Source organism: Watersipora subatra, chromosome 9 (assembly GCF_963576615.1).
Source record: "Watersipora subatra chromosome 9, tzWatSuba1.1, whole genome shotgun sequence".
NCBI classification, from domain to species: domain Eukaryota; kingdom Metazoa; phylum Bryozoa; class Gymnolaemata; order Cheilostomatida; family Watersiporidae; genus Watersipora; species Watersipora subatra.
This window is the reverse complement of record NC_088716.1, coordinates 3,127,774-3,188,721: the sequence shown is the minus strand read 5'-3', so window position 1 is coordinate 3,188,721 and position 60,948 is coordinate 3,127,774. Positions and strand designations below refer to the sequence as shown.

The 60,948-nt window shown below is 37.6% G+C and overlaps 4 protein-coding genes across 4 annotated transcripts; 1 reads left to right on the top strand and 3 right to left on the bottom strand.

Moving 5' to 3' along the window:
- Window positions 1-302: 302 nt before the first annotated feature.
- On the bottom strand, window positions 303-8,859 carry LOC137405440 (mannosyl-oligosaccharide 1,2-alpha-mannosidase IA-like). The gene is made up of 12 exons (XM_068091702.1): window positions 8,363-8,859; window positions 7,963-8,102; window positions 7,704-7,779; window positions 7,459-7,601; window positions 6,125-6,205; window positions 5,776-5,870; window positions 4,519-4,642; window positions 3,923-4,016; window positions 2,798-3,022; window positions 2,031-2,308; window positions 1,858-1,947; window positions 303-675 (listed from the first exon to the last, which is right to left on the bottom strand). The coding sequence occupies exons 1-12, from the start codon at window positions 8,781-8,783 to the stop codon at window positions 535-537; spliced, it is 1,908 nt and encodes a 635-aa protein (XP_067947803.1). The 5' UTR covers window positions 8,784-8,859; the 3' UTR covers window positions 303-534.
- An 8,676-nt stretch (window positions 8,860-17,535) lies between these two features.
- Window positions 17,536-19,111, bottom strand: LOC137404209 (dentin sialophosphoprotein-like). Its single transcript, XM_068090370.1, has 2 exons — window positions 19,106-19,111; window positions 17,536-18,855 (listed from the first exon to the last, which is right to left on the bottom strand). Exons 1-2 carry the CDS (start codon window positions 19,109-19,111, stop codon window positions 17,536-17,538), a joined length of 1,326 nt encoding a protein of 441 aa, XP_067946471.1.
- On the top strand, window positions 19,006-25,662 carry LOC137404454 (zinc finger protein ZFAT-like). Its single transcript, XM_068090666.1, has 3 exons — window positions 19,006-19,293; window positions 24,707-24,857; window positions 24,942-25,662. Exons 1-3 carry the CDS (start codon window positions 19,123-19,125, stop codon window positions 25,421-25,423), a joined length of 804 nt encoding a protein of 267 aa, XP_067946767.1. The 5' UTR covers window positions 19,006-19,122; the 3' UTR covers window positions 25,424-25,662.
- Window positions 25,663-26,151: 489 nt separating this feature from the next.
- LOC137404208 (serine/threonine-protein kinase Nek9-like) lies at window positions 26,152-46,965 on the bottom strand. The gene is made up of 20 exons (XM_068090369.1): window positions 46,924-46,965; window positions 38,631-38,807; window positions 38,049-38,125; window positions 37,382-37,595; window positions 37,021-37,244; window positions 36,760-36,901; window positions 36,405-36,533; window positions 36,156-36,281; window positions 35,360-35,448; window positions 33,385-33,835; window positions 32,900-33,113; window positions 32,436-32,678; window positions 32,164-32,327; window positions 31,683-31,855; window positions 31,152-31,303; window positions 30,930-31,061; window positions 30,696-30,794; window positions 30,238-30,331; window positions 28,019-28,123; window positions 26,152-26,302 (listed from the first exon to the last, which is right to left on the bottom strand). The coding sequence occupies exons 1-20, from the start codon at window positions 46,951-46,953 to the stop codon at window positions 26,152-26,154; spliced, it is 3,186 nt and encodes a 1,061-aa protein (XP_067946470.1). The 5' UTR covers window positions 46,954-46,965.
- Window positions 46,966-60,948: the final 13,983 nt, after the last annotated feature.

Genomic DNA, 60,948 nt, shown 5'->3' with positions numbered 1-60,948 from the left:
TGAATGGGCAGGCTTCGTGATGATGTATATGCCAAGCCTTCTTATGCCAAGACAAAGACCACAACTAAATTATAAAGCTGTGAGGATTCAGTTTATTAAAGCATGTATTACTATTGTTGTAGGTATGAGGATATACATGTATGAGACACGGCGATTGGAGGCAGATATTTTTGGACGAGAGTCCATTTAGTGAGCGAACAACTTAATTTTTGCTATTAGAAACACTTTGTATGCTTTCAATATTAAAACTAAAAGCTGGTAATGCAACTGAACAGATGAATTTCATAGAAAAAACCTTACGCTGACAGGAATAGTCAGAACATATCTGGAATTTAAAGACTGATTCATATAATAGTCAACTAATGCACAAGATGACTCCAGCATGTAGGCAAACAAGTAACAATTAACAAGACGACTCCAGTAGTTAGGCAAATAAGTGACAATTAATAGACTTATAATTTGTGAGACAAAAAATATAACTAATAATATCTATTTATATTTTTATATATTATATTTTATCAGCAGTAGATGAAGTTAGGTATATTTCCAAGCTTGTGTATTATATATTGGAAAGGGGTGTGCCTCTGTGTTTAGAACCCACTCATCTAACGGCAGCACATCGTCATCAGAAAATATAAGGTAGAGATATTTGAGAGTTTCTGCCAAGAAGAATGACTAAAACATACAGAAAAAACAAGCATCAACAGATACTAAAGTAATTAGCAAATTATAACGTGAGATGCCATCATGATTAGTTGACAAGTGTCAGCAGGTTTCTAAATGCCACACAATCTTATCACCTGCAGCACATACTAATCAATACAAACCTGCCTGCGTACCAGAGCCGTAGTTTAAACACCAATAATGAGGTGGGGGAGAGAGTTGGAACCCAACAGACAATAAACAAACATCTAGCTTGACTAAACGGGCCTTCCACTCACTTACAGGGTGTGAGTGATGTGCAAATATGAAAATGCTTGGCAATGTATCAACAGGTGCTTTTTATATCGCCTTGATCAACTAAATAGGTCAAAGGTTAAATACGCTGTTGAAGACATCCAGTGAGAAAAGGTAATGCTTCAATTACTAAAAATCAAAAGAGACAATCAGATATAAAGTAGTACCATACCGTACTGTAGTACTGTATGTACCGTAACTGGCTAATCCAAGCTAATGTTAGAGTTAAAAGAAACCTTACATTTTGTCTAGTATGAAAGTAGATGAGTTTAGAAGTAGAGAAAGAGCAATAAATAGGTCAGAAAGTGATATATATTTTGACAATCAAATGCTAAAAGTGAGCAAAAAACAGAGACAGCGGAGAGATCGTGAGAACGATAGTGAGCGACAAATGGCAAGTAATACAAGAACTCTCAGTTTCTGGATAACCTCTTCTAAAAGTACGATGCCTAGTGGAGACCACTGAACAATCAACCAATGAATTTCAGCTCACAGTGAGAACAAGGTCAAAGTTCACCCGACACTTCTCTCTCACTCCCGAACAAGCAATTACAACTAGTTGACAGCTTGTTGATGAATGACTTGCAAAGATCAATGGAATATTAGAAGCTTAGCTCATGCTTTATTCAACAGCCCTTCCCGTAACATAATCACACATATTGTTGCTAAATATAGCTCCAGTACTTTGAACCTATCTGACATCAAGCCTAGGTGGGTGCTTGGCAACATGAGAGCTGCTAGCATCCTTTTAACCACAGTTAGTCTAGAGATATTTCATTGGCTGAATCAAAGCCTTCCACTAATCTTATAGTGGACAAGGAATAAATGAAATTGAGGCTAACGGAAAACATCGGCACTGACATGCCTAGACTGATGAGCAGGTAAAAGGACATGAATTACCTGCTGCACATCATCCTTGGCAGAGTTTGCATTTGTTACATCCTTCAGTCCAGAGTATCCATTTTCCGTCCGACAATATTTGTCCATTGCCTGTAAAGTGGTGAATGCAATAAGTCAAGAGGAATATGACTAAGCAAAAAAAGAAATAACGATATAATAGTTGTCATGGTTACCTGTACAGCTTGCCACGCCCACTCTCTGTACTTGTTGTCTTTAGTTAATCTATAGAGATAGAAATGAGTCTCGAGTACTTCGGGTCTCAGGATGTAATATTTCTCATTCTGTCTCATGGCGACAGCCTCCGTGGCTCCATCCATACGGAAGTACTCCGGGCCAAGTCCAGTTGCTGTCCGAGTATATGACTCGTGACAGGTGTTAGCGATGTCTGCTCCCAACTCCATGTAATGAGCCTCATCCTCTGATGCTTTTGCCCCGAGAGCAAACATTCCTCCTGTAGAATACCATACATGATAAGACACATCTTGAAGGAACTACACTAAATATGGAAGAACATTACAGTAAGGAACGTGGCCTGAATAGAAAAACATAGCATTACCAAAAGTCATCAGATGAAGGTATGGCCCACATATATTTTGTAGTAAATTATGATAAACTAGCTGGCAGTCTCGTGCACATGAAACATTATTATGAACTATATACAGGTTATTCTAAAATGTGTCTGCGTAACGGTTAGTGCGTCGGTACATCAAGTCAATTGTCTGTGTTCCATTCTGGTTCGAGACAATTTCTTTCCTAATGTTTTTAGCATGACTTCAGACAGACACGGTTCTCATTACGACAAAGGTTAGTGAGTACAACAAAGTCTTCCAGATTGAGGAAATTTCCCAAACATGAAAAGTCAATTGAAGTAAGGAAGCGCGCTGGGTAAAAGTCAACGAGTGTGCAGAATTTGGCAGCTACCAGAAATAAGCACGAGCACCTGCAAAGCATGTCAGATGTCCCATTTTGGCCTCAGTTCTCCCATTTTTATACTCCCCGAGGTACTTGAGACCTCCTCGCGATGTCTTCAACAGGTGAGTCTCCACCCCCTTGACAGCTGTGTCATACATACTCTTAGCCTCAGTGTCTGCCTTGCCAGTTTGGATCCAAACTTTCAGGAGGTACTCATAGAAGCTGTCGCCGAGTGCCCCAATAGATGTATGAGCTGTAAGTAAAAAGACTTACATGGCATAAAAACAGATTATTTGAGAATTGTTTCTGCAGCTAGCTCTAACAGATCATGAAACATGCTTATTGGAGAAGCAGACCATAGTTGAATCTTATTGGATAGGCAGGCCATAGTTGAATCCTAGTAGATAGGCAGGCCATAGTTGAATCCTAATAGATAGGCAGGCCATAGTTGAATCCTAGTAGATAGGCAGGCCATAGTTGAATCCTAGTAGATAGGCAGGCCATAGTTGAATCCTAGTAAATAGGCAGGCCATAGTTGAATCCTAATAGATAGGCAGGCCATAGTTGAATCCTAGTAGATAGGCAGGCCATAGTTGAATCCTAGTAGATAGGCAGGCCATAGTTGAATCCTAGTAGATAGGCAGGCAGCATATACTTGTCGAGTATTAGAATAGGAGAGGAAGCTTTGGCAAAGTTCATGCAGATCAGCTACTTATGATACACCGATGATACACCGATGACACGGTATGACACCTGATTTGCTACAGCAAAGGGCTGTATTTTATTAGATACTTATGACAAAATACTATATTGGGAGATGGCACAGAAGGTGACTTGAAGGGCGGGAGCAGGTTAGCAACCAAAGTTAATGAACTGCTATCGATAGAAATACTCAGACTAAACTTTGGAGCCGGGCTGCTGCCATCAAACTGGGGTCTCAGACTAAAGTTCGTCATTTGTCTGCCAACCGCTGAACTATGACTGGCTTTTACTCAAAGTTGTCATAAAATGTACCAGCTCAAGACTTGCGCTTATATTTGCTAGTTACATAGTTAAAAAAGAGGCACTCAAAGTCAGCATACCAGGTGCGGTCAAGTTAGTAAAATAGAATTCACTGGCAACTGCTCAACAAGATGAATTTTTTACGACTTACCGCTGCCCCATCTACCGGTCTTGGGGTTCAAGTAATTAGGGTAAAGGCCATTGGGGAGTTCAAGACTGTTGATCACCTCTCTTATTCGTTTCACCTGAATAAAATCGCATAGTCTAGAAACTTCCATAAGTAGCATGAACGGGATATAAATATAGAGCATATGTATAAAGGGTACATACATAGAGTTAACCTGAACAGGATATAGATATAGTGTATATGTATAAAGGGTACATCCATAGAGTTAACATGAACATGATATAAATATAGTGTATATGTATAAAGGGTACATCCATAGAGTTAACATGAACATGCTATAGATATAGTGTATATGTATAAAGGGTACATCAAAAGAGTCAACATAAACATGATACGAATATAGAGCACATATTATAAAGGATACATTCATAGAGTTAAAATGAACAGGACATAAACATAGAGCACATGTATAGAGGGTAGACCCATAGAGTTAATAATCTTGAATGGATATTAAAACAAGAAATATGATGCCTCAGTAGATAAGAGAAAACGATTCAATGCATTCAGAAAGGAAACATATTTAATCGCATTGTTATAAACTGACATCCAGAAACACTAACCTTGTCATAGTAAACAGAGTTGCCAGAGATCTGTGTCAAGTACCACCACTCCATGTGTAACGTCCCAAACTCTGAGAGGATGCTTGAGCCTCCAGACGCCCAGCCGTAGTTCTTTCCAGTTTTCCTTCAACAGATAGAACTATAATGTTAAAGGTTGACTTGCAACAAAATTCACATTACCGTTATTTGATATGAAAAGATTCACCATGTCTTACTCTGTTATGTTGTAGGTGCAAAATATGTAGAAAGGTGATTACAAGCTTTTAATAGCTCAAAAACGAACAGAAAATCGCAGCCACACGAAACCGCCGTAGTTTGGATTCCCTTTCCAAAACGGTTCAAATGTGATGTAGTTGTGAGAGATGGTTTCTGTTTACACTTTCTTGCAACCTTATTCGTCGAAATATTTTCACAAATATACTTCACGCATTCCATAAAACTATGTCTATTGTTCTTACGCGTCTGTTTTATCGTCATTGTAATGCTGTCACTTTTAGCACTGATATCTTAAACCTTACCGTGAAAATTCGTTATACTTTTTAACCCTAGCTCGAAGAAGTACATATCATTGTCTGATAATCATGACGAGCCTGTTGGTCACCTGCGATAATCCAAAAGTGTTGCAAAAATTATTTGCGAAGTATTGGGTCACATAATCAGATTACGACTTGACGATTGAATGCCGAAACAAAACTGTAAAGTAGCGAGCATCTATATTTGATACGGGGTCTTCGGTGAAACCCGAAGTGTTTGTCATAAACTAGTACAACGATAAGTTTTATATTGAGCTTTGTATTGGCCTTTCAATTCACGTCAGAACATACATGAAAAGACGATAACCAAATTTCGTGGTTACGTCATCGAAATAAAGAGATTCCAATCTACGGCAGCTTTTCGTTTCCGAGCTTTTAAGAGCTTGTAATCACATTTCCACATATTTAGCACTTACAACACAACAGAGTAAGACATAGTGAATCTTTTGATACCAAATAATTGTAATGTGAATTTTGTTGCAAGTCAACCTTTAAACTGCTATCACATGTCAGTGATTGCTGTCTAAATTTTCCATCAAAGTCTAATAAAAATATTCTGTATAAAGTGATTGCTGACAAGCACGGGTTCAGGGTTTAGAGTTGAAGAAGCATTGTATGCACTACATGGTGTACTTTCTGTTAGACCAACAAAGTCTGGAGGCCATAAATAAATATTAAAAGTTTTATGAGTAGACAACTTCTCATGACTTCTTGAAGAACTTACCTGCGAAGATTGACGAGGGCATAGGGTATACCGGTGGGTGTGTTGAACGCTGGCAGGAGTTGATCAGCGATATGAATTGCTTTTTCTTTAAACACCTAACAAGAGCATACAAAGTCAGCGTATAGAAAAGGGCAGCTACGTGAAACAGTTTGACAATCCGGTCTCCGCCTCCTTATTACCGAACCTCCACTGAGCTCAGAAACTTGTCTCTTCTTTCTATTCACTTTTCTCACCTCAACTGATTCACAATACACTAGACTCGCAGCATAGGAGAGAAGATATGGTCAATGAATGCTCAAAGCTAAACAGTTTCAAGGAGAAAGTCTTAATGAGGCATAAATGTACTTACTGACTTCCCTGTGAAGGCATAACAAGAGAGAAGGCCTCCAATAAAGCGAATGTTTACCTCAAATACTGATATGTCAGCTGACTAAAAGAGAAAATATGTACACACTAGATATTTATCTTTGCAAGCCTCTACTTACCTCTCCATGTAAACTGAAATGGATCAAATATATCGCTCAGCATCCAAAGTAATGCTCATAAACCATGTTGAAATTTAAAAAAAAACAAATATCAAAGCATCAAAAGTGAGATTGAACAGGGTGGTAAAAGTAGATATTAAAAAGACAATAAAATTTAATCAAAATAGTTTAGACTTTACTTCAATTAAATTAGAGTAAGTTACACCCTGTATCTCTACCTCTGAACCCCTGAAACATACACTTGCTTTATTGCTCTCAACCATAGAATAACAATAACAATTTATTTATTTATTTTTTTACCTTTTTTAATTTAATTTTTATATAATTTATATGATGCATTTTTGTTAATGTTATTGATGATTACCTGAATAACTTACAGGAAGTATTTTAGGCTATGGAATGAATTAATCAAAACAAAATTTCAATTGTGAGACTATCTGCTCCAACATATGATGGTTTCAACATACAAAGAAAATTTGGCAACAGATCAATTTCCTTTGTAGATGTTTGAGTGTATTCTGCTAGAAAAATATTCTGATTTAAAATGCATTCAGCTTTATTTTGATTGGTTGAAACCATAAATGTAATCAACCAAATTTTGCTGAGCAGCTGTTTCATGAAGGGGTCATTGAGAAGATAGTAGCCTTAACCGAACTTTATAGCTGGATGTAGACTAGAAATGAAGGAGTTTTGCAATGCAAAGCGATCTCCTACCACCAATTGCGGAAACAAGCCTAGCAACAGCAAGCTGTGTATCAGCGAGACAGTCTATTGACGCCATTAACATTTGATTTAAAACCAGAAGCAACTGGGTATAAGCGTGTGAGATACAGATAAAGTTATATTAACAATCATTGAGCAAGTTCTAGCAATAAACTGACCAATCAGCTAAATGTTAACAGAGCTGTTTACCTCATCAGCAATCTGCGTAACAAATACACTGCATATAGAAATACCCTCTGCCACGGTGGATAAAGGGTTACTGATATAACAACATAAATAGGTAACGAATATACTGCATATAGAAATATCCTCTGCCATGATGGATAATGGGTTACTGATATAACAACATAAACAGGTAACAAATACATTGCGTATAGAAATACCCTCTGCCATGGTGGATAAAGGGTTACTGATATAACAACATAAAGAACATGGAGACTTAGTCAGTAGGCTATTAAGAACTCATCCTAGTTACCAAATCAAAGTTGAGGTTAGTTTCAATCCATTTGCTACCCTCATCAAACCTGTCGGTTAGCCCCATAATCCATAAGGTGTCCATGCCATCAACTATTGTGGCCCCCAAGGCAGTGTTTCCTCCAAATATGCCGCTTGAATGACCTGCAGTAAAACAATGATTAAGCGACCACAATCAATCAGAAAATATGTACAAATGAAACGATGAGCATCACAAACTTGCTATTAATTGGTTCCGTAGCTTACCTTTTTTAGAGATGGGTTTCAATTCATTGTGACCCCAAGCGTGCTCTTTATATTTATCCCATGAAAACTTCATCATCTAAAAATGTTGAAGCTAGTTTGAGAGGAGCATGAGAGAAGCTATCTAAAGTAAATGAGTACAATGAGCTACAGATTCAGTTGCTAATCAACTTAACCGGTTGGAACAAGTAAAATAGATTTTTTAATAGAAGTAACAAAAAGCATGATTTTAGAAGATTTAACATGCGATGCCAGTCCTAACCTCAACGATGTGCTCTCGGCGCTGCTGCGCGACTGGATCTGATGGTGTCGGGTTGTGAAATGATTTGGGTTCATTTGGCTCTTCTGCAGAATTTAGTCCTAATGGAGGAGCTGCTGTTTGTACCATTTCCCCACCATCATCTAATACCATAATTGTGATTATCATCCTACAGCTCACATGAGCAACATTTGGAGTTCGGTATTATCATCAACGGATTTTTTTGCTATTAGATTAGGTTAATACACTGATTTATGATATTTTCTTTGTATTATCGTTATAACAATTACCATTAAAAATAAAACAGGAATGTCAAACAAATGGTTTTACCAAACTATTAACAGCAGTTATCCACATCGGCGTAATCGCAACTATCAAGCATAGTTTTAATTATAACAGCTACCTTTATCGATATTTTCACTCTCTGGTTCAACTGGCTGTTGTTTCTTGATGGTACCGACCCTTGGAGTGGCATCCGGCCGATTACTAGCTCGGTAACGATGTATCTTTTTTAATGACTCTAACCTAGAGTTTAAATCGGCAATTGTCTTATCGTTGATTTCCAGCTGATGTTCCATACGATGAACCAGTTTATGAACATCTTCATCTTTTTGAATCACGTTATTAAAATTGTTTCTATCTATCTTTCTGTGGTCACTATCGCTGTGTTGGTGAGGATTATTAACCTGAGGCTGAACAACGTCAATATGATCTCGAACTGTACGCCTAAGTTGATCTTGCGGCAAGTAAAAAGCCCCAAAAAAAACCAAACTAAATGCTACTAAAGAAATTGCAAGAACGTATTTTTCCGTAAGCCGAAGCATCTGTGATGCAGAATAATTTATAGTTAAATGTTTATATTCTAAAACTTAGGTTGGCAAGAAAATTTCTAAATTCCTACGACTACTTTAATAGCACGAGTTCTATGAAAATAAAACTAATCACCTGATCTAATCTGTTAAAAGCTTTTTGGATATTAGGTAGACCAACTAGAAAGATGTATTTCCGTCAACGCGATTCCATTAATTTCACGTCTTAATTCTTAACTTTGCTCTAGTCTTCCACAAAGCCGCTGACCAGGTCTACCAAACGCAGTGTAAAGAATAAATCTATGGCGTCTTACAGTTATTGTGCTTTACCGAGAACACGGAACGCGAAGCACTGTAAGGCGCCATAATTAATCTTATTTTAACCGACAAAAAATTGAGAACACCAACCAAATCATAAACATAAGCCGTAACTGCTCTAAGTTCGCGGGTTTAGCCTCTATCGTATTCACTATCGTAAACATTTACCATAATAAATTATCTTCCTATGTACATATGCTTTATATTTTAAAAACTTTGACGTGCTTACACAGACCTGCCAACCCAAGAGTGGGGCAATGCGTGAGATTTGGTTTTGGGGCAATTGATGTATCAATGATAGTATATATAAAATTGTGGAAATTGGGGCAAAAATCTCACGCATTTTCATTTTTTCTTTGGGGTGATTGCGTGAGTCTCACGCCCAATGCGTGAGAGTTGGCAGGTATGTGCTTACATTTACTTTCAGTTATTTGCGTAATTCCGGAATTTTTTTTTCTGTTTCAGCTGTTTGTTTTTTTAGTACGTAGTACCACACTATATCTACCTGTTGTGCCATCTCAATAGAAGGGTTAGCAAAACTCATTATTGTATTACCAAAGGCAAATCTCTAGGACCTGGTAGAATTAGATAGCCTGTCATGCTAGTTGACTTACCCACAATTCCTGCTTGTTTCTCACTAATTTTTACAACATCTTTGAATTCAGGTAAACTACCTAAGCAATCGAAAACTGCAAATGTTGCTCCCCACATAAAGAAGGGGATGCCAAATTAGCTAAACAAGTACAGTCCCATGTTCTGTACAATATGATGGAACATATTGCATCACCTTAAAGGTTGACTTACAACAAAGTTCATATTACAGTTATTTGGTATCAAAAGATTCACCATGTCTTACTTTACTGTCTTGTAGGTGCAAAATATGTGGAAATGTGATTACAAGCTCTTAAAAGCTCAAAAACGAACAGTTAATCGCAGCCATTGCGAAAATGCCATAGGTTGGAATCTCTTTATTTCGATGACGTTCTTAAACATTGTGGTTATTGTTGCATTAATTTTGTTGCAAGTAAGCCTTTAAAGGTTGACTTGCAACAAAATTCACATTACAGTTATTTGGTATCAAAAGATTCACCATGTCTTACTCTGTTGTGTTGTAGGTGCCAAATATGTGGAAATGTGATTACAAGCTCTTAAAAGCTCAAAAACGAAAAGCCGCCGTAGATTGGAATCTGTTTATTTCTCTGACGTAGTAATGACAGTTTGGTTGTTGTCTTGTCACGTGATGTTCTCACGCGAATGGAAAGGCCAATAAAAAGCTCAATATAAAACTTATCGTAGCACTAGTTTATGACAAACACTTCGGGCTTTACCGAAGATCCCGTGTCAAATATAGATGCTCGCTACTTAACAGTTTTGTTTTGGCTTGATATAATCGTCAAGTCGTAATCTGATCATGTGAGCCAATACTTCGCAAATAATTTTTGCAGCACTTTTCGATTATCACAGGTGACCAACAGGCTCGTCTTGATTATCAGACATTGATATGTACTCCTTCGAGATAAGGTTAAAAAATTAAATGAATTTTTATGGTAAGTTATAAGATATCAGTGCCAAAAGTGACAGCATTACAATGACAATAAAACAGACGCGTAAGAACAATAGACATGGTTTTATTGAATGCGTGAAGTATATTTGTGAGAATATTTCGACGAATAAGGTTGCATGAAAGTGTAAACAGAAACCATCTCCCACAACTACGTCACATTTGAGTCGTTTTGGAAAGAGAATCCAAACTACGGTGGTCTCGTGTGGCTGCGATTACCTGTTCGTTTTTTAGCTTTTAAGAGCTTGTAATCACATTCTCACATATTTTGCACCTACAACACAACAGAGTAAAACATGGTGAATCTTTTGATATCAACTGACTGTAATGAGAATTTTGTTGCAAGTCAACCTTTAATAAAACTCTTGGCAGCCATCTCCATCATAGATAACATGGTTTCAGGAAGAGCTGCTTACTATGACCTTGTTAAAACTGCAGATGATGGCTATATCACACATGCTATAATCATTGGCTTAAAAAGTCACTCGACTAATACTGCAAAAATTACATAACATCTCTTGCATAGTTGGATATATCCTGAAATTGATTCACAATTTTTTCTCAGTGAGACAAAGGCCAGTAGTTTTGAAAGGAGCATGCTCACAGAAATGCGATGTCCGATCAAAAGTACTGCAGGGGTCTGACCATATTCTTCTGTTGCATAAATTATTTGCCTGACGGTTGATCTCACAAAATTAGCCTCTATGCTGAACACACACTTCTCTATCAAACTGAGGAAAACCAGCCGACACCGAAAGTTTGTGGAGAAACAAATGCTGTGTGCAACCTGTCTAGAGACTGGAACAGTCTCCTTGGACTGGAACAGTCCATTTGATGAAAAGCAGTGCCAAGCAGTACGTTTTGGAAACATGGAAGCAACAACAACATACACCATCAGCTACTCATCCTTGAATGGCCTGAAAGCATCAAATATCTTGGTATAGCCGTACAATCAGAACTGCAAATATGAGTAAGTTTAGACTAATCTCAGAATACACTGATGTGGTATGGGAGCCTTATGTCAAAATTACTATACCCAGTATTGAAAGGACACAGAATAATGTATTACATTTTATTAGAAATCTCAAAGGGCTTGAAAAAAATGTCACCACAGCTACAGAAAACATGAGACTAGGTACACTTGAAAAGAGAAGAAGAGGCCACCATTTTTCCTTGCTGATTAGAATTCTCCAGATCGAGGAATGTTACCATGCTCTCTCTAAATCAGACAAAGAAATAAATCGAGACCGGGAGCACACCACAATGGAAACCAGAGCAGCAGCTAGTGGTAAACCTGTATGTCTAGGTGCAGACAAATAAGTATACCACCAAAGTTTTCTTACTTCAAAACCTTTGATGGTATGAGTTGGTCGTCAACCAGTACGAAACAATCTCAGACAGTAATATGTGCTGTTACAAGTACACCCAATGTCAAACAACTAGAGGCTTACCCACGGTAGCGGCGGGCTTTTGGACAGACCATTAGTATTCTCATATATTTTGAATAAACATTCCCACAATTAGCTTTACAAAACCCATTTACTCCTAAGTATGAATCTCTTTAATGTATAATCAGAAATATGTAGCTATATCTTGAACTACGCAGAATAATGAAGGTAATGAATGAACTCGAACTAAGTGAAGCTTTTAGGTCTGATGGCGCATAAAAATTAAACAGACCACAGATCTCATTCTACTCTTTATTAAAGTTCTAAAAGATAACAAGCTAGCAACTTGGGTGAAAAACTGTCTACACGAATACACAGAAATGGAAGTAAGGAAGATGTGAATAGCTGTGCCCTGATGTCACTCATCAGCATTCCAAGCAAACATCTGGAAAACTTGACACGATTAACCTTTCTGGAAATGTTGGTGAAGGGCTGCTCAATTATAAAATGCACAAATTTAAGAATGGTTTGCCATGTGAAACATGCTTGTGTCATTTTTTGTTAAATTATTTTTAGTAGGCACTCTCTTTTGATGGAGTTTCCCTTTTTCTCATCCAAGAATAATTGACATAAATATTTTCATATGGAGTCACGATATTTGCTTAACAAAATTACAGCTGCTATCTTCAATAATTCCAGATCTAGTATGCTCTCAGGAAAATCTGGTGTGCCACCCGACACTTGAATTGTTTCTGATTACTGCTGGATGAGCTTTTTTGCTGGTGATGTTCTGCTGGGAAGACTGCTGGGTAGTAGACAATAAAAAAGAGGCTCAATCATGAGATGATACTGTTAATCAGCAGTAGTCAAACGTTGTTCTATTCAAGTAACTTGAAACTGTTTTCACAACATCTGTTTCTCATAGGCTATTTGGAAGACAAATTCAAGCCATTAAATTAATCTATAAATTAATCTATATCTTAATCTTTTATCATTAATCTTAATCTTAAAGATTAATGCCTTAATCTTTATAGATTAAAACTTGAACGAGTTCTCATACTGCTCTAAAACTCATAAGCTCTAAAACTGAATACACTCTTAACCTGAATCATAAAATGGACCCACTAACTCAAATATAAGGCATGTTCTTTCCTTCTCACGAGCAGTTTCACTTGGTGTCAACATCGACATGGCTAAAACTTTTTATTACTTGAAGAGAATGAAAATTTGTAATTATCAGTGTATATTTATTGTATTTATAATAGACCGGAATAAGCTGAGATCATTTAAAGTAAACTACGCATTCAAGTATACAGCAACAACCCTGTACACACCTGTACAACCTGTACACTAGAGTGATAAGCTGGACACAGCATGAAAAATTCTATGGAAATGTCACGACGTTTATTTTCTGAGTGGTATAGAACCTTCTCGACATTTTCGGTGTGACATGCTCAATATTGTTTGAATTGCAGAACCATGTTAGAGGCAGGCAAAAGCTACTAGTTATGTGTTGTTCGTTGAAACTGGACCTGAGATACAAAATCTTTAGCTTTGTGCGAGCTCAATGCGGTGAGCCTAACAAAGAGAAACCTGATGATTATGGATTTCCAAGATAGTATTTAGGCAAAACATATTAAACAATAGTTTTAGCCTATTAGGGTCCCAACACTCAAGGATTCTAATGGCATTTGATGTTCAAATAGTCTGAGGATGACAATGCATTTAGCTACGAACCTGAAGACCTTTCGCTGTCCTGTGATACCATTCTAGAGGAGAGGTAATTTCTTGACTCGCGAATGGAAACTAAAAAATTCGATGCATACCCTGACATGACACACAAAACTTTACCAATTTCTGTTCAAGGCTCTGATGTCACAAGGCTTCACACAAGTAACTGGAGTTTACTATGATGAGTCACTCTTATGGACTACAGACTCTATATCTATACATGCTTTTTATAAAAAGCCTGTATAAAGTCCTCATGTTACACCTGCTAGAAATCAAAAAAGTGAACCTCAATCTATATATATCTCAAACTCCATCTGTGGTTCAGTTTGTCCAGCTATAGCTATTAAAATATTGGTATGAACAATCTGTATCGCACAAGATTTGATCTCGGAACCTCCCATTCGCCAGGCAAATGCTTTACCAATTTACCTACACGAGGTTGATGGATTCATTGGGCAGTAGGCCTATATGTCGCTATGTTGGTGAAAATATGCTACTGCCCTTTGTGAGAGCGCAACGTCATGGAGTGCGTCATGGTTTACGCGTGCTCAACCGCAAGTAATGAGCTCTTATTAATAAGCTTGCTCATATTATCTATTGGCAATGTGTGTGGCTAATGGCAAGTGGCAAGAAAATATATTATCTTTCATTGTTTATAAGCGGATTTCTAATGCCCGGCATTCCGCTAGTACTAATTATTACCAAGTCAATACAAAGCAAGCGCTCAACTGTTAGGAGATCACTAAATACAAACTCACATCTGATCTACCCAAAGTGCCTTTGCAACTCAGCTTCAAAAGGTGTTGAAGATGACCTGGTCATTGAATTTTGCATGCCAAGAGCTCATGGACTGCTTCATTTAATTGATGACAATTGTTATGCAAGATACCTTCTAAAACTTCTACCTTCTCAAACTTTCGCATGGACAAATCAGGACCGAGTTAGTTAGTTTCTAAGTGACATTTAATAACACAGCCTCATGACAAAACCAAGAAGCACTGAGGTCTTTCATGTCATAAATGAAGAAACTGGAACAAATCCAGTAAATCTTATACAAGTAAAAGAGGTAATACAGTAGGGCACAACATTTCAAACATTCATTAAATGGACACAGCAACAGCCCAAGAGTGAACCAAATCCGTTTGAAGTTCAGTCATTCTTGTCGCACAGCGGTGTGTTTACTGCTTCACGAGACCACCCTGTTGCTACAGCGCACCAATATAATTTTAACACCTCAGCGACTGTTTACCCATTCAAACAAAGCACTACCGCGGACTACACATATGGTGTCGATCTTATCCACCACAAAAACATGTCTATGTGGATTTTGCGAATCCTTGTTTTGGGCTAAATGCAGTTAATGTGCATTGATGTTTATTACAAGTTATCTTATGTGGGAACCATGGATATTATACACTCCTACTCAGAAGGTGATTCAAGTTCTAAAATACATACTTCGTTTGAAAAGCCTTTTTAAAACTTTTACTACTGAAAGAAATCCACAATTCACATTCATCTGGCAGCTTTGAGTATTTACCGCAAACAGTACAGCATTCAGCACATAATTCCTTCTTCATATTGTCTACTCGCAAGCTGTGAGCGATATAGTTCATATAACTCATCAAAAGAACTGTGGATGAATTGCTTCATAGATATAAAGAAACATGTGTATTTTACTATAGAAGTCTGCTTGTAACACAAATTGAATTAATACCACAGCATCTAACAATGCCTCAAACTTCATGGTAGACTCTTTAGTACATGCTTGTAACTATGTATCTGGCCTTAAATAGTCATAAAGGAGATTCATATTCGAGGTACGATCTACCGTCTTTAGGGTTCAAACTGAAGGATGGTTGGTGAAAGAGATAGAGTAATTATTTTAAAAAGATAGCACATTGAAAGACAATATTCATAAATTTGAAACGTCCTTGGATAACACTCAGTCAGAAGTAACACTTACATTTACAAATCTATGTACCATAAAACCTCTAATTTAACGCCATAGCGCTCTATTTTTCAACCCTTCCTTTGTAGCGGCCGTCAAATAGAGGTGGCATTCAAATGGAGGTTGTGTTCAATTAAAGGTTTCATGGTATATTCATAGACTATTACCATGAAACCTCTAATTGAACGCCATAGCACTCTATTTTTCAACTTCTCCTCGATGGTGGCGGTCAATTGGAAGTGGCGTTCAAATAGAGGCTGGCGGTCTATTTTTCAAATAGCTCGTCAAAATTTTCACAAAATAAATTTAGCCCTATTACGGGTGAAGCGAATGTCGCCTATATTTTGCCCTCTTTCCAGTGAACCGATATTAAACATTTTGAATGCAATAAATATGCTATTTTACCTCTAACTTGTCAATGATCTATTAATAAATATGCATCAAGAAATCGAGAAATATCTCTACCAGTTGATATCTATTGCTTGCAATAGACCTGCGATGATATTATAGCCTGTGTCCTTCTTCGCAATTTGTTGGCATTTTCAATTTTTATTTCATTCTGAAGTTGAAGACATCTTTATATTTTCCCATGACCAAACGAGCGGAGCGAAGTTTGCGAGTTTTTATGATAAATGCATGTGCACACAACTTACGAAAATTTTTCATCAACAATGTCGCAAACCCTTTTTTCAAAATTTCATCAACAAATTTAACCATCGTTTTGTAGAGTCGTTAAAGTATAATAATGATACAAAACACATATAAGCCTATTTAAATATGTTAACAAGTCTTTGTAAATTGTCGACAGTATCTTAAAACTTACCAATCTGATCGGATTATACTCAAATAGACAGATTAATTTGGCCGAAACTCGCCACAAAACGCTTGAAAAGCTTGGTTTGATAAAGGTTAAGACCGGCCTACGATACGCCAATAAAGCCGTGCGACAGATAATAGAACTATTTAGCAGTGCGCATTTCACGAGAAAACCGTGCTCATTTCACCAGTCTATGGCATTGTTTACTTGTAATCGAACTTATCCAAAGGTTTCTGTAATAAACGTAGACCGTTTGAGGCGTATGTTTTTTTGTCCAATCACTGAAGGTTTCATTAAATTATTTAAAACGTTAGCCGAAATTCTTTACAACTTACGTACAAGCTAGAGCCAAACTACAATGCCCCTTTACGACGAGAATATATTTTTATTTTGCTCAGTTTGCAAAAAACTTCCAGATGCGTGAACGCTCATACTTGCTTTCTGTTAAAGATCGCGATCAAAACCATTCTGCTTTCAACACAACCAACTTTCAAACTGTGTATAGTACACAGTAGCTTGCCATTTTACTTCTAATTTTGCATTTCAGAGTTATAATAAACATATTTCCTTATTGTTGTTGTTAAATTACATACATTACAGTAGGTTAGGCCTACAGCTTTAATTAACAATTTAATCTAAAAGCTAACAACTTCGCTAGGGATCGCATCACTTGATTAGCTATCAATGACCAAATCCTACAACGTAAAAAAGAGGGACTAGATTGCGTGACTTTTAACAGAACGCTGAACTTATCTAACTTTTCTATATTTGTTGAAATTATTATTTGCACCTTTTTGAAGTCGTGCTCCCTCAAATTTATTTTATGTCATCTCGAACAAATTTCATTTATTATGGGATTTGACTTACGTAGTTACTCCTTACTTGGTTCAAGGGCAGCTGTGGGTCACTAGTTTAGGTACTGGCTTATGATCAGTAAATCAGTGATTTGAGTCCTACAAATTAAAGCGATAGTAAATGTATCAACCCATCAAGAACTGATAAAACTATAAGGTCACAAAGGTATCCCTGGTACCCTTGGTCTGATCACTGGTATCCTTGGTCCGATTACTGGTACTCTTGATCTGATCTCTGTTAATCTTGGTCTGATCACTGGTAATCTTGGTCTGATAACTGGTACTTTTGATCTGATCACTGTTACTCTTGGTCTGATCCCTGGAACACTTAGTCTGATCACTAGTACTCTTGGTCTGATTACTGGTACTCTTGATCTGATCACTGGTACTCTTGGTCTGATCACTGTTACTCTTGGTCTGATCGCTGGTACTTTTGGTCTGATCACTGGTACTCTTGATCTGATCACTGGTAATTTTGGTCTGATCACTGTTACTCTTGGCATGATCACTGGTACTCTTGGTCTGATTACTGGTACTCTTGGTCTGGTTACTGGTACTCTTGATCTGATCACTGGTAATTTTGGTCTGATCACTGTTACTCTTGGTCTGATCACTGTTACTCTTGGTCTGATCACTGATACTTTTGGTCTGATCACTGGTACTCTTGGCATGATCACTGGTACTCTTGTTCTGATCACTGGTACACTTGGTCAGATCACTGGTTCTTTTGGTCTGATCACTGGTACTCTTGGTCTGATCACTGTTACTCTTGGTCTGATTACTGGTACTCTTGATCTGATCACTGGTAATTTTGGTCTGATCACTGTTACTCTTGGTCTGATCACTGATACTTTTGGTCTGATCACTGGTACTCTTGGCATGATCACTGGTACTCTTGTTCTGATCACTGGTACTCTTGGTCAGATCACTGGTTCTTTTGGTCTGATCACTGGTACTCTTGGTCTGATCACTGTTACTCTTGGTCTGATTACTGGTACTCTTGATCTGATCACTGGTACTTTTGGTCTGATCACTGGTACTCTTGGTCTGATCACTGGTACTTTTGGTCTGATCACTGGTACTCTTGGTCTGATCACTAGTACTTTTGGTCTGATTACTGGTACTCTTGATCTGATCACTGGTACTTTTGGTCTGATCACTGGTACTCTTGGTCTGATCACTGGTACCTTTGGTCTGATCACTGGTACTCTTGGTCTGATCACTAGTACTTTTGGTCTGATCACTGGTAATTTTGGTCTGATCACTGTTACTCTTGGTCTGATCACTGGTACTCTTGGTCTGATCACTGGTACTCTTGGTCTGATCACTGTTACTCTTGGTCTGATCACTGGTACTCTTGGTCTGATCACTGGTACTCTTGGTCTGATCACTGTTACTCTTGGTCTGATCACTGGTACTCTTGGTCTGATCACTGGTACTCTTTGTCTGATCACTAGTACTCTTAGGAAACTACTAAAGGCTCATATGTTATGTAATACTAGAGTATGCACCAAATGACATCCTTCGTCTGTACCGTGACAGTCTTTTTGGTCAGTTGTTCAAGAGGTTGGAAGTCTAAGTTACACGCTGCAGTGGTTTCAGTATGGCTTAATATTGCAGGTGGAAGGAAGATCATCAGTTTGGAGTTACACTCCCTATAGATGTAGTAAACAGATGCTAGCAGCGGTTGTGTTAGAGTGAAACTAGACGCATCGGATACATGCATCTGTGCCGAATATGGCTGACGATAGGGATCAACTTTCACTTTCTGAAATGCGGATGCTGACCTCATCAGTTGTGCACATGGATGTGAAACAGATAGCCCTTTGTGTCATCACTATTCCTAAACTCAAGTTAGCCATAGAGGAACTCATGCGCACCTCCTTTGTCAGCAACCATCTGGATGTCGTGAGTAGACAAGTCTTCAATATGGAAGTTATCTATTGACCAGCCTCGACTATAAATTTCTAGGTGAACACTCAAGTTTTCCACTAGCTCAGGAAATGCTCCTAAATTATAAGCAAGAGAAGAGATTTTTATGTTTGACACGGGTTCCTCTGATAAATAGAAATAATATTTACTATAATAAGGGTCGTTAAGCTACGCCGCAACGCTAAGTGTGTTAAGGAAAAAAATTGTACTGCACAAGAATCGAACACAGATATTCAGCTTCCTGAGCCTGTCACTGAACCTTTCACATCTCAGAATATCACATCTAAGAATACTTGTGTACATACTTACTAAGAGCATTAGGTAAAAATGTGCACTCCACAAGAATTGAGCCAGATATTCAGCTTACCAGCTAGGTACACTACCACCTGTGCCACTCGATAACCTTGCTGCGGTGTGGAATAATTGTGCACATAGTTATTACACATAATGGTCTCTTGCAGTGCACGAAACTGCCAGCATACTAGCGATGATAACGACAACCAAGAATAATAATCTAAGCACTTTCGAGCAAAGCCGACTTGTGAGACAAACTAGATGTCAGCTTTGTTTGTGCAGTCTAAAGCTGTCTGTAAACTGACTAAAGCTGTCTGTAAACTGACTGAAAATTGCGCAGATTTGTTCTTGAATGTTCAATAAAAGTAAAAAAGCTTTCATCTTTGGTCGACGAAAAATGTTCTAAAAATCAGCTGAACTGCAGTTTGAAGTTGTTAAACTCGCAGACCTTTTTTAGTTTTTAGTCATGACAACTAATCAGAGCAGAGGATTGTTTGATCATGACAACAAATCAGAGCAAAGGACTGTTTGGTATGACAACCAATCAAAGCAGATCAAGTACAGTTCTGTTTTCGTATGCAGAACAAGTCAGCGTACTATAATGACAGATAAAAAGGATGAAAGTACTTGTGTGTATCAGTTGGCGGTGCAGATCGGTTCAGGGGCTCACTCTCAGATAGCCAATAACAAATTATTCCAGAATATATACACAGCTTTAAAAAAGAATAGTCCTGGTGACCCTATGACATCAGAGAGACAGAAAGTTACTAGTTGAGAGCACATGAATCATCTATATATATATTTCTATTACTCTATATAAATCTAAGTGTCTGTCTCTCGTTCGTCTGTTCAGCTATAGCAGTAAAGTTTTAGCAACGAAAAATCACCTTTGTACTCACAACCTGCAAATGGCAAGTTTACTAACAAGTGCTCGTAACCACAAGGCTAAGACGTTCTCATCACACTCAATGCTCGTACCATACACTGTATATCCTTTTCGTGATTGCACACGCTAAATGTGCACTTTTTATAAATAATTAATACAGTGCACCCTCGGGTTACGATGCCCTTAATATAAGATTTTTTTACATTACTTGGAACACAAAATTTTTTTTATTCTCGCCGTCCTAGGACAACATTTTTGCTACTTTTTTGCTAGCTGTATCAACGAAGATTGCTCTAGTCGCCAGATTGCCCTGGCAGTCGGTGTACTGATTATGACGAAACAAGGAAAATGTTGATTTGATATTATTGCATTACCACAACACCTGAAAGGGATGCTATTGCATTACCACAACACCTGAAAGAGATGCTATTGCATTACCACAACACCTGAAAGAGATGCTATTGCATTACCACAACACCTGAAAGAGATGCTATTGCATTACCACAACACCTGAAAGAGATACTATTGCATTACCACAACACCTGAAAGAGATGCTATTGCATTACCGCAACACCTGAAAGAGATGCTATTGCATTACCACAACACCTGAAAGAGATGCTATTACATTACCACAACACCTGAAAGAGATACTATTGCATTACCACAACACCTGAAAGAGATACTATTGCATTACCACAACACCTGAAAGAGATACTATTGCATTACCACAACACCTGAAAGAGATGCTATTACATTACCACAACACCTGAAAGAGATACTATTGCATTACCACAACACCTGAAAGAGATACTATTGCATTACCACAACACCTGAAAGAGATACTATGCATCTCAGTTCAGGGCATAGATATATATATACCTAGATTGGCCAATAGGGAAAAAGCCTGTCAGACCTAAATAGCACGACGCAACGTCACTGTATTGTACCTCACGCTTGACTGCACTGCTGTTTACAATGAATCTAATGGGAAGAAGGTAACAAAATTACATTTATTTTCACATAAAAACCTTCTTGTATACATAATCCAGTAAACTAAAGCAATTCTGTGATATCTGATAACCACCATAGATTAAAACTATAAAAGCTATGAATTGTTGCACACAAATCATGAGCCATCATGGCTTTATTTGCAACCCTCTCTTATCCCCATTCTCTCTTTTCCCCTTCTCCAAAGAATAAGTTAGAAGGGGAAAAGAGAGAAGGGGACTGGAGAGGGGAGGGGAAATAGCCCACCCACTCAAAGAGCCAGACCTTGGCTAGGTAAATAGACTAATATGCTGAACTAAACATGACTAAATATGATGAGTATGCAAGTATGTCTGAAGTCAAAAATGAGACAGAATGATTATTTTACAGCTGGCTAGGTCACCAAAGCTGAAGTGTAATGATTGTATCACTAGCATCGTGGATGTTACCAACGTTGATGTAAACCAAGCAACGAATTCCCTAATTACAGTTAAGAATCAGGGTGGCTTGACTTTGTCTTCGCCTGTGGTGATTGAGGTTTGCAACCACAGCGAGAAAGCGACAAGAGTGTTGCTTAGTAGTGCTGGATTGATGAAAAACTTTGCCAGGCTAGCATTAATTGCCACCACTAAGAAGCCAGTCACGAAAGGACAATACCAAGTTATTTGTACAATATGCATAAGCAAGTTAAAGGTTGACTTGCAACAAAATTCACATTGCAGTTATTTGGTGTCATAAGATTCACCATGCCTTACTCTGTTGTGTTGTAGGTGTGAAATATATGAGAAGGTGATTACAAACTCTTAAAAGCTAAAAACTTATACAGTCATACTTCAACTTACGAGCTTAATGCGTTCCGAGACTGAGCTCGTATGTTAATATACTCGCATGTTGGTGCAATTTATTTATATATCGAACAATTAAATATATATTGCTTGGTTTCCATACTCTAAAGATGCAAATAAAACACTCAAAACAAGATATTGTAACAGAAAGAAGATGTTGGTTATTGTCATAATTTACCACATGCTTTCAAAAAGCAACAATCAAAAAATAATACAAGGAAATGTGATTATTTAAAATGTAAAATTCAATACATACAATAGCAGCTAATGCTAGCATTTGCGAGGGAGGGAAATATAAGTTATCCTTCATTACAACAGTTGTCTTTGATAAATTTGAATTTTATCAATGTCTTAAAAGACAAACTCTAATGTTGGTATGGTATTGGCCTTCAATCTAGCTTTTTTCCCAATACCAGGTGATACTTGGTAGCTGTCACTAGTGAAGTGGTCTGAACAAAGTACAGAAGATTTACTTGGGGTCCACTGTTCTCGTCTCACTGCTTTAATCCAGGCATCCTTGCGATCAGCAGCAGTAGAAAAACTTAACAAGTAATAAAAGATACATACAATTAGTGGTGTTTTTTGCTCATTGGATTTTTGACTTTTTGCCTTTGAGAAGTGTAGCATTAACCTTGTCAAATAATGGAAACTTTTAAGCCTGATTATAGCCAAAGATAGCCATGCTCATGTAGTATGTTCATGAATTCTCCCAACGTTTAGCAGGGTGAATGTTTGTTATATTGTCCTACCTGTGGAAGCTTTTCTCTGGGCATTTTCTTGGATATTTGGAACATCCAAAAGCAACGCAGCAATTCTAACTAGTCCTCTCAGATGACTGTGAGCTTGATGAATAATGGTGAGATCGCTGCCAAAATAGAAATGAATATAAATTCCATTCTGACTTAGTGATTTATTGCAAGATGGTATCCAAATTAATGACTCAAGCATCACAAAGTAGCAGTATTACACAAGCAGCTCCTTGGGCGGGCAAAGTTAAGGAAACCTTCCAAGAGAGAGTCAATCAGTTAATGAATCAAACAAGTTGAAGTTGATAGTAACTTGACAAACAATGATGTCTGCTGATTTGATTGTCTTCAATAATTTTTTCAAAGTGTCAAATATGGGGAAAATATGTCCACTATTGGTATGAAAACTGTTCTAGTTTTTACTATAAAGCCTTACAGCTGATATTTAGGAGTTCCAAGCCTATCTTTGATATTAAAAGTAGTAAAAAACTCACCTTAGTAGCAGCTGACACACTCTTCTCAGCTTCAGCCATTGTAAACTAATGATGAATCTTGCGGTCAGTCAAGCGTAAGGTACAATACAGTGACGTTGCGTCATGGCATTTAAGTCTGACAAGGCCACCAATGGGACTAGCTAGTATTGGCCAATCTAGGTATATATATCTATGGTTCAGGGTTATTCGTTATAAGTTAAGCAAAAGTTTTGTCTGTCCATCAATCTGAAGCCGAGGTTAAAAAATATTGCTTTCAAAGGGATTTGAACTTTTGGCTTGTCAAACCGACACCCTATCATCTGCCCCAATTGGCCACCTCGCCTCAAAGTTGTAATAGTTACGGAATTAGTTATTACACCTGACAATCTCTCACGGCGCACAGACCGCCAGGGTACTAGTTCTGATAATAGGAATAATACAAACTTGAGTTAAACTTATTACTTCGGCATGTCGATGCTTTATTTACCAATTAATCATTTTTAGGCTTTTTGTGTACTGTTTGTAACGGCTACAAATCTCTTGTTTCTCCATAGTTTATTATGTGATAAAAGTGACAAATGTGCCAAGACCATGTTTTTTTTAATACAAATGAGGCATTTCATATAGTGCACAGTGGGCTCCCAAAGGGAAACTTGTTCATGTGGCTTAGACTTTTGTGAAGCCAAGTCATTTCCAACATTCATGAAAATGTGATGTTTGTAGGATGCGGTTGCTATGACCTTCCTAAACGTCACAAAATAATACTGTTGAAAATCCAGACCATCATCTCTGAAGACAAGTTTCTCAGTTTTTTGTGCTGACCATATTGACCAGCACCACCTTCGATAAAAAGCTTGTATCTCAGGTTAAATTGCTTCGATTTCGAAAACAGTTTTGAATAACTGAGAAACTTTTCTATTACTTATAACAATTTTATGATTTTATTTGTATTGAAAATGATATGGCGTGTCACAAATACCTAAAAGTTATTTTCAAGTCTGTTCGCGGGCGTTTACTGCCACCATTTAGGCTCATACAGCTGTCCATCATTTGATGTTCAAATTACAAAAAGCCTATTAATCTCAAGTTTTTTCAAGTAGTGGAGAATCAGATCAAGTGCCAGCCATGTTTGTCATAAGTCTTCCTGTGTTCTTATAGGACAAGTCACAGGTTGCACTATCAGGCAACTTGAATCCAGTTTACACTTCTATCACCGATACAGTGCAGCAGCAAACTAAACCCCCACCTCTGCACCAAAAGCCTGCTTCCTACTGCAACTCTGGGTCTGTGCCTCCTAACCACCCCCAAGGTAAGCCAGTTGCCATTTTATCTTGCCTTACGTGTTCCGTTGTAACCTTAGTCTATTGTAGTCATTTGTTCAAATCATTGACAGAGGCAACAGCACCTGACGACTCCCCACTCGTCACTATACCATTAGATGCAGTGCTCGCTGAGAGTGCGAGGGGAAGCACGGAGTTCAGTATGATCGGCGACAGAATAGCTGTAGGGAAGCCTGTTGGTTCTAAAGCTAAGCCGGGTGGTCGAGCAAAGCACATTACTTGCCGGGTTTGCCAGCTGTTCTTTTATCGAAGGGACCAGTATCAGGCACACATGAGACTACATATCAATGACCCTAATATTTCCATTTATTCATGTGAACACTGCTCATTTGTGACAAAGCGCCGTGGTGTTTTCAACACACATGTACTGAGACATACGGGAGACCTTCCGTTCAAGTGTCAATTGTGTGACTATGCGGGCCGACAGGCAAGCCTCTTGCGACTGCACATGCAGAACAAGCACCCGCAGGCAGCACTCGACCGAAGCTCTGACACTGTATCGACATCCGCACAGGTCAAGGCTGAGAACTCGTGATAGCAACAAATAGGATTTGTTAATTTTGTTAAATTCTTTATATTTGCTGCCAGAAACTCGTACAGACACTGAGCAGTGCTTCTACCTTTCTACTCCCACCCCTTACTGCTGATCAGACCCGAACAGAGGCTAGGAGATATCGCAATTACTCACAATTAAGTAGCACATTACTTACTTGCCTACCTTGCCCTCAATTCTTTGTGATAATAGAAAATGCATGTAGCTTGTGTTTTGTGTTTACTCCTTCATTTTATATTATACTTATGCCCCTGCTATGCCATTAAACCTTTATTATACATGTATAAGGTGAGGAAATAAATGATTCCAATACTACAAAAGTCAATAATGCAAAACGCGAAAAGCTTTGGTACATTGCTACACAGAGGTGTATATTATTGGTGGAAGGAATTTTGTACAATTATAATGACGGAGAGTAAAAAATCAAAAAATACTGTGAAATGTGTAAAAGTTAAAAAAATAACATCATAAAAATAACTTACATAGTCAAAAGCAACAATAAGGTAACACAATCTAATAAAATATTATGCACATTGCAGTAATAGGAAAAGAATGGATTTCAACAGATGGGAGGGGGATCACAGGCTAACTCAGCAGGAAAGGGAACCACAGTCTAACTCGACATGTAAACAGTATCGTGAATATTAGCCTCATTAGGCAGAATCTGACATGCTGATACATCAGATGCACATAATAAGATGCATATAAAGTTATTGAAGGATGCATATGGAGCTCTTTGATGTTTGTTTGCTCTCAATTTCAGGGACTGGTTTGCTCGTTTGTATCCTCACCAGCTCCTGTTGCAAGGAAATTACCTTCTCTTGCATTTGTCTGCTCTGCTCTGCCAGTTCATCCCGTAGCCTGCAAAACCATGCAGTAGACATGAATAGTGACACATTGGATTTGCCTTCACTGCTTTCCACTTGCCTAGATTATATATACAGTCATACCTCGACACATGAAGGCTTCAACATATGTGCAAATTACGAGCAAAATTTCATGTAAGCTACTGTCTTGAGATATGAGAAACGTTTGAGATATGACCCGGTTCTCGATGGCCATTAAATGGCCAAGTATGTGAGAGATCGCTTTTGATAACAGCATTGATCGATCTTTCTCGTCACATCATTTTCAAAAGTTAATAAGGTCGGCTAAAAGCTATACTGAAAGCGGAGCAAAAAGTGTCAAGCCGACAACAGATAATAAAAAATGAAGACCATGACAAAATTTGAAGTTAGGTTTAGTAAGAGATTAAAACTTTAAGAGTATGTGTTTAGCGAACTAACATCATTGAAGTTAAAGTCAAAGTTTATGTTATATTACGTAGCGTAACAAAACTCTAGTGTATCAAAGGCGTTGTTTACCAAAGTCTCTCTCACACTGCTGTTAGCCACCACATCTATCTTGAAGGTACGAGCTCCATACAGTACTGTACATGGTAATGTTACATTAATTGCAGACCATAACTACTAAATAGGTAATTGTTTCACTTTGTGAGCAGGCACTGAACTACAACAACTAAAAACATGTCTTTCCCTTGTAATATACCGTTTAGGTAGTTTCTTATAACATTTACAGATTAAGTTGTATTCAATTACTTTATATACAATATATTGCTTTGATATACAAACTCAGTCCTAGAATACACTGAACTCATCTGTCGAGGTATGACTAAATTGAATTTGTGATATAAAAACCTCCCTTTGAGTGGCGATCATATTCAATAAGCCAACCTTATCAGAGTCGAGAGAAAATGCAACCTACTGTTAACAGAGTCGAGGGAAGGTGCAACCTACTGTTAACAGAGTCGAGAGAAAGTGCAACCTACTGTTAACAGAGTCGAGAGAAAGTGCAACCTACTGTTAACAGAGTCGAGAGAAAGTGCAACCTACTGTTAACAGAGTCGAGAGAAAGTGCAACCTACTGTTAACAGAGTCGAGAGAAAGCACAACCTACTGTTAACAGAGTCGAGAGAAAGTGCAACCTACAGTTAACAGAGTCGAGAGAAAGTGCAACCTACTGTTAACAGAGTCGAGAGAAAGTGCAACCTACTTTTAACAGAGTCGAGAGAAAGTGCGACCTACTATTAACAGAGTCGAGAGAAAGTGCAATCTACTTTTAACAGAGTCGAGAGAAAGTGCAACCTACTGTTAACAGAGTCGAGAGAAAGTGTGACATACTATTAACAGAGTCGAGAGAAAGTGCAATCTACTGTTAACAGAGTCGAGAGAAAGTGCAATCTACTGTTAACAGAGTCGAGAGAAAGTGCAACCTACTGTTAACAGAATTGAGAGAAAGTGCAACTTATTGTTAACAGAGTCTGTTAACAGAGTCGAGAGAAAGTGCAACTTATTGTTAACAGAGTCGAGAGAAAGTGCAACTTACTGTTAACAGAGTCGAGAGAAAGTGCAACTTACTGTTAACAGAGTCGAGAGAAAGTGCAACTTACTGTTAACAGAATCGAGAGAAGGTGCAACTTACTGTTAACAGAGTTGAGAGAAAGTGCAACTTACTGTTAACAGAGTCGAGAGAAAGTGCAACTTACTGTTAACAGAGTCGAGAGAAAGTGCAACTTACTGGCGAATTTCTTTCTCAAGTTTTTCTTCTTTCATAGCGGCTTGAACTGATTTCTCTTTTGCCTCATCCGCCCTTTGGCTGTAGGCTTCCTCTAGCTTTGATATCCTTAAATAATCAAATTTCAACTTACAACAAAGTCCCAACTTTAGATATAGTGCAGAGAAACAGATGAACGTGACCGATAAGGTTGCGCTAAAAGTCAAATGTGGTAACAGACAGATCGATCGATGAACTTTCTTCAAATGTTTAGTTAACCATAAAATATGAGAATATTTTCTGAGTAGTCATACCTTGACATATGAGCTTAATGTGTTCTGGGATTGAGCTCGTATGTCAATTTACTCTCATCTTAAGGCACTAATTCCTATATAAAATAACTAAGTAAAAATTTATCCGTTACGGTTTTATGACAAACTACCTAAAGAAGATATTACGATGAAAAAAGTGTTTTTAATTGTGATAATTCAGTATCTATGCTAACAAAGTAACAAAGACCTATTTAATTGTTATGATCTGCAATAAAATATATCATCACTGCGAACACAATTGACTGGAGTTTTACCTTCGAGACAGACGTTGATAACGGTGGACTGACAAAGACTTGAGAGCAACGCGTTCGGTACATTAAACTTTTGTGACCCTCCGTAGTAGAAACTTTGAATTTAACTTCAATAAATTTTTGGTCAATCAGTTGAAAACATTTTTTAAACGGATTTAAGGACAAAAACTGGGCGATGCTGTTCTCAAAAGTGACCTCTCACATACTTGGCCGCATCGAGTAGTGACCATCGAAAACTGGTTCATATGCTGGTATCTCAAATACTATTCGAATCTCAAGAAAGAAACTTGCTAGAAAGCCAGCTTGTATCTCAAGTTTTTCATGAGTTGGGGCACTTGTATGTAGAAGTATGACTGTATTTTAATTGTGAAACCATTCCTTGTGTTGGTGTGAAGAATTTGTCTCTGATACGTCGGTGAAGTTGTTTTGAGGGAGCGGGCTGATTGTCATTTACTCCAACAATATTAAAAAACAAACCCTAGTTCTATTGCGTAATGTCTATACTTTAAATACTAATAACCCGAGCTCAAGATATGCAGTTATGATTTCGATGCATCGACATAGTTGCATGAAAGTTCATAGACCTTGTGAATTACCCCCAAAACAAAACTTGTGGGTTAACCTACCAGCTCAATAATTAAACTGTTTCAGCAAAGTTCACTATGCTCTACTTTTAATAAAAACAGAATTTATCAAAGAACAAAATATTAAGTTTAAGATACTGTTTAAGTAGTTGGAACAAAATGAATCAAATAAAAAAAGTAAAACAAGAGAAAAAGTGAATAGATTAAATATGATCCAAGATTTGAGTACAAGATTTGTAAAATAGTTCAACTTGCCTTGCTCTGTGTAGATCCAGTGACTGAATGCTGAACTTAGAAAAATGCTGTGGTATTTATTCTATTGCTACTATTTATATGATTTAAAAATAAGTGAGGACATCATTGGCTAAAAGAGTTGTGACGTGTAAAAAATGACATCGTGTTGTGAAAGATCCTGCGGAAAAATTATGAATATTAAAATTGCAAAACAGTTACTTTTGCGGCTGTCTGGTATCAAATTGTCATTTCTGACTTGTCATTTCTGACTTGTCATTTCTAGCTTCGGTCTGGTTATGGTTCAGACGGTTAGTAGAGGTAGTCTCTGGGCACCTTATCAAGTGTGTATTTTGCTGGCTATCCTTTGTTTACTGGATTTGGTTTTTCTCCTAACCCTTGGTCTGGTAGCTCAGGTGTTTGGAGGGACGGGTCTTGTAACCGCATATGAGATAGTGGAATCGCAGGTTATGAAGGTGTTGACTCTCACGAAAGTGCAGCGTGTATAATTTCCTAGCCATGGGAATGATCCTTTAGGTGTCAGACAATTAGGTTTTCATAAGTCGAGCCTTCTCCGGTCAGTGATTAATTGCAGCTTGTGGTTTCAGAGATGTACTGCTTTCTTTTTCCAAAGCCTATGTTCAACCGTCAGCATTCCTCAAAGCCAACAAGATTGGCAGTAATTGCTCTCTTTACCAAAAGCATGCTTATATTTGCAATACCGATATTCGTTAATAGTGAGTAGAGATGGTGTGAACCTGCTTATAAGGTCACCTGACAAGTTCATCAACTATCATAAGTGAGCCAACAACAACAAAATCCGAGTCATATAGTAAAAGACTTACCTCAACTCTGCCTCTTTTTTCAATAAATCATTTTCAAGCTCAACTCGAGAATCTGGTCGCTCAATCACTTTGGTACCCTCTAACCTCCTGACACCTGTAAAGAAATTACCAGACGCTATCATGTGAGAAACGCATTTATCCTGACAGATCTTCCCATGTCTGGTGTTGATTTCTATGGATGCTCCTCCTAGATTAAAATGGTACAGGTGTTAGGATGATGACTTTTTCACTTGAAGACCTCTAGCCCTTGGTTTATTTAAAAAACCAATGCTTTTGACCAAGTATTTGTTTCTTGGTCTGGCCGATGCTGCACGCAGTGGATGGGCAGGTTCTGTCTTACCTTGGCTGGCAGTATAAACACCACGGGATATATCAGGAGAAGGACAGGTTCTATCTTACCTTTGCTGGCAGTAAAAACACCACGAGATATATCAGAGGATGGGAAGGTTTTATCTTACCTTTGCTGGCAGTAGGAACACCACGAGATATATCAGGAGATGGAAGTGAAGCTGTCGGTGAGTCAGCAGTCCAGGCTGTGCTGATAGGCTGGCTTGTTTCTAGCAAGCAGAACAAGTAAGTAATGAAGCAGAAAAACATTGATTAGCCGCAGACCGAACTCTATTTTGAATGAATGACAAGATATTCAGTTGATAAATTTTCCAGATCACAGGCTAATATAGACTATGTATTACCATCTTCCTCGCTGCTAGACCCTGAATAATCTTTCGGCCTCTTTTTATGGAATACAGTGGCTTTACCCGATGGTCTCTCCCTTATAGCCTTCGTCGGTGACATGGGAGGCTTACTGATCACCCTTTTTGCATCTATGAAAAATGAATTGGTCATATGGTTTGTTGATTGTTTTGCAAACAAACACCAAATATTTCTGTTCTCAAAGGAAGCAATGCACAAACCATCAGGAGGCTCAGCGTCTTTGCCAAAGACTGGAGCCTCAGCTAGTTCTCCCTTTAGCCAGGTGGGGACGGTGCTTGTTGTGTCCATCTCACTGAGTTCACTGTCCTCTAAGGCCTCCCTGCTAGACGCAGAACTCCTCAGGTTTGTTTGGCTGTCAAGGGTGAGTCACATTTGATGATAGCTTTTTAAGTACAAGCCAATATTGAAAATTTGATTGATTAACTGCTCAATGCTGCTGCTAACTTATGGCTATCTGTAAGTGCCAACATCAGTTACAACCATCTACTATTCATGTTTTTCACTACCTGGTGGGACACACAGATAGACACCAGCTGCTGTAGCTGCAGTTTTACAAAGTTAATAATATGAAACAGAGAAACTAACAACAGTGTGACATCATGAATACCTTGTTGGACAGCACATGCGTGAAACCATCAATCCTAACTGAACGTGCATGTATTATAGATATATTTTCTTTGATTTGATAAACTAGATCCCTATTGGGATAAATGGGGGGTGTGTCATCGTACCTTCCTAAGCTCTTTTGATTTGACCGTCGCTTCTTTAATTTTTTTTGGGCAGGAGGCGCGGTAGTTTCAACAAGTACAATGATGTTTTCACCGTGACAAGTGAAGCAGGAAAGAGCAGCGGTCTCTGACTGCTCGGACTGTATGTTCATGAGCGGAGTAGGTTGAAACTGCGTCTGCAACAGATATGGTGTCTGTAATGGCAGACCTTCTTTCACCAACAGTGGGATGTATGTTGACAAAAGGTCTGAAGACCAGGGAGACATGAGCTTGAAACAAAATCTCTGATAAAAAAATCATTCAATTGGTGCAGTCAGAATCTGTAACTTCAGACTGGAGAGTATGTAACAAAACTAGAATAAAGATAGATGTACTTGTGATGCGATTGTTATTATAAAGTTGATTTGCTATTGATAGAAAGTCATAGATATAGAGATATGCTGTCACCAACAAAACATAATAGTAGCAGTTTATTTGTTCAAACCTCGAGTTGGTCAATTAACGAAGGCTCTCGTGAACTCGAGGCTCGCACGCTGTTAGCACCAGCTGATCCCAGCTGTCGGTGACCCAAAGATGATGCTTCACTTTCGCAATCTAGCTCAAGGTTCTGTCTTTCAACAGACACTTTGCGACCTCCAGAGTGTGACCCTGAAAATGAACTATCAAGAGTAGCATTGAATTACGATAGCCAAATGTGTCTCCTCGCTGTAAAAAACTAATTGTGATGTTCGCTCATTAAATAGAGAGTAAACGAACCGAGGTGATCTAAGCCCTGTGATTCTTTTAGAGCACTCGAAATGCTGCTCTGACTAAGTGATCGCTGACTGCTCGCTGACCCTTGCCTCGACCTTACTGCTTCATTGGAGAGTTGCCGCTTCACGCTGCTAGGGTCAAGCCAATTGCGTGAGTCAGTGGAAGGTGCTTGCTTGTATCTGGAGCCAAGGAGAAGCAGCTGACCGTTGCTTATGCTAACGACAGTGCTAAGAGGTGTGCAGCCGACTTGCTGTAACAGATGAGCTGAATTACCAGCATGGTGCCAGGTCTACGTGGCATAAGTGCAGATGAAAGCAGAAAGGTCGTGAAAAGAATGAAGCTGTTTTATAGAAAGAAATATGACCCGGAAATTCAAATACACTATGCATAACACCTTACGTGAAAGACAACAATATCTAAAGAAGCTACATTGATGTCTAGCACGAAGAGCTGATGATTTACCATGCTGTTCACTTGCAAAAGAGACTTGACATTAACAAGTCCTTGTTGAGGCTTACAGTCTCCGCTGCCAAGCTGAGCTTCTGAATTACGACCAAAAGTGATGACCTGGCCGCCCTCAATAAGGACAGCCGTATGCTGAGCACCCATGCTAATGGACGTGACAATAAACCGGCAAAGGTCACGCACTACTGCCGGTTCCTTTGAACCTTCAACCTCAGCCTGCAAATGAATTGAGAAATTGAAATGCAGTGAAACAGAAAAAATACCAAAGCGCTGGTAGGCTAGCTTTCCCCAAGTTCAAATACTGGTTAAAATTTCACAATTGTCGGAGTTTTACAGAGTAAACAACTCCGATAGCAACCCTGTCATCTACTGCTACATAAAATGCTTCTATTTCACCACTTCAATGGATTTTGATGATAATCAGGTCAACATCAAGTTATACGTCGCTTTAACAAACAAATTCAAATTCTGGGGAGAGCTCACTCACTTTACTAAAAGCCTTTTTAAGGGCAGCAAGAAAACCTTGGCGATTGTTGAGACCGAGTCGATTGTTCTTGTTGCTGCCGCATGCCCAAACGCTGCCAACATCTGTGAGAAACATGGTGCCAGTCTCACTGCAGAACACTTCCTTCACCTTCACTGGCTCAGAAAAAGCTACCTTCTGCGGAAGAGTAGCGTTATCCTCACTCCCTAGCCCGAGTTTGCCATAAGCTCCATTGCCCCATGTGTATACGTCTCCGCTGTTGCCTACGATGGCGACGTGTTCAGTTCCGCAGGCTATGGACACAACATCGACATGGAGAAGAGCCTCAATGAGCTTAGGCTTGTTCAGTGATTGCTCTTCATTATGACCAAGACAGCCGGATGCCGCGTCACCACAAGTCATCACAATCCCATTGTTGCTAGCAAAGACACTGAAACCATCGCCACAGCATGCTCTACAAGAGACAACAACTTTTCTAGATGCTCAACAAGAGACAACAACTTTTCTAGATGCTCAACACACAAAAAACACTTTTAGACACTTTACAAGAGGCAACCAACTATCAACTATTAATAGAGATAAGTAATGGAATTCTCCGGAACAATTAATAATAACTTAAAAATATAATGGCACAATAGTGTACTGATAAATCTATGTGGTGATAAATCTATATAGTGATAAATCTATGTAGTGATAAATCTATGTAGTGATAAATCTATGTAGTGATAAATCTATGTAGTGATAAATCTATGTAGTGATAAATCTATGCAGTGATAAATCTATGTAGCAATGAATCTATGTACTTGCCTGTTGACTGACTTGCTCTTCAGAGCCTGAACTAGTACAGGTGTCTGCCTGCTCTTGTCATCTCCATGGCCGAGCTGCCCCTCAGTGCCTCTACCATATGTGAACACCATACACTCCTGGCTTATTATGATAGCATGTTCACGCCCCACTGCAACCTACAACGTCCATAAGTGTACAACCTGGTATATGTATGGTTGGTATCTGATAAGGTTAACAACATGTTGGAACAGGTACGTGGTAAATATCTTGTAGGTGTAAATACTACCTACAATTTGAAAATTATAAAAATACTCGCAAATATTTGATTATCAGGCATAAAATGAGAAGTGAGTCAGACACCTATCATTTTTCTTTATAAGAGCTCAAGAACTTGCAATCACTATTCAACAGTCACCTCAACATGAAATCATACACAAGTCTGAATCTAAGGCTACAAATGATGTCATTTACTTTATTAAGACTTGCTCTTTAGTTGTTACAGATTGCTTCCTCATGAGCATTATGTTCATATGAATAGTATGTACATATGTACTTGTTGTACGTATATCATATGAATAGTACGTACATATGTACTTGTTGTACGTGTATCATATGAATAGTATGTACATATGTACTTGTTGTACGTGTATCATATGAATAGTATGTACATATGTACTTGTTGTACGTGTATCATATGGCTTAATACTCTAATTTCTGATAACTCACGACTTTTTGATTTGCAATTTACTCAATTGCAACCCAAAATGTTGCAACTGAGTAAATGAAAGTAAAGAGGCTAAGGGTGACAATTGAAAATAAAATACAACAATTATGAAATAATGAAAATATATGTCAAGTCGACTTGTAAGCTTCACCTAGTCTAAGTTAAATTATATAATATAATAATTAATATATAATACATATATAATATAAATTAAATTATAAATGAAATCTTGATGATAAAGTTATAGGAATAACCTCTCTTTCGATTGCTCATCCATGAATATATATTTTAATATTTCTCTTTAAATCATTACCCATAATGCTATGCTTTATTATCTATTCATTCATCATTAGTAACAATGGTGCTCAGGTCCGAGTTTTCACACTCACCTCTTTGACTTTGATCTTATTGGGCACATGAATTGGGGTCAAGGCCAGGCTCTGCGTTGTGAGGTAGTAAAGTACTGACATGGTCTTCTTGCTCTGATTACTATCATGAGAGTTTCCCAACTCATCATCTGCTTCTGCACCTCTATCATCAGAATACTTGGCCATTACCTGTAAAGAATAAAGGTGGTACTGTAAGAATAGCGAGTGACACAACATACTGTGTATAACTAGCAAATGGAAAGGCCACCGAATGTGCAACCTAACAATGAGAAAAGTCCTGCGTGAAACTCATCAACATTAAGTCCACAACTGCAACTGACCATGTGAGACAAGGCCTCAAATGCAAAACTAAGGAAAAAGTAGAGAAAAGGTGGAGATGGAGTGGAGATAAAGCGGTAATAGGGTGGAGATAGGGCGGAGATTAGGTGGAGATAGGGCGGTGTTAGGGTGAAGATAGGGCGGAGATAAGGCAGTAATAGGGTGGAGATAGGGCGGAGATAGGGTGAAGATAAGGCGGTGATAGGGTGAAGATAAGGCGGTGATAGGGTAGAAATACGTCGGTGATAGGGTGGAGATAGGGTAGAGATAGGGTGGAAACAGGGTCATGATAAGAACTACTATTGAAGAGCTGGTGTGGATGTGTTATAAAACCATCTAGTTATGTTGTGAGTCCATGAAAATTTGGAACCAACTTGTGCTGAATTGTACTTGCGGGAATTCCTCTCCAGATAAACTTTTTTGTTCCACTTTCCAAGAATTCCATCCATCAATCAGTATGCTGTGTTACTAACTTATAAGCAAATCAAAGCTCAACGGAACAAAATTAATTGAAATCGAAGCTCACTCAAGCACAACAAGGGGCACATTTAACTTACGGAAGGTAGGACATCAGTCCACAATTCATCAGCAGATGGCCGCTTGTTTGGATCTCGGTCTAGCATCCTTTCTACTATCTCTTTGAACTCACCGCTGTAGGGTCCCTTGACAGGAGTGTAGACTCCCTGGGCAAAGACAAAAATTCTGATGACATCGATAACCAGCTTAGACGAATGATAACTAAACAAATACTAACTGCGTGCTAAGATTGAACAAAGTGAACACATTTGGTGACATGTTAAACTTACCTTCATTATTTTATTGACAACAGCTGGCAGGTTTGATCCTTCAAATGTTTTCTCAAGGCAGGCCATTTCATAAAGAATACATCCCAAAGACCAGATGTCAGACTTGGGTCCATAAGGCTTGCCTTCACACTGCGTAAAAGATACAGCAACAATACGCTGATGACCCTTTAGAGCTCATTTAGTGAGAGGTTGTCTGAACCGGTTCATCACTATACAATGTTGACACTTGTCGGCATGTGTCTGTCACGAGTGACAGTGCCTAACATCCTATTTAGTCACATCTATGGCACCCTATCTACATAGATAGGTCCGCCAATATTAGCGCAGCGGGAGAAAACACATAAAAATGACTCACCATCTCAGGGCTGATGTAATAAGGGGTTCCAACAACAGTGTTTGCTCCTTTTCCGCCAGTTGTCAGCATTTTGGAAATACCAAAGTCACCCATTTTAATGTGTCCTTCCTTCGTGAGAAATATATTTTGAGTTTTTAGATCCCTGTTTAAAAGAAACGGATGCTGTCAGAGCAAACATGAGTAAAATCCTTAGTTTACTAACTCTGGTGTAATTGCAAAAAAATAGTAGGAATGACAAAGTTTTTTTCTCTGATTTCAAACCTGTGCAAAACTTTGTGTCCGTGAATGTGTTTAATAGCAGAAACCATTTGGTGGAACATATCAAGGATGCGACGTTCTTCGAGTGGTTGCTCACGCTTTGAGAGCAGCTGAGCGAGTGTGCCTCCATCGGCATAGTCCATTTCTATCATAAGTATTCCATCTTCCTCAAAGGAGTCAAAATAAGAGATGATGTTTGGATGCTCGAGCATAGAGAGTACTTTTACCTGCAAGTAATATCTACAGGTTAGATTTATGGGCCACTTTGCGAAATGCAAATTATGAAAAGCATAAAAATCCTTGAAAGAAGTCAGACAGCAACACTATCTGTTTGACTCGCAGAATTGGAATAAAATAAACTCACTTCGTTCAAAGCCATTTGTCGTTCACCTGCGTTCAAGTCATGCATGTTGATCTCCTTTAGTATGACCAATGAGTCATCATCCTTCTTTCGATACAGGACAGCTGAGCCATACGCACCCTTACCGACCGTCCGAATCTTCTCAAAAAATGACATGCTTTGCTTACTCGAAGTTGGCCGCAATTTATCGACTCGGAAGTAGAGAGAACCAACAGTTCTGTAAGAATTGGCAATGATCAGTTAACTCACACTCTGTATGGCTTAAAGATAGACTACGGTTTATAACCTTGGAAGACTCAACACCCTTCCTTGTGTTTCTGAGATTTGTTATCAGAATGCAGCCTCATGTAAAAACAGTGTAAGGTAAAACCATAACAAGCTCAATGTTTGTGAAAGGAAGTGTGTGAATTCTAGGCCAATAAAAACCACAATTACCACTTTGCCCATAAGTGTCTCATACCAAAACACGATAGCTTTACATTGAATGTAAATGTATGTTATCCAGAATACATGGCTAAAGAGAAAACGAGCGCAAGACAAACATAAGGCACCAACACACCCAGCTTTTGCTTACCTGATATATCCCTTGCTGAAAGAGTGGTCAAATACTTATGTCTATGGAACTGATGTGAAAAAAGTACACAGCATAAAATAGTGTTATAAAACTTACCTCTCATCATCCTCCTCGCCTAGTCTCTTCAGTGAAATGTTTGCACCAAGAAGGTCTCTACTGAGGCCACATGCCACCTAAAAATATTTGTGAGAAAAAAAGGAGGGGTTGCAAGAATTACGCATAACAAGATCCAAAGTAACCTTCACACTTACTTTAAACTACTTTCCTTTCATTTTTAGACTATGTTCCACAACTGGGTGTAGAAGAAAATGTTGCACGATCAGACTTAAAAAGGGATGGTCATTATTTAAAAAAACAAATGAGAACCAAAGGCTATGTTTTGTAACTAAGTTATGATAGAAACATGTGCTATACACAAAATTAATTGTTTGCTAGTTGTACCCTTGTTGTACCCTAGTTGTTTGTAGACTTATGTACCTAAATGCTGCTTCTACGAAGAGTCACTTTGTACTTCATCTAGAAATTACAATCTGCAGAGAAGCTTTAGATTTTCAATTCAGCTTTAACCTAAAACTTGACGGAGAACATTTTATCAAAATTATAATATTATTGGATAGTCAAGAGCGAATGAGGTGAAAGAGGAAACAACTACTGGTGGTCTGACTATGAACGCCTTACTTTTGTTATGAGAGATATTTCACTACTGATTGTCTCTCCTTCGCTTGTGTCAGCTGCTGAGCAGAGAAGAAAGTCGAGTCTCGCATTCACCCAAGAAGTGTCGATGTGATTGTCAGCGAGGGCAGCAAAGAACTCTCTCACTGATCCCATTTCTATCACACTCTCGCGTGTTAAAAGCTGCGTATCAGGAAATACATAAAATAATATTATGGAATTGGCAAAGTAGCAGAGTTATTTGTACATTTATTATATCGAGGAAATATGAGAGTACAATGAAGTACCCTATTCATCGTTGGTCCTGACACAAACCTTTTCATCGACTCCACAGAGAGTGATGGTCGTCAGAGAACAATTGAATATCAGAGCAATACTTTCATACTTCTGTGAGTTGACAGCTGTAGCAACAGTGCCTGAATAATAAGGTACAGTAATATGAGAGATAACAGACAGCTGTAGTAACAATGCCTGAATTATAAGGTATGAGAATATGAGAGATAACAGACAGTTGTAGTAACAGTGCCTGGATAATAAGGTACAAGAATATGAGAGATAACAGACAGCTGTAGTACCAATGCCTGGATAATAAGGTACAAGAACATGAGAGATAACATACAGCTGTAGTAACAGTGCCTGGATAATAAGGTACAAGAACATGAGAGAAAACAGAAAGCTATAGTAACAGTGCCTGGATAATAAGGTACAAGAACATGAGAGATAACAAACAGCTGTAGTAACAGTGCCTGGATAATAAGGTACAAGAACATGAGAGAAAACAGACAGCTATAGTAACAGTGCCTGGATAATAAGGTACAAGAACATGAGAGATAACATACAGCTGTAGTAACAGTGCCTGGATAATAAGGTACAAGAACATGAGAGAAAACAGACAGCTATAGTAACAGTGCCTGGATAATAAGGTACAAGAACATGAGAGATAACATACAGCTGTAGTAACAGTGCATGGATAATAAGGTACAAGAATATGAGAGATAACAGACAGCAGTAGTAACAGTGCCTGAATAATAAGGTACAAGAATATGAGAGATAACAGACAGCTGTAGTACCAATGCCTGGATAATAAAGTACAAGAATATGAGAGATAACAGACAGCTGTAGTAACAGTGCCTGGATAATAAAGTACCAGATTATGAGAGAAAACAGACAGCTATAGTAACAGTGCCTGGATAATAAGGTACAAGAATATGAGAGATAACAGACAGCTGTAGTACCAATGCCTGGATAATAAAGTACAAGAATATGAGAGATAACAGACAGCTGTAGTAACAGTGCCTGGATAATAAGGTACAAGAATATGAGAGATAACAGACAGCTGTAGTAACAGTGCCTGGATAATAAAGTACAAGAATATGAGAGATAACAGACAGCTGTAGTAACAGTGCCTGGATAATAAGGTACAAGAACATGAGAGAAAACAGACAGCTATAGTAACAGTGCCTGGATAATAAGGTACAAGAACATGAGAGATAACATACAGCTGTAGTAACAGTGCCTGGATAATAAGGTACAAGAACATGAGAGAAAACAGACAGCTATAGTAACAGTGCCTGGATAATAAGGTACAAGAACATGAGAGATAACAGACAGCTGTAGTAACAGTGCCTGGATAATAAGGTACAAGAATATGAGAGATAACAGACAGCTGTAGTACCAATGCCTGGATAATAAAGTACAAGAATATGAGAGATAACAGACAGCTGTAGTAACAGTGCCTGGATAATAAGGTACAAAAATATGAGAGATAACAGACAGCTGTAGTACCAATGCCTGGATAATAAAGTACAAGAATATGAGAGATAACAGACAGCTGTAGTAACAGTGCCTGGATAATAAGGTACAAGAACATGAGAGAAAACAGACAGCTATAGTAACAGTGCCTGGATAATAAGGTACAAGAATATGAGATATAACAGACAGCTGTAGTAACAGTGCCTGGATAATAAAGTACAAGAATATGAGAGATAACAGACTGCTGTAGTAACAGTAACTGGATAATAAAGTACAAGAATATGAGAGATAACAGACAGCTGTAGTAACAGTGCCTGGATAATAAGGTACAAGAATATGAGAGATAACAGACAGCTGTAGTAACAGTGCCTGGATAATAAGGTACAAGAATATGAGAGATAACAGACAGCTGTAGTAACAGTGCCTGGATAATAAGGTACAAGAATATGAGATATAACAGACAGCTGTAGTAACAGTGCCTGGATAATAAAGTACAAGAATATGAGAGATAACAGACTGCTGTAGTAACAGTAACTGGATAATAAAGTACAAGAATATGAGAGATAACATACAGCTGTAGTAACAGTGTCTGGATAATAAGGTACAAGAATATGAGAGATAACAGACAGCTGTAGTAACACTGCCTGGATAGTAAGGTACAAGAATATGAGAGATAACAGACAGTTGTAGTAACAGTGCCTGGATAATAAGGTACAGGAATATGAGAGATAACAGACAGCTGTAGTAACAGTGCCTGGATAATAAGGTACAAGAATATGAGAGATAACAGACAGCTATAGTAGCAGTGCCTGGATAATAAGGTACAAGAATATGAGAGATAACATACAGCTGTAGTAACAGTGCCTGGATAATAAGGTACAAGAATATGAGAGATAACAGACAGTTGTAGTAACAGTACCTGGATAATAAGGTACAAGAATATGAGATATAACAGACAGCAGTAGTAACAGTGCCTGGATAATAAGGTACAAGAATATGAGAGATAACAGACAGCTGTAGTAACAGTAACTGGATAATAAAGTACAAGAATATGAGAGATAACATACAGCTGTAGTAACAGTGTCTGGATAATAAGGTACAAGAATATGAGAGAAAACAGACAGCTGTAGTAACACTGCCTGGATAATAAGGTACGAGAATATGAGAGATAACAGACAGTTGTAGTAACAGTTCCTGGATAATAAGGTACAGGAATATGAGAGATAACAGACAGCTGTAGTAACAATGCCTGGATAATAAGGTACAAGAATATGAGAGATAACATACAGCTGTAGTAACAGTGCCTGGATAATAAGGTACAAGAATATGAGAGATAACAGACAGCTGTAGTAACAGTACCTGGATAATAAGGTACAAGAACATGAGATATAACAGACAGCTGTAGTAACAGTACCTGGATAATAAGGTACAAGAATATGAGAGATAACAGACAGCTGTAGTAACAGTGCCTGGATAATAAGGTACAGGAATATGAGAGATAACAGACTGCTGTAGTAACAGTGCCTGGATAATAAGGTACAAGAATATGAGAGATAACATACAGCTGTAGTAACAGTGCCTGGATAATAAGGTACAAGAATATGAGAGATAACAGACAGCTATAGTAACAGTGCCTGGATAATAAGGTACAAGAATATGAGAGATAACAGACAGCTGTAGTAGCAGTGCCTAGATAATAAGGTACAAGAACATGAGAGAAAACAGACAGCTATAGTAACAGTGCCTGGATAATAAGGTGCAAGAATATGAGAGATAACAGACTGCTGTAGTAACAGTGCCTGGATAATAAGGTACAAGAATATGAGAGATAACAGACAGCTGTAGTAACAGTGCCTGGATAATAAGGTACAAGAACATGAGAGATAACAGACAGTTGTAGTAACAGTGCCTGGATAATAAGGTACAAGAACATGAGAGATAACAGACTGCTGTAGTAACAGTGCCTGGATAATAAGGTACAAGAACATGAGAGAAAACAGACAGCTATAGTAACAGTGCCTGGATAATAAGGTGCAAGAATATGAGAGATAACAGACTGCTGTAGTAACAGTGCCTGGATAATAAGGTACAAGAACATGAGAGAAAACAGACAGCTATAGTAGCAGTGCCTGGATAATAAGGTACAAGAACATGAGAGAAAACAGACAGCTATAGTAACAGTGCCTGGATAATAAGGTGCAAGAATATGAGAGATAACAGACTGCTGTAGTAACAGTGCCTGGATAATAAGGTACAAGAATATGAGAGATAACAAACAGCTATAGTAACAGTGCCTGGATAATAAGGTGCAAGAATATGAGAGATAACAGACTGCTGTAGTAACAGTGCCTGGATAATAAGGTACAAGAATATGAGAGATAACAAACAGCTATAGTAACAGTGCCTGGATAATAAGGTACCAGAACATGAGAGATAACAGACTGCTGTAGTAACAGTAACTGGATAATAAAGTACAAGAATATGAGAGATAACATACAGCTGTAGTAACAGTGCCTGGATAATAAGGTACAAGAACATGAGAGATAACAGACAGCTGCAGCAACAATGCCTGGATAATAAGGTACAAGAATATGAGAGATAACAAACAGCTATAGTAACAGTGCCTGGATAATAAGGTACAAGAACATGAGAGAAAACAGACAGCTATAGTAGCAGTGCCTGGATAATAAGGTGCAAGAACATGAGAGAAAACAGACAGCTGTAGTAACAGTGCCTGGATAATAAGGTACAAGAACATGAGAGATAACAGACAGCTGCAGCAACAGTGCCTGGATAATAAGGTACAAGAATATGAGAGATAACAAACAGCTATAGTAACAGTGCCTGGATAATAAGGTACAAGAACATGAGAGAAAACAGACAGCTATAGTAGCAGTGCCTGGATAATAAGGTACAAGAACATGAGAGAAAACAGACAGCTGTAGTAACAGTGCCTGGATAATAAGGTACAAGAACATGAGAGATAACAGACAGCTGCAGCAACAGTGCCTGGATAATAAGGTACAAGAATATGAGACATAACAAACAGCTGTAGTAACAGTGCCTGGATAATAAGGTACAAGAACATGAGAGAAAACAGACAGCTATAGTAGCAGTGCCTGGATAATAAGGTACAAGAACATGAGAGATAACAGACAGTTGTAGTAACAGTGCCTGGATAATAAGGTACAGGAATATGAGAGATAACAGACTGCTGTAGTAACAGTGCCTGGATAATAAGGTACAAGAATATGAGAGATAACAGACAGCTGTAGTAACAGTGCCTGGATAATAAGGTACAAGAATATGAGATATAACAGACAGCTGTAGTAGCAGTGCCTGGATAATAAGGTACAAGAATATGAGAGATAACAGACAGCTGTAGTAACAGTGCCTGGATAATAAGGTGCAAGAATAAGAGAGATAACAGACAGCTGTAGTAACAGTGCCTGGATAATAAGGTACAAGAATATGAGAGATAACAGACAGCTGTAGTAACAGTACATGGATAGTAAAGTACAAGAATATGAGAGATAACAGACAGTTGGAGTAACAGAGCCTGGATAATAAGGTACCAGAATATGAGGGATAACAGACAGCTATAGTAACAGTGCCTGGATAATAAGGTACAAGAATATGAGAGATAACAGACAGCTGTAGTAACAGTGCCTGGATAATAAGGTACCAGATTATGAGAGATAACAGACAGCTGTAGTAACAGTGCCTGGATAATAAGGAACAAGAATAGGAGAGATAACATACAGCTGTAGTAACAGTGCCTGGATAATAAGGTACAGGAATATGAGAGATAACATACAGTTGTAGTAACAGTGCCTGGATAATAAGGTACAAGAATATGAGAGATAACAGACAGCTGTAGTAACAGTGCCTGGATAATAAGGTACAAGAATATGAGATATAACAGACAGCTGTAGTAGCAGTGCCTGGATAATAAGGTGCAAGAATATGAGAGATAACAGACTGCTGTAGTAACAGTGCCTGGATAATAAGGTACAAGAATATGAGAGATAACAAACAGCTATAGTAACAGTGCCTGGATAATAAGGTACCAGAACATGAGAGATAACAGACTGCTGTAGTAACAGTAACTGGATAATAAAGTACAAGAATATGAGAGATAACATACAGCTGTAGTAACAGTGCCTGGATAATAAGGTACAAGAACATGAGAGATAACAGACAGCTGCAGCAACAATGCCTGGATAATAAGGTACAAGAATATGAGAGATAACAAACAGCTATAGTAACAGTGCCTGGATAATAAGGTACAAGAACATGAGAGAAAACAGACAGCTATAGTAGCAGTGCCTGGATAATAAGGTGCAAGAACATGAGAGAAAACAGACAGCTGTAGTAACAGTGCCTGGATAATAAGGTACAAGAACATGAGAGATAACAGACAGCTGCAGCAACAGTGCCTGGATAATAAGGTACAAGAATATGAGAGATAACAAACAGCTATAGTAACAGTGCCTGGATAATAAGGTACAAGAACATGAGAGAAAACAGACAGCTATAGTAGCAGTGCCTGGATAATAAGGTACAAGAACATGAGAGAAAACAGACAGCTGTAGTAACAGTGCCTGGATAATAAGGTACAAGAACATGAGAGATAACAGACAGCTGCAGCAACAGTGCCTGGATAATAAGGTACAAGAATATGAGACATAACAAACAGCTGTAGTAACAGTGCCTGGATAATAAGGTACAAGAACATGAGAGAAAACAGACAGCTATAGTAGCAGTGCCTGGATAATAAGGTACAAGAACATGAGAGATAACAGACAGTTGTAGTAACAGTGCCTGGATAATAAGGTACAGGAATATGAGAGATAACAGACTGCTGTAGTAACAGTGCCTGGATAATAAGGTACAAGAATATGAGAGATAACAGACAGCTGTAGTAACAGTGCCTGGATAATAAGGTACAAGAATATGAGATATAACAGACAGCTGTAGTAGCAGTGCCTGGATAATAAGGTACAAGAATATGAGAGATAACAGACAGCTGTAGTAACAGTGCCTGGATAATAAGGTGCAAGAATAAGAGAGATAACAGACAGCTGTAGTAACAGTGCCTGGATAATAAGGTACAAGAATATGAGAGATAACAGACAGCTGTAGTAACAGTACATGGATAGTAAAGTACAAGAATATGAGAGATAACAGACAGTTGGAGTAACAGAGCCTGGATAATAAGGTACCAGAATATGAGGGATAACAGACAGCTATAGTAACAGTGCCTGGATAATAAGGTACAAGAATATGAGAGATAACAGACAGCTGTAGTAACAGTGCCTGGATAATAAGGTACCAGATTATGAGAGATAACAGACAGCTGTAGTAACAGTGCCTGGATAATAAGGAACAAGAATAGGAGAGATAACATACAGCTGTAGTAACAGTGCCTGGATAATAAGGTACAGGAATATGAGAGATAACATACAGTTGTAGTAACAGTGCCTGGATAATAAGGTACAAGAATATGAGAGATAACAGACAGCTGTAGTAACAGTGCCTGGATAATAAGGTACAAGAATATGAGATATAACAGACAGCTGTAGTAGCAGTGCCTGGATAATAAGGTACAAGAATATGAGAGATAACAGACAGCTGTAGTAACAGTGCCTGGATAATAAGGTGCAAGAATAAGAGAGATAACAGACAGCTGTAGTAACAGTGCCTGGATAATAAGGTACAAGAATATGAGAGATAACAGACAGCTGTAGTAACAGTACATGGATAGTAAAGTACAAGAATATGAGAGATAACAGACAGTTGGAGTAACAGAGCCTGGATAATAAGGTACCAGAATATGAGGGATAACAGACAGCTATAGTAACAGTGCCTGGATAATAAGGTACAAGAATATGAGAGATAACAGACAGCTGTAGTAACAGTGCCTGGATAATAAGGTACCAGATTATGAGAGATAACAGACAGCTGTAGTAACAGTGCCTGGATAATAAGGAACAAGAATAGGAGAGATAACATACAGCTGTAGTAACAGTGCCTGGATAATAAGGTACAGGAATATGAGAGATAACATACAGTTGTAGTAACAGTGCCTGGATAGTAAAGTACAGGAATATGAGATAACAGACAGCTGTAGTAACAGTGCCTGGATAATAAAGTACAGGAATATGAGAGATAACAGACAGTTGTAGTAACAGTGCCTGGATAGTAAAGTACAGGAATATGAGATAACAGACAGCTGTAGTAACAGTGCCTGGATAATAAAGTACAGGAATATGAGAGAACAGAAACCTAAGGGATGAGGGTATCAGATACATAAACTAGTTAACACTGGACAAACCTTCATCATAAGAGTTCCTCATCTCTCCAAAAATTTGCTGCAAATCATCAAAGTTTTATACCTATGAGATATAATACATAGACCTAGATATACATATACATAGATCTACAGGACCACTACCCAGTCTTTGATGTATAAGAAAGAGAAAGCATTGATGAACTTACTCAATATACCATCCAAGTTACACTGATCGTGTTTAAATGTGATGACCTTGACATTGGGAAGTACAGCGGCCATCATAACATGGCTAACCTTGACCTTGTTGGAGATGATTAGTAAACGAGGAGGCTCTTTGGATGTGACAGATGATGGCCGGACAGCTCCTTTGAAATAAACAAAGAAGCTCAGTGAGACACGACTAGTGTTGCTGCAAACACTGAATAAACTATAAGACTATGTTTTATCACCAACATTAACAAGTAATCAACTGCTGATTTTTAGCTCGTGTTTGCCAAAGAGCCACTATGGACATTTGCTAAAGACACGCACGAGCCGGATAGCAATTAACATTAGCCCGATTTCCTAGGCCAGCCTCTCCTCTCTACAGTAAATGCTTGATCTAAGACGCCTCTTGAATATGTCTACGGAAACAAAAATACTCTCATCCTAAATGGGAACAAAGCTGGAAAACATATTGTGATAAGGTATCTACCTCCCGTCTGCCCACAGGACATATCTGACGGTTAGACATGACTGTGATACAATCACTCACTTGGCATTAGTACTAACATGGTTTAGGCAGCGTAATGCGTTTAGACTTGTTTGCTCATCTTCTAAGGAAACATTTTACTGGAATACAAATATATTCTTGTTGTATGTATTTCAACCAATAGACATCAATTCCTCAGATTTATTTACTGTTAGATAATTAAGTTAAACAGAAATACTCTCGGGATGTCTCCAGTCGTTTTATTTTTTGAAATGCTTTTACAAAGCAACATTGACCCAGCTAATTTTCTCATAGTTTATTTGACTGTTAGCCCATAGCTTACCACAGACTACGCTTTAAGTTCGGGTCGAGCTCATGTACAACCGACTAAGGTTATTAAGTCTATGATGACCTTCACGCCCGCTGTCTTTCTCTCCTACTACAGCAATCGAAGGCTTTTCTGTCAAATGCTTATATACGCTTACCATGTGCAAAAATAACAAAATAAAAAATAAAGTTGAATGAAAACTCTGCCAAGATCTTCATAAATGTATCTCCCACTATAAAGAATAAGTGATAGCGCCAGTACACGCAGATTAAGAGTAAGGAACCTACCTGCTTCGCATATATTAACAGCCGCATCAAAGATTTGTATTTCCTGGCTGGTCTGGTCTGCATCCTCCATGACATGGTAATCGATTATCACTGATTCATTGTCAGAACTTTCTTTTTCCACGGCAGCATCTGCTTCTAAAGATGCATCATCGCCATCCTCATCCATGGCCAATCGATTGAAAGCTCGCGATGGCAGCAACTTTTGGTTTTGGACAGCGCAGACAGTCAAGCACCTGTAACGACACGCTTCCATAGTTTGACACTTTTTCAATATTCTGCTCTGGAACTTCAGAAATACAGGAAGTCAGCCATATTGTGATATTCACAAAGTGGACACATTTATCGTTCCTTTTCTTTTCGTGCTGAGAAGGAAATACGGGTTAAAATAAAAAAGCATATTATTATATTTGATTCTAGTGTAAACAGGTTAGTCTTACAACTGACTTTGAAATCCCTTTGACCGCTTGAAATGAAATAATGATTGATCAAATTTAAGGACAAATATTTGAGTTGTAGAATAACCTTAGAATAAAAAATTTATCTTAAAATTAATATATACTAGTCTAACTTTTAAATGAAGATGTTTATTTCTGTCTGTCTGGCTAATGCATATTTCAAATACTTAAAAGCTAGAGGCATAGCTAAATCAGATTGTTGAAAACATTCCTTACTTCTTATGCTACAGTTTCATTTGAAAGAACCTATGAGCAGTAGCGAGTAATGTAGTTGCCATTGGTTAAGTGTCTTTACTTAATGCATTTGAGAAACTGGAGCTAATCAAAATTTTTACTATAATAAGAGCTGTGCCTATCCATCTGGAGCAAGAAAAGAAGATTGCATCTCACAAGAATCAAACCCATGCATTTGACGGATGCACGGATGTGAAGCCAAGCGCATTATCATTAAGCCATTAAGTAATAGCCTACTTATATGCTACATCATCAGTGAGATATGACAAAGAGGTAAGCTCAGACCATGAATAGATTATAAAAAAATTTGGTTTTCTTGATGGTTGACCTGTTGAAGGATTTTGTAAATTTATCTCACTAAAAAAGTAACAGAGAAAAGCATAGCCAGATAAGACTGATGGTCTATGGCCCTGAATTCAACTGGCAATATAACGGAAGTGGGAATCAGACTGAAGCCTCCCAAAATTGTTTTGAAGATAAAAATAAAACAAACCTAAATTACTTGAATAGTTTCATAATAAAGACATCAGATGTGGTTTTTCAGCAATTTCAACAAGCGCGACGAGACTAAAACATACTATGGCTAATCACTCTAATAAATGTTGATAGAGGGATTAACAAAGAATAAATGCATAAGCAATTTAAATTTAATAACTACATAAATACATGCTTTAGTTCTGTGTTTGCCTGGAAATTTAATTCCCAGGCAGCCGATATTGTGATGAAAAAACAATCAACTGTTGAGCCATATTATTGTGTATCTATTGGTAAAATCTCTACATTCAGACATGATGAAGTCTTAGTAAATCGAGATGGGTCATTAAAGTTAAAAAGCAAGCAGGGTCAATTCATGCAGTGTATTATGGACTAGGTGCTAAATTTAAAGTCACAAACTTAACTGGAAAAAGCATTGTAAATGAAATGAGTCTCTGGGTCAAAGTCATAAGCCGTTAATAGTTTATAACACTGAGTTGAAACATTCTCTCGTCATATTTCAGCCATGTATAGACCTTCCAAAAACTGATCAATTTCATCAATTGGGCCAGCAGATAACGTTTGCTGATTAATAAAATTCATGCGTACAAAATAAAATTAGACCATAAATGGAGTTTTTTGGAATAAAAACATTCCAATAAGTTCCCAAACATCTTTCAAATGTTGGATGAGTCAGAAGGCAATAGACTGATACAATGCACAACATCGTAATATGGATTCCATGCACCTCACATAATTGCCTAACGAGTGGTATTCTAACCATGTCATAAAAATATTGAGACATGTTTGCAAAATAGCCGCTACAATGACAACAATACCAAATAACTGCTACGTTAGGAAAATACTTGGCTCAACTTTACTTTAAATGGTAAAGTTCAAAACACTCAACCGTTTTCGTTATTTAAAGTATACAAGCCACTTCTATCAGCTCACTTGTATAATTCGACTTCATAATAAATCTGCTACAATAACACCGCTGTGATAATAGGAAAATGACCAATTGTACCGATCTACAAACTCATTAGGACAAGCCTCAGAGCCTGGTTCTCAAATTAAGGTTCTCCACTTTTTGCACTCTTATTGCATTTGTTAATGATTTGGAGAATAAAAACTTTAAATAAAATCCTACAGCAAAATTTTTTGTTTTTATAATTACTGGTAACTACTCACTAAAGAAATGTTAGCCTTTTGCTGCCGCTTGCAATTTTTTATAGCTTGTTAAAAACCTGGTTAGTCACTGTCATTAATAAAATCTCCTTTGATAAAAATTGGGTCCTAAACTACTATTTCTAGATAACGATAAAGGCGAGCAGGCGTTTCAATCAACAGCCGAATTCTACCAAATCAGTAACTTGTTTAAGGTCTCCGCAGCATTGAAATTACAAAATTATCCTCTTGGCTAAATAGCTGCAAAACAATGTTGTTTTTCAATGACCTGAAAATTCACTGAACAAGTGGCTATAACACCGTAAATCAAAACAGATATCATTAGAACTATTTGATATATGCATAGACATTGGAATATCGTCATAAAGGTGTAACTTGTTGATCTTCTCTGGACATTCAAAGTCTGATTGTCAGGATTAAATTTAACAGTCTACTCAACCAGGTTAGTATCAATGAAATTTTTAAATAAACAAATATAAAAACTGACAAAACCCCCATTCAAACCCTCCAGTCTAAAAGGTGTCTTGAAAAACAAACCCTTTTTAAAAAGATTGCAAGCATAAACAAAAACAGGCCTTAGCTCAACTATTCTAAATAGGATTGAATGTGTTGAATTGTCAGACTGTATGGAAGAGACTGCCGAAGTGACAAGTTGATATGAATTGCTGTTATCTTTTGGTCTCTTTTAAATTTGCTTTCATGTTATACATTATATAATACAAAACGAATACATTAGCTGATAGTTTTATATAACAACTAAACTTCTTTGGTGAGCATGAACACAATGAAAGAGAAACACATATATTAAGTACCAACGTACATTCGTTTTCCCGTCTCACTTTAATACTGAAATAGCAACGAAACTCATGCTCAAAAATTATAAATGTATACGTAATAGCGCTGAGCCATATAGGAGCACGTTGTTGATCGTAACAATGATATACAACCCCCACAGGGGGCTGTATATCATTGATCATAATAAGAAAGCATTAGCAGTTTATGAAGGAACACTAAACATTAAGATTCCAAACCTTTTGGTTCCATTATTGTAATCAAATTTCTCATAAGCTGTAATTAAAAAATTAATAGTACTGTACCAAAAATTAGACACCATCAAGGCAATTAATAATAATATAACAGCTTCTGCTTGAAAACAATGCTAAACTATGAGTGCGGTGCAGCTTACCTTATGTAGCCATGTTGTATTATTTAAAACTGGAACGCAGTCACTGTTGTGAGGCACCAAACGCGTACAGTTACTAGAAAACACAAAAAATAAAAAGGTTCACGCGCTTCTTAATCATATATATTTCAGTATAAAATAATAAGTTGAATTAACGTAATTGTTTATATATTTTTAAACAATGACGCTATAAGTGGGCCGTAGTTCGCACAATTCGCCCCCGAACTTTTTAGCGGTCCTTGCTGCGAGACAGCGTTAAAAAAACTGCGAGTATATATATTCGAATCTGTCCAATACGCCCGAGGGCATTATATGAACATAAAATTTGAGATAAAATGATTGATAAGAACGCTAAAACCTAATTTGTTGCAACACCAAGATCGTATTAAAAACTGAGGGAGTCGTCAACGCCCTGACCCACAACATTCGGTGCCATTCTATTATAAAAAGAGTGCTTATATTGGTCTATCCTAAAATGTGGGTGGACTACTCCATGACGGGTTTGGTGGGATGGGTTAAAAGAGATATAGTTATTGAGGTCTAGTTCGTATAGACCAAACTCAATTCTTTTTAAAAATTTCAAATCCAAATCTTCTCTTCTATCTTTTAGTTCCTGGATGTTATTTACACGCATGCACTCTGTGACACTATCCATAGGTCCGAGTCTGAAAATCCATCGAACCCCCCGTCTTTGAATTGTTTCTAATTTGTCAGTTAAGCCTTTTGCGTGCGGTGACCATACCTGACAGGCATATTCGAGTAATGGTCGAACAATTGTGTTATAGGCGACATTTTTTGTTGATATGCTTGCATTAAAAAGGCAGCGTCGGATAAGTCCGAGTGCCTTATTACTTTTCTTAGTAATGTTTAAAATATGCTCGTGCCACTTGATGTCGCTTTGTATGAAAACCCCCAAATATTTCAGACCATTCGCCTGTGGTATAAAAATTCCGTTCATAAAAAGTTTAAAATCTGGTGTCGACCTGCCCACCTGCATGTGGATACACTTTTCTGGATTGAATGTCATGCCCCACTGTGTGGCCCAATGCTGTAAGTATGTTGAGATACTTTAATGAGTAGTATGTTGGCTGATCGCGTAGCATAGAGTCATACCCACTGACCTCAGTGGTCATACCTGCCAGCTATCACGCATTGGGCGTGAGACTCACGCAATCACCCTAAAGAAAAAATAAAAATGCGTGAGATTTTTGCCCCAATTTCTACAATTTTATATATACTATTATTGATACATCAATTGCCCCAATACCAAATCTCACGCATTGCCCCACTCTTGGGTTGGCAGGTCTGCATAGAGTAGTAACTCTTTACGCCAGATATGGATGCAAGTTGTTTAGCAAAATGCTCTACAATACACATAAATACAACTTTGTAAACATTTAAAGTTTCATTGGTAGTAAAAGTATTTTTTACTACCAACATAAAAATATGCAATTTCATACCAGTTGTAAATTATATGATTCAACACGGCAGTTGGTATGTAAAGATTAATTAATGTTTACTAGTGTGTCAATATGTAAGAATAACTGTAAACACCTTGTAGAAAACATGTTGCGAAATATAACTATTGATTACGACAAAGATTGCTCATATAGGTATATTAGTAAAGGGCTACCGTGCTTTGCGCTCGGTTTCGACCGACGGCTCAAGCCTAATATCCTAGATTTTGAAATGACACGCAACCTTCAACTGATTTGGCGTTCTTAACCCAAGTTCCAGCAACGCTATCGACTATTCAACACACGCACGTTCTACAACTTAAAGTGCACTGTACTTTGTCGCTCCGTTAGCTGACGTCTGCTAGAAACAATCCTGAAAAAGCCGTTCGTACACTAGTCTTATATTTCTCCTCAACTCAATTAGCCGCTCTTTCACATTCGTTATGCAATGGTAAACAAGATTATTAAATTTCAGAGTAACGTTGCTCTAATCGGATTACAATTGTTATATAATTATGTAGCTTTTGTTTACGCTGGTGTCAGCACCTTCACGTATTTGCGCGTATAAAACCCATATCACTTCTATATGAATCTCAGAGGTTGACTCTAATGAGACAACTAATAATTAACAAGAGTGCTCTGACACTTGTTCAGTACGACAAAAGCTTGGTATATATTACGTTGAATGCATCTAGCAGAAAGTTCTTAGGTGTAAGACAATTGAACTCAGTTGACCTAAAGTCCTCGAATTTCAAAAAATCAACAATAAACAAATATATTACTAAAAAGTGGAAAGAAACATACAATAATTACAATAAATTTTTTGGCACATCTTATGGTCTTTTACTCTATGTACAAGACAAGGCTACATTAATTGATAGCAATCCAATACCCATTCAAGCAGCTCCTCGACTAGTAGGCAACCTTTGTGCACTACTCACCGGTCACACCAGGCTCCAGCTTCACACCTACAGACTAGGCCTCACATATTCTCCCACCTGTGTCTGTCTTAGCGAAGACGAAACTTCACAGCATTATGTTTTCGAATGTGAACTATATAAACATGTACGAAATAAAACCTCTCCTTCAGTAAATGATTGGTATAGTATAATAGATTACATAAAAGCCACCGAACGAAATCTATAGTTTAACACAGCTTTATCCAATGCTTGCCCCCACATGTCTAATCCATGCTCTTTTTTTACAGTTGCTATAAGTGGCTTCCACCGGGGCTGCCTATAGCAACAAAACTTCAAATTGTAGAAACAAATACAGTCATCTATTAGCATTAGCTAAAAGGCAATTAACTTCTTCAAGAATATTATACACAACATGCCGAGTAACTACAGATATCCAATACTTACCGAAGACTCTGACATTAAATACTCAAATATTCAAAACATATACTCTTTAGAAATTAGATTATATATATATATTTACACTGCAAAAAAAACTATATAGTTAGATTCATCCACATATATATCCAATAGGGTGCAGAAGTTGAGGCGGGGCTTGGTGCTAGGATCGGCTCGTGGCGGGTTTGGGGCGCTGCTCGCTGTCCTTTGCGGTTGGACTGTGACCAGGGAATGACGGGGCGTGCAAATGCTACTTGGTGCTCCCAAAATACTCCTTTAACAAGGATGGCCTTCCCGGGCAAAACCAAATCTTGAGTACTCAACATGAAATAACATAAAATAAAATAATGTACATGTCCTATCAGTAGAGACAAGTGTAGAGTAACTCTTTACACAATCATTATTACAGGTTAATATGATTTCTCAAATCATACTATATAAGAGTAGTATAGTGAGAGCAGATCTACACACCTATGCACTTAAAGTTGGATTTTGGGTACATTTTAGCCCGAGAACCTCGGAGAATGGTGTTGTCTGATGGAAAGTTTGGGGGGGGTAGGTGTGTGAGTGTTGGGAGCTAAGGTTATGAAGTTTGAGAGGAATTGTGGGAAGGATGCGGTGCTGGTCGAGAGGAATTGTGGGAAGGATGAGGTGAAGAGGGCGATGGTTTCGGGTTTCGATGCGATGGGTTTGGGGTTCGGGTGTCGACGAGTTGAGCGATCGATCGTCGAATGGTTGGGGTCGGGTTGGCGACCGGTGGGGTGAACGGTGTTATGTCGTTTCGGTTGAATGAACGCTGATGTTGGACGAGTTTGGGCGTGTCTATTCGTGGAATCGGTTAAGTCTCCCTTCGTTATAAAACTCTTTAAAGATGAGTAATAAAAAAGGGGAAAGTCGAATGAATTATTCATTAGGAAAAATTTCTTTTGAGAAGACATGAAGAGTCTTTATAGAAAACTAGATGATATAATTCAAATTTCTCCAATACTATTTATTAGTTTTGGATTTTTTCCGGTTAACGGTGAATTTTTACGAAATTTAATTCAATTTGAACATAACCCCTCGGATTGTACTTATGGTATAGCTAGTTATGAAATTATCCAAAGGTTGGGAATTACTGAACGACTTGTTCAATGGGCTAATCCATCTTCACGATCAGCGAGATATTGTGTAGGCAACTCAGCTCGTTCAAACTTTTGTGGATGGAGATCAATGCCTATTAAGTTTGTTTGTTATCATCCACAATTCGAAGAAAATAATGGTAGATTTACAGCTCCAATTAATTCTTCCACTACTCGATCCACCATCAGAACTACACACACATCCAGAATTCCTACCACCACCACAACTACACTCGCTAGTACAATTCCTACTACCACCACAACTACACTCGCTACCATCATTCTAGCAAGTGGAATCACAACTCTTCCATCATCTGAAAATCTTAAGGAAAATATAACTAATACCCCTCCAAGTAATAAAGAAAGAGGCTATGGAAATGAAAGTTTTTCTGTAGACAAATTACAGGATGTCGAAATTTTTTATCATAATCACATACTGCTGCTAAAGTTGTAATCTAATTTTCATGCTTTCCTAAATTTTTATTCCACAATGAAAATGATATGTGAATATTGTATTGATTTTATTTTAATAATAGTATCTTAAAATATACAATAAAATATAAATTCTCCATCTTTGGAGATGAAGATTTTATTTCTAAAGGTTCTATTGATTTGCATATATATTCATTCAAAAAAAAAAAAAAAATCTTTTTTTATAAATACTAATTGTCAGTTTTCTGTGGAGATGAAGAGCTTGTCACTTCAGAATATTGTAATTCTTTCTTATCGAGAAAGAAGTATGTGCTGCTTGACTCGCTTTTCTCATCATCTTCTTTTTGTTTTGCATCATCACTGTTTAAATATATAAAACATTGAGGAATGAGAAAGGATGAAATAAATGGATAACTATATATCTTTGGTTTTAAAACTCTCAAAATCTACTTACCAAAATATACATTGAGCTAAGCCATCGTATACGTCTTGTCCACATGTGCAGGAAGGTAATCTGTCTATAGGATAATCCAATGGTAAATCCAATTGCAACTCCGTTTCACTATTTTGAGAGTTTGTTTCTTTCGAGATGTTTTTTTCATCACTTTCCTCACCATCTTCTTGATACCTGTTTAATTTTTTGAAAATCCATTGAAAATTGAGAAAAGATGATGTATATAAAATGAATAATTATATATTCATATAAAACTTTAGAATTTAAAATTTCAAAATGTACTTACCAATGTACACATTGTGCTAATCCATCATATACATGTCCACATGTACAGGAAAGTAGTCCGTGTGTACAATATTCCCATGGTGTAGCCCAAATTTGAACACAACTATCTGTACATTTCCCTTCTGACATTTTACCCTTCTCAGAATTCTGTTAGCTTATGAAGAGTGTTATGATAATAATGATTTGTTCTCGATTGCTTTTATAAAGTTGAGCATCTGTAAAACGCTTGAGTGAGTTTAATGAAAATTTATAAATAGATTACAAAACATTTCTCTATGCTTACAATTTCGCGAAAATGAATTTCGCGAAATTACACATATATATTATATAGTCAACTTTCGCGAAATTGGATTTCGCGAAATTTCACATTATATATATTATATAGTCAACTTTCGCGAAATTGAATTTCGCGAAAAGTGAATTTCGCGAAATTGGATTTCGCGAAATTTCACATCATATATATTATATAGTCAACTTTCGCGAAATTGAATTTCGCGAAAGTGAATTTCGCGAAATTGGATTTCGCGAAATTTCACATCATATATATTATATAGTCAACTTTCGCGAAATTGAATTTCGCGAAAGTGAATTTCGCGAAATTGGATTTCGCGAAATTTCACATCATATATATTATATAGTCAACTTTCGCGAAATTGAATTTCGCGAAATTTCACATCATATATATTATATAGTCAACTTTCGCGAAATTGAATTTCGCGAAAAGTGAATTTCGCGAAATTGGATTTCGCGAAATTTCACATCATATATTATATAGTCAACTTTCGCGAAATTGAATTTCGCGAAATTTCACATCATATATTATATAGTCAACTTTCGCGAAATTGGATTTCGCGAAATTTCACATCATATATATTATATAGTCAACTTTCGCGAAATTCAATTTCGCGAAAATCTGTTTGCTATTTTCGCCTCATTAATTCCTTTGGACACACCCATCATTCTTCAATTCACTATATAAGCATTGCATGATCTGATGGAATATTCTGCCTCATTAACCATCTCTTGATGCCTACTTATATTTGAGAATTTGGGTCGATCGAGCGTTGATACCATAAGGCTTGTATGCTTCAGCTAGAATTCGGTTAGTCGGCTACTCGCGATTAAGTTCGTTGAGTGTCGCTGTTTTCAGGGGCTGTTGTGTGGACAAGCGCCTTGGCATTCGACCTGATTGTTTTCCTAGGTTTACCTATGGAATTCTCCTGTTTGGTTTGGCTTAACCATTCCATAACAGCCTCTCGACCAGTAAATAGATGAAGATGATGAACTAGTAAAGAGGCATACATGGATTAATATGTGGATTATTTTGAGGATAACTCCAACTCAGCGTGAGTATATCAATATATAAAACTTATATCAAAAATGTTACGTTATTGAATCGTTGGCTTTGCCGTTTCCGGTTAGTGCATGCGCACGCAGTTCTGTTTTTATCCTCGAGGATGCTTTACACGTTTTTCTAATGCTCTTGTATTGTATTCCTTATTCACATGTACTATTGTTCGTTATTCATAATATACGTTCTACAGCATTAACTACACACATATTCAACAAAAAAGTAAATAACATTCGGTTGTATTTTTTACCAAGTTTATTTCGATATAAAGTATATATGTATATTCAATTGTAAAATATAGAAAAAAATTTTATGTCAGTTCTTCTAGTAATTTAACAATTTGGGAAGTTCCTTGAATATGTACATTGTCAATACCTTCATTTTCTTCGTTATTAAGACTTTTACTAATTTTTCCATTCCAATCATATCTATCTAGTATAGTTTTTCGAACTACATGATCTCGTGTATCTTTTTCAGAAATTTTTAGCATAACTGTTAGAAAATCTTCTATTGAACATCCTCTGCTCCAAAATATTGCAAAGAGAAGACAGTAATCTCCACATGTTGTTGAAAGAAAACCTTGGAGTAGAACATCATTCCATTTAATTAACTTTATTCCAGAAAGTTTTAAGATTTGAGCGACATGTGGATATGTTGAAGGATCTCGTCCTGTTGAATCGAAATAATTAATTTCGGATTTTGTTCGAATAACTCCTATCCAGTGTTCTCCTGGTTGATAAGAATAGTGTGTGTTAAAAATATATATTCCTTCATTCGATAAAAATTGTTCTATAAATTCATTTCTTGCGCAGACAGCAAAAAAATGATTATTAGTCATGTGATCTTGGGAAAGAACATCGAAAATATTTGCTGTATTCATCCTTAGAATATGCTTCCACCACTGAGTCGAACACTAAAGTCAGAAGCGATTTCCATCATTCCATCTTTTTGTATATATGTATTAAGATAGACATTTTCTGGTGTTGCAACCCGAAAACCGATATCGATTGTTAGTGAAACATGTCTCATTAAATGAAATCCTTCGGATGAGAGATCTCCTGTCAAATCGAAAGCGTATATTGCAAGTCCAGTTTCATATTCACTCAGTCCAATTCCACTTCCTTCAGAAGAAAGATCTTTTCCCATTGCATTTAGAAGTTGTACATATGGTCGAGTATACATTCTATTTACAAAATTTGGAGTATATCGTTTTCCAAAAGGTAGTCCATCAATTTGTAGTTCTACATGACTCACATCGTAATGACCAAATTTGAAAGGATTACGATTGTATGATCCATTTTCTCCATCGTGTGATGAAAGTGAAACAAGTATTAAATTTGGTCTAAGTGTGTTATCAGCAATTTTTATTTGAGTATGGGTTAATCCAGTATTCACATTATAAGATCTGGTGTATACCCGAGAAAGAGGATACTTTGCATTAACACCATTAAGTAGTTTTTCGTTATGTAAAAGCTGAATTGTTTGGTTGATTTTTAATTTTCGAAGATGAAGTACACATTTCGTCAACTTTACTTTTCCCCCTCCTCCAGGAGTAGCTGTTGCTGCCATCAAACAATAACTTGGTTTACTTCGGTCTAGTTCTAATTTACAATTCAATCCTGGAATGAGATATCTTTCCTGTTGAAAAATGCTAAGATGGAGTCGTCCAAAAAACTCAAATGAGTTTGAACCTCTAATAAGATTCTTTCTTGCTGTAGCCGCACTATTATCGAATTCCGCACCATCTTTTGCAAGATTATCATCTTGAAACCATCCTTCTGCTTTTAATTGGTATTGTTTTGCTTCTCTGCTATTATTGAGAAGGGTTTCTATGAACGATCTCATAGGATAATCACTTGAATGTTCAACAACAGATCCATTAATTTTGAATGTTGCTGTTTTGATTAGCGAATGAAAAAACGCATCACCTGGTACAACATTTACATTAGCAGCAGTATTGTCTAAATTGGAACCATCGTCCTTGACTACTTTTCCTTCGATTTGCAAATATGAATTACTTAAATCGATATAGTGATCTACATCTCCAGGTATTTCAATTTCAATTGGCCCATATTCACTGAGACGTGACGGAGCTAATTCACTATAATATCCGCGCTCCACCGAACTATGTGTGCCTGGAACATCAAATATACCCAAACTTTCGTTTATCGTAAAAGGAGAACCCGATATTTTTAAACCTGTTGAACCAATCTCTCCAGAACTCATCTTTCACTATTGATGTATGTCAATGAAATGAACTAAAAAATATTGAGATAATAATATATAAAGCATTTTCAAATTTTAAAAAATATTTGGAGTGGCTTTTCTCCGTCGCTTTGCAGGTTTGCTACGGTTATTTAATTTTCTTTTCCCAGGTTTTCTAACTCTTGGAATTACTACTTCATCTGTTTCTTCTTCTTCTTCTTTTGGTCTCTCTACCATGTTATTAAGATAATTGGATGCAGCATCTAACCCTTTTTTCCCTAATGAGATAGCCGTTTTTTTTGCTAGAGGCGCAACAGCTTTTGCTAATTTTTTAAATATTCCTGATAGTCGTCCATTTCCCATCACTCTCTTTCCTTTATATGGTGTCAATCCGCCATTTCCTGATTGATTAGACGTGTAATATTGAATGTAAAAGTTTTTTGAGTCTTCTGGAGTATATGGAATTAATATGGAATTCATTGTTTCTTTCTGAAATGAACCGTTAGTATAACCTTCCCTCCATCAAATGGTACTTTTTCTCCATCATCACTTGTTATAAGGGTCTCTATCACATCAGTAGAAATTTTATCCACTTCAACGTAATGCGCTTGACTGAATTCTGTATAAACTCGAGAGAACTTCTTTCCACTTACTGGGACAACTCGTAGCAATCGTACATTTGCATCTCCAACGAGTCTGTTACTTACAATTGATGAATATACGTATAATGATGTAAATCCATAGTTGATATCCGGAGATGTGATGTTTCCGTGTTTT

Excerpts from the sequence above, each read along its gene's own strand:
- LOC137404454 (XM_068090666.1), top strand. The coding sequence starts at position 19,123 with ATGGCTGACGATAGGGATCAACTTTCACTTTCTGAAATGCGGATGCTG. Across the intron at positions 19,294-24,706 it reads TCAGCAACCATCTGGATGTC|GACAAGTCACAGGTTGCACT; the intron begins GTGAGTAGACAA and ends GTGTTCTTATAG. Across the intron at positions 24,858-24,941 it reads GCCTCCTAACCACCCCCAAG|AGGCAACAGCACCTGACGAC; the intron begins GTAAGCCAGTTG and ends AATCATTGACAG.
- LOC137405440 (XM_068091702.1), bottom strand. The coding sequence starts at position 8,783 with ATGCTTCGGCTTACGGAAAAATACGTTCTTGCAATTTCTTTAGTAGCA. Across the intron at positions 8,103-8,362 it reads GAGTGAAAATATCGATAAAG|ATGATGGTGGGGAAATGGTA; the intron begins GTAGCTGTTATA and ends TTATGGTATTAG. Across the intron at positions 4,643-5,775 it reads GCCCTCGTCAATCTTCGCAG|GAAAACTGGAAAGAACTACG; the intron begins GTAAGTTCTTCA and ends TATCTGTTGAAG.
- LOC137404208 (XM_068090369.1), bottom strand. The coding sequence starts at position 46,953 with ATGATGGCCGCTGTACTTCCCAATGTCAAG. Across the intron at positions 31,062-31,151 it reads AGACGCTGAGCCTCCTGATG|ATGCAAAAAGGGTGATCAGT; the intron begins GTTTGTGCATTG and ends CATTTTTCATAG. Across the intron at positions 30,795-30,929 it reads GTCTAGCAGCGAGGAAGATG|AAACAAGCCAGCCTATCAGC; the intron begins GTAATACATAGT and ends TCTGCTTGCTAG.